The sequence below is a fragment of the Panulirus ornatus genome, chromosome 22, assembly GCF_036320965.1.
Source record: "Panulirus ornatus isolate Po-2019 chromosome 22, ASM3632096v1, whole genome shotgun sequence".
Lineage (NCBI taxonomy): Eukaryota > Metazoa > Arthropoda > Malacostraca > Decapoda > Palinuridae > Panulirus > Panulirus ornatus.
In genome coordinates, this window is record NC_092245.1 from 7,313,214 (window position 1) to 7,385,302 (window position 72,089).

Consider the following 72,089-nt stretch of genomic DNA (forward strand, 5'->3'; position numbering starts at 1 on the left):
TCCATATAGCATCTCTATCAACTCTATAATATGCCTTCTCCAGATCCATAAATGCTACATACAAATCCATTTGCTTTTCTAAGTATTTCTCACATACATTCTTCAAAGCAAACACCTGATCCACACATCCTCTTCAAATTCTGAAACCCCACTGCTCTTCCCCAATCTGATGCTCTGTACATGCCCTCACCCTCTCAATCAATACCCTCCCATATAATTTCCCAGGAATACTCAACAAACTTATACCTCTCTAATTTGAGCACTCACTTTTATCCCCTTTGCCTTTGTACGATGGCACTATGCAAGCATTCCGCCAATCCTCAGGCACCTCACCATGAGTCATACATGCATTAAATAACCTTACCAACCAGTAAACAATACAGTCACCCCCTTTTTGATAAATTCCACTGCAATACCATCCAAACCCGCTGCCTTGCCGGCTTTCATCTTCCACAAAGCTTTTACTACCTCTTCTCTGTTTACCAAATCATTTTCCCTAACCCTCTCACTTTGCACACCACCTCGACCAAAACACCCTATATCTGCCACTCTATCATCAAACACATTCAACAAACCTTCAAAATACTCACTCCATCTCCTTCTCACATCACCACTACTTGTTATCACCTCCCTATTAGCCTCCTACACTGATGTTCCCAATTGCTCCCTTGTCTTACGCACTTTATTTACCTCCTTCCAAAACATCTTTTTATTCTACCTAAAATTTAGTGATACTCTCTCACCCCAACTCTCATTTGCCCTCTTTTTCACCTCTTGCACCTTTCTCTTGACCTCCTGTCTCTTTCTTTTATACATTTCCCATTCATTTGCATTATTTCCATGCACAAGTCGTCCAAATGCCTCTCTCTTCTCTTTCACTAATAATCTTACTTCTTCATCCCACCACTCACTACCCTTTCTAATCTGCCCACCTCCCAGAGCCAGTTACCCATTTTATTGAACAACTGGTAGGGGTGGATGAACAGCTGGATTAAATGTGGACCAACTTTCATAACCAGGATTTGAACCTATGTGCTCGATCATGGGTGGCCCATGAATGTATCATGGTCAGGAACGCTAACCGCTACACCATGGGAGTCCAACATTTATATCAACAAAAAGAAGAATCCCTATGTGTTTCACATGATTTATAGGAACACAAAACAAGCTGTTAGTTAGCCTAAGTATCATTCCTTCTCTAAATACACTTATCATCCTATTAGCATATGCCTTTTTTTTCAACCTCGTATCTTTACACTCTTTTTACATGCTCATTAATCAAATCCCTTTCTCTGTACCTATCTGTTAACCCTGTTTCCTCTTGTATGGGATGGATGAAGTATCTCTCTCTCAATTCACTTTTACACATCCTTCCTTAAACTATGTTCACCATATTAAAGTGAAACAAACTTCCATATCATTAACATTTCTTAATGTTTCATACTGCATAAACTAATTTGTCGTAAGAAAGCAAAGCCTCTAATCATACCTCCACCTTCACACACAAATAACATATCCTTCTTGAGTACCTTCATCTGAAGTATCTCTAGTCTTATTTATTTATTTCAGTATTTATTCATCTCTTCAGCAGTCTACCTTTTCTCCTTGGACCTTCAATTACACTACCATACTGTATATCATTTTAATCAGCATAGTAATGCCCACAATTTTCCTATAATCATAGTCTTAAAGACTTATATCTGTGCACCTTTCAAATAATTCTTTCACACTACATTTCCTTCTCATACTTTATCCATCCATTAATTCCAGTTTGTTATCCTTCTCTTTTTTATTTTGACCTATATAAAATTCTGTGTACAGAATGGAAAAAGGTGAGAACAATGGAAGTAAGGGGAGTGGGGGAGGAATGGGATGTATTTAGGGAATCAGTGATGGATTGCGCAAAAAATGCTTGTGGCATGAGAAAGAGGGAGGTGGGCTGTTTAGAAAGGGTAGTGAGTGGTGGATGAAGAAGTAAGAGTATTAGTGAAAGAGAAGAGAGAGGCATTTGGACGATTTTTGCAGGGAAAAAATGCAATTGAGTGGGAGAAGTATAAAAGAAAGAGACAGGAGGTCAAGAGAAAGGTGCAAGAGGTGAAAAAAAGGGCAAATGAGAGTTGGGGTGAGAGACTATCAGTAAATTTTAGGGAGAATAAAAAGATGTTCTGGAAGGAGGTAAATAGGGTGCGTAAGACAAGGAGCAAATGGGAACTTCAGTGAAGGGCGTAAATGGGAGGTGATAACAAGTAGTGTGATGTGAGAAGGAGATGGAATGAGTATTTTGAAGGTTGTTGAATGTGTCTGATGACAGAGTGGCAGATATAGGGTGTTTGGGTCGAGGTGGTGTGCAAAGTGAGAGGGTTAGGGAAATGATTTGGTAAACAGAGAAGAGGTAGTAAAAGCTTTGCGGAAGATGAAAGCCGGCAAGGCAGCAGGTTTGGATGGTATTGCAGTGGAATTTATTAAAAAAGGGGTGACTGTATTGTTGACTGTTGGTAAGGTTATTTAATGTATGTATGACTCATGGTGAGGTGCCTGAGGATTGGCGGAATGCTTGCATAGTGCCATTGTACAAGGCAAAGGGATAGAGTGAGTGCTCAAATTACAGAGGTTAAGTTTGTTGAGTATTCCTGGTAAATTATATGGGAGGGTATTGATTGAGAGGGTGAAGGCATGTACAAGCATCAGATTGGGGAAGAGCAGTGTGGTTTCAGAAGTGGTAGAGGATGTGTGGATCAGGTGTTTGCTTTGAAGAATGTATGTGAGAAATACTTAGAAAAGCAAATGGATTTGTATGTAGCATTTATGGATCTGGAGAAGGCATATGATAGAGTTGATAGAGATGCTCTGTGGAAGGTATTAAGAATATATGGTGTGGGAGGAAAGTTGTTAGAAGCAGTGAAAAGTTTTTATCGAGGATGTAAGGCATGTGTACGTGTAGGAAGAGAGGAAGTGATTGGTTCTCAGTGAATGTAGGTTTGCGGCAGGGTGTGTGATGTCTCCATGGTTGTTTAATTTGTTTATGGATGGGTTGTTAGGGAGGTAAATGCAAGAGTTTTGGAAAGAGGGGCAAGTATGAAGTCTGTTGGGGATGAGAGAGCTTGGTGTAGCAGATAGCACTTTTGAATGTGATTTCAGATGTGGGCCTGCCTAATATCAAATCCTGGGTGCAACTCTTGAACCTTAATTTGCCCACTTGTCGAGGCTGGTCAATAAATTGGGTACCTTGCTTATGCTAATGCATATATCTGTGACATAAATGAGATAGTCTTGATAAGGGCATTCAGTTTTTCTTGCCATCTCAACTAATGGAAATTGAAAATTCCATCCCCCATCTTTTTTTTTTTTTCCATGTCAGCATCCTCCACCTACACATGTCAAAGTGACTTATCACAATATCCAACTCTTTCTCTGATTTAGCTGTAAAAAAAATAATCATATGCATACAGTGATTGTAGCAACTTCATTTCATTGTATTTCAGTAGTGAACTATCATCATTCCACCTCTCATTTAACAAAAAAATCAAAACTTGATCAAATATAGTGAAATTACACAAACTTGGTGCACTCTCACTTGTAATTTAAAGCAATCACCAAACTACTCAGTTCTATCCATTTATCTTTGCATACCTCCTCAAAATATCACTTTTAAAAGTAAACAATCCAAAACCATCAAAAGGCTACAAGATTCAAAAGTATAGTGAAAACTAAGGGCAAAGAAAAACTCCAAAAAATAAATGAGTATATCCATTTACAAATGTACAGCGTCTAACACCACATACCACAACATATATTTCAGGATATAGTACATAAAGGTGCCTCTGACGTTTTACCTTCTTTCTGCTCCTTGCATTTCAAAGAAAGGTAAGAGATCTGAAAAAGCAAAAATATTCAGTGTCAACAATTTGAAGATGTTCCAAATAAAAATAATTCTATTTCAAACCAAGTTAAAACTACACAAAGCAAAAGGTGACGTACACAGAAAAAAAGGAAACCAATGTTCTGTATCAGTACAACTATCTAAGTTAGTCTCTGTACTTCAGTTAATCTCAGGATCTCACAATGCACAGATATATCACAGTGTGTCCAGTTGTTAGGTCAAGTGAGGTTACAGCATGACCATCTACAGACAAGTGTTTCTCTCACATTTAAGTCTTTCTTTACTCTTATTTACCTTCTCAGTTTTTAGTGTAATTTTTCATAATGCCACCAGCTACTAACTACCCCTTGTACATCCTGTGGTTGGTGTTTTATTAAAGACTTTATAATAATGGATTTAGATGGACATTACGAAGATTGTATGTTCTGTATGTCATAACAATCAAAGATAAGATTAAACAAAGTTATATACATGAAATTAAGGCTGCTCTCAATGCCTTTATTTGCAGGAAATTTATTATTCAGGGACACTATAAAGACACTGAAAATGTGACACTATGACTTTACCATCACTACCTCTTCCATAGTGCCTGCTTCCCTCCTCCTATCTCCCTCACCATCCTGGTTCACCCCGTCTCTGCTCACATCTTCCCTCCCACACCCATTCAGCACACACTGCCTACCCCATTCACACCTTTCCCCACAACTTATGCTCACCTTAAATAAAACCCACTGCCTGCTCCATCAGCCCCCTTAAACCTAAACCTCAGCCCCTTCCTGCAACCTCCTCTCACCCCCACCTAAACTCAGTTCCTTCCCTACACCAAGGTCCTGAGGAAAAAAATCCCTCTCTCACCTTACTCCCTTAACCACCTCCAGGGTCATGTCACACCTCTAACACCTGCCCAGACATTCCCCTCCCCTTTCCTCATGAAAGGGAAACCCTCCTCCCTTTGGCTCCACTCGTGAGCAATTGCTATACTGCATTTGGTGACCTGAAAGAAATAGTACTAATGACAGTTCCATAATTCTAGGAGATTTACTGATTGGAAATCTGGTTTAACATGGCATAGAACTCAAGCTAAAACAATAGACCAAGTTTACCCAGGTGCTAAAATTTCCAATATAAACAAAAGCTAAAGGAGATTAAAGTACTAGCCAAAAAATTAATTTGTGGTGAATTTTGGGAACAATGATGTTTACCAAAAGAAAGTTACTTCGAGAGGTTATCACCGAAGAATACGAGCTGACCTGAAAGACAGCCTAGGTAAGTAATATCATCATAATCAGCACTCTTCCTCCTCAAAAAGTAGGTCTCTAAGCCATAAGAAGAGCATTGTATTATGAGTGAATGGTACACTTAAACATACCATCAAAAGTTGGGACATTTTATGGAAGAATTTGTTTTTTTATTTTTTCACAAAAACTATTCATGATATGTTCATGAATTCTATGAAAGAACTTCTTCACATTACAACTTTATACCAGAAAAAAATCAGCATCAATTAATATTTTAAATTTGGTGGAAACGAGGCTCTTAAAGTGTCTGTGCAAAGATGCTAACAAAGGCTTTGTAAACCCATGGATCTACTTCCAAGGAGGAGATTTTACAGTAGAGATGGCAGTCACCTTAGCAATGAAGGCTCCAAACTCTAAGCTGTAGAAATCAAAGATCAACCTTTCTTATAATTGCAGTGGAAAAATATTTGTTGAGGCAGGGAGGAGGTTGGTCAGTCAACCACATGGCACAGGCAAGTGGAGTCAGGTCTGTTTATGTTTATATGTCATGCAGGTGAGTTCCAGTCCTTACAACAAGAGCAAATGATAGGGAGGGGTGGGTGTTGGGAGTTTGCTAAACCTCAGTCTAGGAATAGCCAGTCAATCATAACTACAACTTCATGACCAAAATAACACAAGGAAATTAAATGGACTTTATATGAGTTCACTCTGAAACAAAATAGCTTAACCACTGTTTGGCAAACACTGAACGCACCGATGTCCCTGAATTAACACAACATTTCTAAACAGGAAAAATAACAATCTGATTGGCAAGACTTGCTAGACTTTAAATGATTTGTATGGGCTAGAAAAGGTTGATGAGGCAGAACTAAAATCATACTTAAAACCCATTGAAATTCAGACTCTGCTGTTGAACATGTGTGTTCAACTTAGCACATAATTTACCAAAATTTACATATATGTTAAATATGGATGCAGTCAGCCAGCAGATATTGACATTGTCATGTACAAGAGTTTGTAATGAGCAATGTCATGTACAAGAGTTTGTACTGAGCAATAACAGACTGAAATTCGATCTCTGAGGAAGAATTTAGTCTCCTAAAAATCAACTGGCAAACTATTTTAGATGCAAAAAAGTGAATCTGCTAGATTATCAACTTTCTCAAAATAATTTTCTTCATCAAACTGTAACAGAGCTATGGAGAGAAGCAAATACACCTGCTCTAGTTCTTGCATCCCAGTTGTTCCTATTAACTAGTACTCATGTTGGAGAACATAAGGTATATGAGACCATAACATAGGTATGATATACATCTCTAAACCCATTCCATCAAAAACAGTATAATTATGCGTAACTTCAAAGAGGTAGATTTGAATGAGGTGTGCAATGCATTAATGTGAAGAGTCTCATCCTTGTTGTTTCATGCTCAGAAGAATTATGGACATGTCCTAAGCATAAGTTTATGCATGAACAAGACACATTTGTTCATATGCATAACAGAAACAATAAAATCAACAATAACGAGAATGGTATTCCTCAGACATTGCAAGAGCTGTAAAACACTGAAATAAACTATACAAGCTTAAGAAAATACGCAAAGATATTGCAAAACAATATAAAATGATTTTATGCACACAAGATGAAATTAAACATAGCTTTAAATTATTTTCATGAAAAGAAACAAATAATACAAAAAGAAATGTCACTACAGGGCACAAAATGTTATATTATCACAATCCAGGAAAGTTTTCAAACCTGGGCAGTTGCTCCATTTATACAAAGGATTGATCCATCCTTGTATAAAGTACTGCTGCCATATCTAAGGGGGTTCTTGCTCTGCAAGTTCTAGAAGTACTGAGGGATGTGTTGAAAGAGAGGTCATCATCAGGGACAATGAAAATAGGTATGTCTGATAATACAGTAGTCCCAGGGATGTACTGATGCAAGGCATAGGCTATATATGAGGATGTGCTTAGCACTGGTTGCAGATTTGAGTGAGAAACTGCAGAAGTTGAAGACTGAACCAAGGAGTATGTGTGAAAGGAGGACACAGAGAGTAAATATGAATAGGAGCAAAGTTATTAGGCTTTGTAGTACAGAAAGACAGGTGAGTTGGGGTATGAGTTTGTATGAAGAAACTACGGGAAGTGAAGTTTTTGATACCTGGGAATGGATATGCCAGCAAATGGAGCTTTGAAAGCAGAGACATAGGGTAGGTAAGGGGGAAAAGCTTCTGGAAACATTGAAGGATACATGGAAAGAGAGGTTATTATCAGGAAGATGAAAATGTGATGTTTGTGGATACAGTAGTCCCAACAATATCTTGCTAATGCAGGATATGGCAAACTAGTATGATAGAAAGAAAATAATAATAATTAAATTAACCACATAACATCTGTGATGGCAGGAGGACGTAGAGAGTAAATATGAATAGGAGCTAAGTTATTAGGCTTTGCAGTACAGAAAGACAAGCGAGTTGGGGTATGAGTTTGTATGAAGAAACTACGGGAAGTGAAGTTTTTGATACCTGAGAATGGATATGCCAGCAAATGGAGCTTTGAAAGCAGAGACATAGGGTAGGTAAGGGGGAAAAGCTTCTGGAAACATTAAAGGATACATGGAAAGAGAGGTTATTATCAGGAGGATGAAAACGTGATATTTGAAGATACAGTAGTCCCAACAATGTCTTGCTAATGCAGGATATGGCAAACTAGTATGATAGAAAGAAAATAATAATAATTAAATTAACCACACAAGTATTATTTTCATTTTTTTTATTTTGCTTTCTCGCTCTCTCCCGCATCAGCGAGAGAGCACAAGGAAACAGACGAAAAGAATGGCCCGACCCACCCATATACACATGTATATACATACATGTACACACACGCAAATATACATACCTATACATCTCAACGTATACATATATACACACACATACATATACATATATACACATGTACATAATTCATACTGTCTGCCTTTATTCATTCCCATCGCCACCCCGCCACACATGAAATAACCACCCCCTCCCCCCAAATGTGCCCGAGGTAGCGCTAGGAAAAGACAACAAAGGTCACTTTCGTTCACACTCAGTCTCTAGCTGTCATGTAATAATGCACCAAAACCACAGCTCCCTTTCCACATCCAGGCTCCACAGAACTTTCCATGGTTTACCCCAGACGCTTCACATGCCCTGGTTCAATCCACTGACAGCACGTCGACCCCGGTATACCACATCGTTCCAATTCACTCTATTCCTTAAACACCTTTCACCCATGTTCAGGCCCCGATCACTCAAAATCTTTTTCATTCCATCTTTCCATCTCCAATTTGGTCTCCCACTTCTCGTCATTCCCTCCACCTCTGACACATATATCCTCTTGGTCAATCCTTCCTCACTCATTCTCTCCGTGTGACCAAACCATTTCAAAACACCCTCTTCTGCTCTCTCAACCACACTCTTTTTATTACCACAAATCTCTCTTACCCTATTATTACTTACTCGATCAAACCACCTCACACCACATATTGTCCTCAAACATCTCATTTCCAGCACATCCATCCTCCTCCGCACAACTCTATCCATAGCCCACACCTCACAACCATACAACATTGTTGGAACCACTATTCCTTCAAACATACCCATTTTTGCTTTCCGAGATAATGTTCTCGACTTCCACACATTCTTCAAGGCTCCCAGAACTTTCGCCCTCTCCCCCACCCTATGATTCACTTCCGTTTCCATGGTTCCATCCGTTTTAGATATCTGGGAGATATCTAAAACACTTCACTTCCTCCAGTTTTTCTCCATTCAAACTTACCTCCCAGATGACTTGTCCCTCAACCCTACTGTACCTAATAACCTTGCTCTTATTCACATTTACTCTCAGCTTTCTTCTTTCACACACTTTACCAAACTCAGTCACCAGCTTCTGCAGTTTCTCACTGGAATCAGCCACCAGCGCTGTATCATCAGCAACAACAACTGACTCACTTCCCAAGCTCTTTCATCCACAACAGACTGCATACTTGCCCCTCTTTCCAAAACTCTTGCATTCACCTCCCTAACAACCTCATCCATAAACAAATTAAACAACCATGGAGACATCACACACCCCTGCCACAAACCTACATTCACTGAGAATCCAATCACTTTCCTCTCTTCCTACACGTACACATGCCTTAATCCACGATAAAACTTTTCACTGCTTCTAACAACTTGCCTCCCACACCATATATTCTTAATACCTTCCACATAGCATTTCTCACATACATTCTTCAAAGCAAACACCTGATCCACACATCCTCTACCACTTCTGAAACCACACTGCTCTTCCCCAATCTGATGCTCTGTACATGCCTTCACCCTCTCAATCAATACCCTCCCATATAATTTCCCAGGAGTACTCAACAAACTTATACCTCTGTAATTTGAGCACTCACTTTTATCCCCTTTGCCTTTGTACAATGGCACTATGCAAGCATAACGGCAATCCTCAGGCACCTCACCATGAGTCATACATACATTAAATAACCTTACCAACCAGTCAACAATACAGTCACCCCCTTTTTTAATAAATTCCACTGTAATACAATCCAAACCCGCTGCCTTGCCGGCTTTCATCTTCCGCAAAGCTTTTACTACCTCTTCTCTGTTTACCAAATCATTCTCCCTAGCCCTCTCACTTTGCACACCACCTCGACCAAAACACCCTATATCTGCCACTCCATCATCAAACACATTCAACAAACCTTCAAAATACTCACTCCATCTCCTTCTCACATCACCACTACTTGTTATCACCTCCCCATCAGCCCCCTTCACTGAAGTTCCCATTTGTTCCCTTGTCTTACGCACTTTATTTCCCTCCTTCCAAAACATCTTTTTATTCTCCCTAAAATTTAATGATACTCTCTCACCCCAACTCTCATTTGCCCTCTTTGCCACCTCTTGCACCTTTCTCTTGACCTCCTGCCTCTTTCTTTTATACATCTCCCACTCACTTGCATTATTTCCCTGCAAAAATCGTCCAAATGCCTCTCTCTTCTCTTTTACTAATAATCTTACTTCTTCATCCACCACTCACTACCCTATCTAATCTGCCCATCTCTCACGCTTCTCATGCAACGAGCATCTTTTGCGCAAACCATCTCTGATTCCCTAAATACATCCCATTCCTCCCCCACTCCCTTTATATCCTTTGTTCTCACCTTTTTCCAGTCTGTACTCAGTCTCTCCTGGTACTTCCTCATACAAGTCTCCTTCCCAAGCTCACTTACTTTCACCACTCTTTTCACCCCAATATTCTCTCTTCTTTTCTGAAAACCTCTACAAATTTTCCCCTTCACCTCCACAAGATAATGATCAGACATCCCTCCAGTTGCACCTCTCAGCACATTAACATCCAAAAGTCTCTCATGCGCCTATCAATCAACACGTAATCCAATAACACTCTCTGGCCATCTCTCCTACTTACATATGTATACTTATGTATATCTCTCTTTTTAAACCAGGTATTCCCAATCACCAGTCCTTTTTCAGCACATAAATCTACAAGCTCTTCACCATTTCCATTTACAACACTGAACACCCCATGTACACCAATTATTCCCTCAACTGCCACATTACTCACCTTTGCATTCAAATCAAGCATCACTATAACCCGGTCTCGTACATCAAAACTACTAACACACTCACTCACCTGCTCCCAAAACACTTGCCTCTCATGATCTTTCTTCTCATGCCCAGGTGCATATGCACCAATAATCACCCATCTCTCTCCATCCACTTTCAGTTTTACCCATATCAATCTAGAGTTTACTTTCTTACACTCTATCACATACTCCCACCACTCCTGTTTCAGGAATAGTGCTACTCCTTCCCTTGCTCTTGTCCTTTTACTAACCCCTGACTTTACTCCTAAGACATTCCCAAACCACTCTTCCCCTTTACTCTTGAGCTTCAAGTCACTCAGAACCAAAACATCCAGGCTCCTTCCCTCAAACATACTACCCATCTCTCCTTTTTTCTCATCTTAGTTACATCCACACACATTTAGACAACCCAATCTGAGCCTTCGAGGAGGATGAGCACTCCCTGCATGACTCCTTCTTCTGTTTCCCTTTTTAGAAAGTTGAAATACATGGAGGGGAGGGTTTCCAGCCCCCTGCTCCCGTCCCCTTTAGTCGCCTTCTACAACACATGAGGAATGCATGAGAGTATTCTTTCTCCCCTATCCCCAGGGATAAAAAATTTATGATATACTGTCCTCACTTTATGAAGGATCACAAAACATGATTTGGTTCTAAAGCATGGAACTTACTTCTACCAGTCATTTTTTATAGGCAGTCAAAATTCACTATTATGAGGGAGTATGCATTAGAAAGTGCATCAAAACTTCAGTGAGGGTTGGCAGGTGCAGTAAACGAGGGTTTTGGGTGGAGTGTATTAAGTTCATGCTTGGGGGTCAGTCTCACGGTTACCACCATTGTGCGGATCTGTGCTACTTGTGTGATTTGGGTATGCTGGCTAGTGTGATTTTCCCGCAACCCTGTGTTGTGTTGTTAATACAGCATCCCCAGAACAAGCAGTTAAACAAAAGAGAACCTCTCTGACCTTTGAAACAAAGCTAGAAATCTTACATGCAAATGCTGGTGAAGGAGCATTAGTGCTTGGGGATGCATACAACCTGGGTAAATCTACAGTCCGCAACATAAGAAAAAATGCAAAGGAAATTCGAAGTGTTATGGTCCACTCTGCTCCACTGCCAAGGTGGAGATGATGAAAATGCTCACAATAAACATAGAGCATGAGGTGAAGAAGCAGACCAGCCATATACCCTTCAGCTTAGGTCTAAAGATCCAAAGAATTATGAGCGTTTATATAAACATGACAATGTAGCTAAGCCAAAGCCATTTCAATGCATGTAACAGGATGGCTAGATAAGTAGGCTTGACATCAGAAGCTACATAATGTAGGTAACAGGAGAATCCACCAGCACTCACCACAAAGCAGCTGTACACATCCCATTATTCTTTGTGAGTCTACTGATTTGCTACGTGTAATTTCTCTTTGTGCGAGGTTTTCGCAGAACATAACCCTTGCATAAAGCGAGGGATGGGTCTATCAATGGTAAGTAGTCTAACTGGGTAATGTAGTGTTACATGGGTGATGTGATGTGAGTGTGAGGTCATCTCTTACCAGACCCCACCTGACTGATTTTACACCATGAGTGAAAAGTCAACTTTGGCAAGGCTGTATCTTTGTCAGTTATCAAAACAGTACAGTTTCATCAAAGAACTTTTCACTTCAAAGGAGTCAATTTTGTCCATGTTACTGAGTGTAATGCAACCTTGAAGCTTTAGGAGTCCCTAGAATCAGGTTCTGGGGCCATATAATAATAATTAACATTAGAGTGTGGCCTTATGGAGGTTTTTGGGAGGCCATGCTGGAAGAAAATGAAGAGGGTTGGATAAAGAACAGCTTCTTGGGCAGCAGGTGAAGCCATCATGAATGACAATGTCTTGTTGGCCAGCTATGAAATTATTAAGTCCACTTTTGTCATTTTTGTGGAAGGTGGTGTCAAGTATCTCTTGTGTGAGGATATGTTGGGGAACTGTGTCACATGCTTTGTATATGTCTACTTCCACTAAACAGAGTGTGTGTGTGTGTGGGTGGGTGGGGGGACAAAGATGATGATGCCATCACAGATGTGTTGTGTGCCATCCAGGAGTAGTGTAGTAGTGATTGACTAGGCCTAAAGCCAATACACTTATATTTACATTTACTAAACTTTCAGTTTACATGTGTAATTTTTTATTACAATGGCACCAGCTGCTTGCTTCCCATGACCATCCTGTGGTCTAGGTTTTAGTAAGGATTTTATGATAATAGGACCAAGATTGCTTGTTCTGCATAAATCATGATAATTTGCAAAAAAAAAAAAAAAAAAGGGTTAAACAAACTGATTTAAGTGAAATTAAGGAGCTTTCAAGCCTTAACTGTGGAAAAATTAATACTCAGAGGTGAGATACAACATTTGGAATTGGTGCACCATGACCTAACCCTCACTACCTACACCCCAACGCCAACTTTCCCCTGCCATCCTAGTCTACCCCTTCTTCGTTCTAACCCTCCCCACACAACCTGCCATCACGCACCCATTCAGTGCTCACTGCCTGCCCCAACCCTCCCCCACTAATATCCTTCCCATCCAACCTATGCCCCCACAGCCTGTCCTAAACCTCAGGTCCCCCATTGTGTTATCTCATCTCACCACCATCTAAACTCCTCTAACCCTCAATCAAGCTCCCAGTTCCATCCCTCCAAGTTTACATCACTCCTCAACCATCCTCCTCCTTCCTCATGAGACCCCCCCCCCCCTCTCTCTCTCTCTCTCATCTCTCTCAACCCCTGTCAACCCCTCTTATGAGCAACTTGCAAGAAAAGAGCGAAGACGACCATTCCGTGATTAAAGCAGATTTGCTGGTCAGAAATCTGGGTAAATACATGGCAGGGAATTCAAGAGCCACATGAACAGTTCATGTCAACCCTAGTGCCAAATTTCCCACATCAAACAAAAAATTAAAGACATTAAAGTACCAACTAAAAAGTCAAGTTTAGAGGTGAATGGTGGGAGCAACGACATTGACCTTAAGAATTCATATTAAACAGTTATTATAGATGAATGTAACGAGATGATTAGCAATCTGAAAGAACGATCGGATAACAATCTCATAGTTAACACTACCCTGAGACATACTGTAGGTAACGACACTCTTAGTAGAGTCCGAGATGTAAATGAAAGAGTGAAATGCCAGTGCACAGGTGCTAGCATTGGCTTTGTAGACCCATGACTTGACTTTCGGGGAGATAAGAGGATTATACAGCAGACAGCATTCACCTTATCAAAATGGGACAGAACTTTTAGCTGTGCAAATCAAAGATCAAATTGCCTTACAACTGCAAGGAAAAATTTTTTGTTTAGGCCCAGTAGAGGTCAGCATGTTGACCACATCAAACAGGCAGTTGAGGTGAGGTCAGATCAGGTCATATTACATGTCACGTGAGGGAGGTCAGATTAAGTCCCCTTCCCATCCCACCAGACAGTGGAGATGACAACGACGACGGGGGGCTCATGGGGGGATCATCACACAGTCTAACAGTAGGCAATCACCAAATTAAACCACCAGTCTCACAGAGAAATCACTTGAAGAAATTATATGGACTTTACATGAATATACGATCATTCCAAAAAAAAAGAGCTGAATTGACCTGTTTGGTAAACAGTGAACACATTGATATAACTGATTTAAAAGAAACATTTCTAATAAAAAAAAGCAATGATATGATTAGAGAGTACAATCTGCCACACAATAAATCATTTGTCTAACAATAGGCAGTCACCAAATTATACCACCAGTCTCATAGAGAAATCACTTGAAGAAAGTATATGGACTTTACATGAATAAAGATCATTCCGAAACAAAAGGGATGAATAGCCCCATTTGGTAAACACTGAACATAATGATATAACTGATTTAACAGAAACATTTCTGATCACAAAAAAACAATGATTTGATTAGCGAGTACAATCTGCCACACAATAAATAATTTGTAAGGGATAAAGAGTGTCAAGGAGATGGAACTTCACTCTATGTAAAATCTTACCAAAAACCCCATCAAAATTCAGATTACTACATCTCCTGCTGTTAAACACGTGTGTTTAGATTCGCATATAATTTTCCAAACCTTACATAAACATTGTATATAAACACCCTAGTCAGCTAGCTGATATTGACACTGTCATGTCCAAGAGTTTATAACAGGCAATATGGGATAAAGACTCAATCATTCTTGGAGATTTTATTTATTTATTTTCATTAGACTTTGTCGCTGTCTCCCGCGTTAGCGAGGTAGCGCAAGGAAACAGACGAAAGAATGGCTCAACCCACCTACATACACATCCACACACACACATATACATATCCTATACATTTCAATGTATACATATATATACATACACAAACATATATATATATATACACTTTTTTTATATACTTTGTCGCTGTCTCCCGCGTTAGCGAGGTAGCGCAAGGAAACAGATGAAAGAATGGCCCAACCCACCCACAAATACATGTATATACATACACATCCACACACACACATATACATACCTATACATTTCAACGTATACATATATATACATACACAAACATATACATATATACACTTTTTTTTTATACTTTGTCGCTGTCTCCCGCATTAGCAAGGTAGTGCAAGGAAACAGACAAACGAATGACCCAACCCACCCACATACACATGTATATACATACACATCCACACACGCACATATACATATCTATACATCTCAACGTACACATATATATACACACACAGATATATACATATGTACACATGCACATAATTCATACTCTCTGCCCTTATTCATTCCCGTCGCCACCCCACCACACATGAAATGAAAACCCACTCCCCCAGCATGTGAGCGAGGTAGCGCTAAGAAAAGACAACAAAGGCCACATTCGTTCCCCCTCAGTCTCTAGCTGTCATGTATAATGCACCAAAACCACAGCTCCCTTTCCACATCCAGGCCCCACAGAACTTTCCATGGTTTACCCCAGACGCTTCACATGCCTTGGTTCAATCCAATGACAGTACGTTGACCCTGGTATACCACATTGTTCCAATTCACTCTATTCCTTGCATGCCTTTCACCCTCCTGCATGTTCAGGCCCCGATCACTCAAAATCTTTTTCACTCCATCTTTTTCTATCTCCAATTTGGTCTCCCACTTCTTCTCGTTCCCTCCACCTCTGACACATATATCCTTTTTGTCAATCTTTCCTCACCCATTTCTCCCCATATCCTCTTTGTCAATCTTTCCTCACCCCATTCTCTCCATGTGACCAAACCATTTCAAAACATCCTCTTCTGCTCTCTCAACCACACTTTTTATTACCACACATCTCTCTTACCCTTTCATTACTTACTCGATCAAACAACCTCACACCACATATTGTCCTCAAACATCTCATTTTCAGCACATCCATCCTCCTCCGCACAACTCTATCTATAGCCCAAACCTCGCAACCATACAACATTGTTGGAACCACTATTCCTTCAAACATACCCATTTTTGCTTTCCAAGATAACGTTCTCAACTTCCACACATTTTTCAATGCTCCTAGAACTTTCACCCCCTCTCCAACCCTATGATTCACTTCTGCTTCCATGGTTCCATCCGCTGCCAAATCCACTCCCAGATATCTAAAACACTTCACTTCCTCCAGTTTTTCTCCATTCAAACCTACCTCCCAGTTGACTTGTTCCTCAACCCTACTGCACCTAATAACCTTGCTCTTATTCACATTTACTCTCAGCTTTCTTCTTTCACACACTTTACCAAACTCAGTCACCAGCTTCTACAGTTTCTCACAAGAATCAGCCACCAGCGCTGTATTGTCAGCTAACAACAACTGACTCACTTCCCAAGCTCTCTCATCCACAACAAACTGCATACTTGCCCCTCTTTCCAAAACTCTTGCACTCACCTCCCTAACAACCCCCCCCACCCCCCCAACAAATTAAACAACCCTGGAGACATCACGTGCCCCTGCCGCAAACCTACATTCACTGAGAACCAATCACTTTCCTCTCTTCCTACACGTACACATGCCTTACATCCTCAATAAAAATTTTTCACTGCTTCTAACAACTTACCTCCCACACCATATATTCTTAATACCTTCCATAGAGCATCTCTATCAACTCTTATCATATGCCTTCTCCAGATCCATAAATGCTACATACAAATCCATTTGCTTTTCTAAGTATTTCTCACATACATTTTTCAAAGCAAACACCTGGTCCACACATCCTCTTCAAATTCTGAAACCACACTGCTCTTCCCCAACCTGATGCTCTGTACATGCCTTCACCCTCTCAATCAATACCCTCCCATATAATTTCCCAGGAATACTCAACAAACTTATACCTCTGTAATTTGAGCACTCACTCTTATCCCCTTAGCCTTTGTACAATGGCACTATGCAAGCATTCCGCCAGTCCTCAGGCACCTCACAATAAGTAATACATACATTAGATAAGATTACCAGCCTGTCAACAATACAGTCACCCCCTTTTTAATAAATCTCACTACAATACCATCCAAACTTGCTGCCTTGCCGGCTTTCATCTTCCGCAAAGCTTTTACTACCTCATCTCTGTTTACCAAATCATTCTCCCTAACCTTCTCACACTGCACACCACCTTGACCAAAACACCCTATATCTGCCACTCTATCATCAATCACATTCAACAAACCTTCAAAATACTCACTCCATCTCCTTCTCACATCACCACTACTTGTTATCACCTCCCCATTTGCCCCCTTCACTGATGTTCCCATTTGTTCCCTTGTCTTACACACTATATTTACCTCCTTCCAAAACATCTTTGTATTTTCCCCAAAATTTAATGATACTCTCTCATCCCAACTCTCATTTGCCCTCTTTTTTGCCTCTTGCACCTTTCTCTTGACCTCCTGTCTCTTTCTTTTATACATCTCCCACTCATTTGCATTATTTCCCTGCAAAAATTGTCCACATGGCTCTCTCTTCTCTTTCACTAATAATCTTACTTCTTCATCCCACCACTTACTACCCTTTCTAATCTGCCAACCTCCCAAGCTTCTCATGCCATAAGCATCTTTTGCACAAGCCATCAACGCTTCCCTAAATACATCCCATTCCTCCCCCACTCCCCTTGCGTCCTTTGTTCTCACCTTTTTTCACTCTGTATTGTCTCTCCTGGTACTTCCTCAAACAAGTCTCCTTCCCAAACTCACTTACTCTCACCACTCTTTTCACCCCCAACATTCTCTCTTCTTTTCTGAAAACCTCTACAAATCTTCACCTTAGCTTCCACAAGATAATGATCAGACATCCCTCCAGTTGCACCTCTCAGCACATTAACATTCAAAAGTCTCTCTTTCGCGTGCCTATCAATTAACACGTAATCCAATAACACTCTCTGGCCATCTCTCCAACTTACATACGTATACTTATGTATATCTCTCTTTTTAAACCAGGTATTCCCAATCACAAGTCCTTTTTTAGCACATAAATCTACAAGCTCTTCACCATTTCCATTTACAACTCTGAACACCCCATGTATACCAATTATTCCCTCAAATGCCACATTACTCACCTTTGCATTCAAATCACGCATCACTATAACCCGGTCTCATGCATCAAAACTACTAACACACTCACTGACCTGCTCCCAAAACACTTGCCTCACATGATCTTTCTTCTCATGCCCAGGTGCATATGCACCAATAATCACCCATCCCTCTCCATCCACTTTCAGTTTTACCCATATCAGTCTAGAGTTTACTTTCTTACACTCTTATCACATACTCCCACTACTCCTGTTTCAGGGGTAGTGCTACTCCTTCCCTTGCTCTTGTCCTCTCCCTAACCCCTGACTTTACTCCCAAGACATTCCCAAACCACTCTTCCCCTTTACCCTTGAGCTTCGTTTCACTCAGAGCCAAAACATCCAGGTTCCTTTCCTCAAACATACAACCTACCTCTCCTTTTTTCTCATCTTAGTTACATCCACACACATTTAGACACCCCAATATACACATGTACATAATTCATACTTGCTGCCTTCATTCATTCCCGTAGCCACCCTGCCACACATGGAATGACACCCCCCCTTCCCCTGCATGTGCGCAAGGTAGCGCCAGGAAAAGACAACATGAGACCAGGTTATAGTGATGAGTGATTTGAATGCAAAGATTTAGTAATGTGGCAGTTGAGGGAATAATTGGTGTACATGGGGTGTTCAGTGTTGTAAATGGAAATGGTGAAGAGCTTGTAGATTTATGTGCTGAGAAAGGACTGGTGATTGGGAATATCTGGTTTAAAAAGAAAGATATACATAAGTATATGTGTGTAAGTAGGAGAGATGGCCAGAGAGCATTATTGGATTACGTGTGAATTGATAGGCGCGCGAAAGAGAGACTTTTGGATGTTAATGTGCTGAGAGGTGCAACTGGAGGGATGTCTGATCATTATCTTGTGGAGGCTAAGGTGAAGGTTTGAAGAGGTTTTCAGAAAAGAAGAGAGAATGCTGGGGTGAAAAGAGTGGTGAGAGTAAGTGAGCTTGGGAAGGAGACTTGTTTGAGGAAGTACCAGGAGAGACTGAGTACAGAATGTAAAAAGGTGAGAACAAAGGACGTAAGGGGAGTGGGGAGGAATGGGATGTATTTAGGGAAGCAGTGATGGCTTGTGCAAGAGATGCTTGTGGCATGAGAAGCATGGGAAGTGGGAAGATTAGAAAGGGTAGTGAGTGGTGGGATGAAGAAGTAAGATTATTAGTGAAACAGAAGAGATCAGCATTTGGACGATTTTTGCAAGGAAATAATGCAAATTAGTGGGAGATGTATAAAGGAAAGAGGCAAGAGGTCAAGAGAAAGGTGCAAGAGGTGAAAAAGAGGGCAAGTGAGAGATGGGGTGAGAGAGTATCATTAAATTTTAGGGAGAATAAAATGATATTTTGGAGGGAGGTAAATAAAGTGCATAAGACAAGGGAACAAATGGGAGCTTCAGTGAAGGGGGCTAATGGGGAGGTGATAACAAGTAGTGGTGATGTGAGAAGGAGATGGAGTGAGTATTTTGAAGGTTTGTTGAATATGTTTGATGATAGAGTGGCAGATATAAGGTGTTTTGGTCGAGGTGGGGTGCAAAGTGAGAGGGTTAGGGAAAATAATTTGGTAAACAGAGAAGAGGTAGTAAAAGCTTTGTGGAAGATGACAGCCGGCAAAGCAGCAGGTTTGGATGGTATTGCAGTGGAATTTATTAAAAAAGCGGATGACTGTATTGTTGACTGGTTGGTAAGGTTATTTAATGTATGTATGACTCATGGTGAGGTGCCTAAGGATTGGCAGAATGCTTGCATAGTGGCATTGTACAAAGGCAAAGGGGATAAAAGTGAGTGCTCAAATTACAGAGGTATAAGTTTGTTGAGTATTCCTGGGAAATTATATGGGAGGGTATTGATTGAGAGGGTGAAGGCATGTACAGAGCAACAGATTGGGGTAAAGCAGTGTGGTTTCAGAAGTGGTAGAAGATGTGTGGATCAGGTGTTTGCTTTGAAGAATGTATGTGAGAAATACTTAGAAAAGCAAATGGATTTGTATGTAGCATTTATGGATCTAGAGAAGGCATATGATAGAGTTGATAGAAATCCTCTGTGGAAGGTATTAAGAATATATGGTGTGGGAAGTAAGTTGTTAGAAGCAGTGAAAAGTTTATATCGAGGATGTAAGGCATGTGTACGTGTAGGCAGAGAGGAAAGTGATTGGTTCTCAGTGAATGTAGGTTTATGGCAGGGGTGTGTGATGTCTCCTTGGTTGTTTAATTTGTTTATGGATGGGGTTGTTAGGGAGGTGAATGCAAGAGTTTTGGAAAGAGGGGCAAGTATGCAGTCTGTTATGGATGAGAGAGCTTGGGAAGTGAGTCAGTTGTTGCTCACTGATGATACAGCGCTGGTGGCTGTTTCCGGTGAGAAACTGCAGAAGCTGGTGACTGAGTTTGGTAAAGTGTGTGAAAGAAGAAAGCTGAGAGTAAATGTGAATAACAGTTAGGTTATTAGGTACAGTAGGGTTGAGGGTCAAGTTAATTGGGAGGTAAGTTTGAATGGAGAAAAACTGGAGGAAGTGTAGTGTTTTAGATATCTGGAAGTGGATTTGACAGCGGCTGGAACCATGGAAGCAGAAGTGAATCATAGGGTGGGGGAGGGGGCGAAAATTCTGGGAGCATTGAAGAATGTGTGGAAATCGAGAACATTATCTTGGAAAGCAAAAATGGGTATGTTTGAAGGAATAGTGGCTTCCAACAATGTTATATGGTTGCGAGGCATGGGCTATGGATAGAGTTGTGCAAAGGAGGGTGGATGTGCTGGAAATGAGATGTTTGAGGATAATATGTGGTGTGAGATGGTTTGATCGAGTAAGTAATGATAGGGTAAGAGAGATATGTGATAATAAAAAGAGTGTGGTTGAGAGAGCAGAGAGGGTGTTTTGAAATGGTTTGGTCACATGGAGAGAATGAAAGAGGAAAGATTGACCAAGAGGATATATGTGTCAGAGGTAGAGGGAACAAGAAGTGGGAGACCAAATTGGAGGTGGAAGGATGGAGTGAAAATGATTTTGAGTGATCGAGGCCTGAACATGCAGGAGGGTGAAAGGTATGCAAGGAATAGAGTGAACTGGAATGATGTGGTATACCGGGGTCGACATGCTGTCAATGGATTGAGCCAGGGCATGTGAAGCGTCTAGGGTAAACCATGGAAAGTTCTGTGGGGCCTGGATGTGGAAAGGGAGCTGTGGTTTCGGTGCATTATTACATGACAGCTAGAGACTGAGTGTGAACGAATGTGGCCTTTGTTGTCCTTTCTTAGCGCTACCTCACACACATGAGGGGGGAGGAGGTTGTTATTCCATGTGTGGTGAGGTAGCGTTGGGAATGAATAAAGGCAGACAGTATGAATTATGTACATGTATATATATGTATACGTTGAGGTGTATAGGTATATATATTTGCGTGTGTGGACGTGTATGTATATACATGTGTATGTGGGTGGGTTGGGCCATTCTTTTGTCTGTTTCCTTGCACTACCTCGCTAACATGGGAGACAGCGACAAAGCAAAATAAATATAAAAATAATTAAATAAATATGTAAGTAGGAGAGGTGGTCTGAGTGTTATTGGATTACGTGTTAACTGATAGGCACGTAAAAGAATAACTTTTGGATAATAATGTGCTGAGAGGGGCAACTGGAGGGATGTCTAATCATTATCTTGTGGAGGCGAAGGTGAAGATTTGAAGAGGTTTTCAGAAAAGAGAGAATGTTGGTGTAAAGAGAGTGGGGAGAATAAGTGAGCTTGGAAAGGAGACTTGTGTGAGGAAGTACTAGGAGAGATTGAATGCAGAATGGAAAAAGGAGAGAGCAAATGACGTAAGGTGAGTGGGGGAGGGATGGGATGTATTTAAGGAAGCAGTGATAGTTTGCACAAAAGATGCTTGTGATATGAGAAAGGTGGGAGGTGGACAGATTAGAAAGGGTAGTGAGTGGTGGGATGAAGAAGTAAGATTGTTATTAAAAGAGAAGAGAGAGGCATTTGGATGTTTTATGCAAGGAAGAAGTACAAATGACTGGGAGATTTATAAAAAAAAAAGCAGCAGGAGGTCAAGAGAAAGGTGCAAGAGGTGAAAAACAGGACAAATGAGAGCTGGGGTGAGAGAGTATCATTGAATTTTAGGGGGAATAAAAAGATGTTTTGGAAGGAGGTAAATAAAGTGCGTAAGACAAGAGAATAAATGGGAACAGTGGTGAAGGGGGCTAATGGGGAAGTAATAACAAGCAGTGATGAAGTGAGAAAGAGATGGAGAGAGTATTTTGAAGCTTTGTTGATTGTGTTTGATGATACAGTGGCAGATATAGGGTGTTTTGGTCGAGGTGGTGTGCGAAGTGAGAGGGTCAGGGAGAATGGGATGATAAACAGAGAAGAGGTAGTGAAAGCTTTGCGGAAGATGAAAGCCAGCAAGGCGGCGGGTTTGGATGGTATTGCAGTGAAATTTATTAATAAAAAAAGGGGGTGACTGTGTTGTTGACTGGTTGGTGAGGATATTCAATGTATGTACGGCAGAATGCATGCATAGTGCCAGTGTACAATGGCAAAGGGGATAAAGGTGAGAGTTTAACATATGGAGGGTATTGATTGAGAGGGTAAAGGCATGTACAAAGCATCACATTGGGGAAGAGCAGTGTGGTTTTAGAAGTGGTAGAGGATGTGTGGATCAGGTGTTTGCTTTGAAGAATGTGTGTTAGAAATACTTAGAAAAACAGATGGATTTGTATGTAGCATTTATGGTTCTATAGAAGGCATATGATAGAGTTGATAGAGATGCTCTTTGGAAGGTATTAAGAGTATATGGTGTGGGAGGTAAGTTGCTAGAAGTAGTGAAAAGCTCTTATCAAGGATGTAAGGCATGTGTATGAGCAGGAAGAGAGGAAAGTGATTGGTTCCCAGTGAATGTCGGTTTGTGGCAGGGTTGCATGATGTCTCCATGGTTGTTTAATTTGTTTATGGATGGGGTTGTTAGGGAGGTGAATGCAACAGTTTTGGAGAGAGGAGCAAGTATGCAGTCTGTTAAGGATGAGAGGGCTTGGGAAGTGAGTTTGCTGTTATTTGCTGATGATAGAAAGCTGGTTGCTGACTCAGGTGAGAAACTGCAAAAGCTGGTGACTGAGTTTGGTAAAATTTGTGAAAGAAGAAAGCTGAGAGTAAATGTGAATAAGAGCAGTAGGACTGAGGAACAAGTTAATTGGGATGTAAGTTTGAATGGAGAAAAACTGGAGGAAGTGAAGGTTTTTAAGTATCTGGGAGTGGATTTAGCAGCAGATGGAAGCAGAAGTGAGTCACAGGCTGGGGGAGGGGGCGAAGGTTCTGGGAGTTTAAAGAATGTGTGGAAGGCGAGAACGTTATCTCAGAGAGCAAAAATGGGTATGTTTGAAGGAATAGTGCTTCCAACAAAGTGATATGGTTGTGAGGCAGCTACAGACAGAGTTGTGTAGAGGAGGGTGGATGTGTTGGAAATGAGATGTTTAAGGACAATATGTGGTGTGAGGTGGTTTGATCAAGTAAGTAATGAAAGGGTAAGAGATATGTGTGGTAATAAAAAGTGTGGATGAGAGAGCAGAAGAGGGTGTATTGAAATGGTCTGGTCAAATGGAGAGAATGAGTGAGGAAAGATTGACAAAGGATATATGTGTCAGAGGTGGAGGGAATGAGAAGTAGGAGACCAAATTGGAGGTGGAAGGATGGAATGAAAAAGATTTTAAGCGATCAGGGCCTGAACATACTGGAGGGTGAAAGGTGTGCAAGGAATAGAGTGAATTGGAACGATGTTGTATACCAGAATCAAGATGCTGTCAATGTACTGAACCAGGACATGTGAAGCGTCTGGGGTAAACCATGGAAACTTTTGTGGGGCCTGGATGTGGAAAGGGAGCTGTGGTTTTGGTGCATTACACATGATAGCGAGAGAGAGAAAGAGTGTGAACGAATGCGGCCTTTGTTGTCTTTTCCTACTACCTCACGCGCATGCGCGGGGGGAAGAGGGCACCATTTCATGTATGGCGAAGTGATGACAGGAATGGATGAAGGCAGCAAGTATGAATATGTACATGTGTATGTATGTATATGTCTGTGTATGGATATGTATGTATATGTGCGAGTATGGGCATTTATGTATATACATGTGTACGTGGGTGGGTTGGGCCATTCTTTCGTCTGTTTCCTTGCACTACCTCACTAACACAGGGGACAGCGACAAAGTATAATAAATAAATATAATGTTTCAGAGGGTGTAGATCATGCCTTACAAACCTCTTGAATCTTATAAATTATTCAATACCTATGGCAAGACAAAAGCAACAGACATTACATTCCTGGACTTTGAGAAAGTATTTACCAAAGTCCCCCATGTTAAACTGATGCAGAATGTCTGGGCCTTGGGGATTACTGGTTGCATGGGAAATTGGAGAGAAGCCTAGTTACGTGACAGGAAGCCGAAAGTCATATTGAATCATGAATCATCACCATGGTCACCCATTATTAGTGGGTGTCCCCCTGGGATCCGTACCTGGGCCTATACTTTTATTGATGTAAGGATGAACAACTTAATTAAGAGCCCATATTTGCAGATGGAACAATGATTGGCAATGCTATATTAACTGAAGAAGATAAGCTAAGATTAAAAGAGGATCTAGACATAATCGCTGAATGGTCTAAAAAATGGAATATGCCCTTTAACATCAAATAATGTGAGTTGTTGCAAGTAGGAAACCTCAATAAAAAAACAAATTTTGAACGGATGGACCACAAGACAAAGAACACCCTGTATGAGGGATCTAGGGGTCACTATCTCCAACAACTTCAAATTCTCCTGGTACTGTAATGAAGCTGCTAAGAAAGCAAATACGATGTTAGCATTTACTAAAAAAAAACTTTTCATACAAGAGCAAGGATGTGATATTACCACAAAACCTAAGTCTAATTAAATCCCCACCTTGAACATCCAGTTGAGTTTTTGGCCTGCACTTGAGAAAGGATATTCTTATATTGGAAGCAGTGCAGCAAAGACCAACTAATTTGATTCTCTCCTTGCATAAGAAACTATATGAGGACATATGGCAAGAATTACACTTGTTCTACCTAAGCAAGAAGCATCTCCAAGGCATATTAATATAAAGGTTTAAAATACTTAAAGAATTCAATAATGTCAAATTAAAAAATTCTTTACCGTAGCACCAGCACTACCAATGTGAGAAAATAGACAAAAACGCAGAGAGGTCACTAACTTAATCTACACAGTACGAATTATTTCTTTACCAATGATATTATTGATGTGTGGAATATCATCCCAGAAAATGTTGTTCACAGCAACACCTTTAATATCATCAAAATGAGGCTTGGTAATCACTTGTCACTCTCAAGTATTGAAAATTCATTCAATCAGTCATCATAATGTAGTGGTATATTAGCTACCTTCTAAACCCCTAACCTCTCAATGACCAAGCTGTGGTAACATATCAGCATTGATTAACCCGTGTCACCTGCTTTGAGAGAGTGAGCAAGAATTATTGTATCATTCTTCAATATCAGGAATAATACAGACAAGGTAAGTCGAGAGCTGAAGTTTATCCTTACTATTGTCCTCACAACAAAACATGAAGGGATGCAAGACATATTCATGTTCATCTATCTTATGACTTTCTTATACAAATTTCCATCATGCATATTAATCCTGCAAGGTATTTTTCTACCTGTTTTCTATCCAGCATGTTGCCAGAGGGAGTGGAGGGTGGGGAGAGAGCCTTTGTTTTGCTATTCTTTTCTTCTATTGCTTTTAAGGAGACTGTATTTCAATAGTGTTATGGCCAGACCACCTCGCTTGGACCTTGGGTTTGTAGTCTATGTACCTAAGTAACTCTATGTACATAAAAATCCTGTGGTCATACAGTCAATAATATCTGCTGATGGTTCAAAATTGCTTACAAAAGATAGTACTCATATGAAGACCCATGGCACCTATTATGGCAGTCATCAAGTTACAACTCTTGACACTTAGGAGTTAAATTTTGTATGGAAATATTGAAATGAATGATGTCAGTACAAATATAATACTTTTATAGATAATATTCATACCTCCTCATGCTTCTGAAGATACTCTGGTAGAGGTTTGTTCCAGTCATCTGGTGGAGAATCTCGCTTTTCCCAAATGGTATTAGCATGATGCCCTTTTAACCTCTCTTGACGGCGTACCCTCTCGCTTTCAATCACTGAAGACTGATGGTATAGGTCAAACATATGTTCTTTTTCATCAATCGGAATTGCAACTGTACACAACAAAGTGCTAAATACACAAAGGATGAAAATTACCGAAAAAACAATAAACATTCTTTCAGTATTAAGTAGAATGGATAGGTTATAAAATTACTAGCTGAGATATAAATACTGTACCTACAGAAATTATAACTAGTGAGGTCTTCAAAGGCCTTCTAGTCCCATAGCCCAGGCTGGGCCCAAGTTGTTGGATTGGGTTGTTAATCAGCCAAGCTGTTTGAAATAGCAGCCTGCAGGCCCAGTCAGTCTGGTAAACTTTGTAGGTACTTATACATGGCCCTCTTAAACTTCTTTGTACATCCTATGGTGTTTCTCAAGGTCATGGGCAAGGTGTTGAAGTTTTGGGGCCCACATGTCTAAGGTGCTTTCTATTTGTATGCATATCACATCTTTGTATTTGAGAGGTCATATTTCACAGTTTTCCATGCCTGTCATGCCATTAAGATGTTATTTCTGAGAGTAAGCTAGGAACCAAGCCTTCTAGGATTTTCCATGCATTGATGTTGTTATACTCTCTAATCTACACTCCAGGAAGTAGAGCCTCAGTGATCTCTGTCATTCCCAACAAGTTCCTTTACCACATTAATATGGACCATGAAAGATCTCTGAACACTAAAGTTGCAATTTTGTCCACCTTATAGACTGGTGTTAAAACACAGTAGTATTTCATGTGAATGAATTAGGGCCTTGAATAGAATCACTGGTTTCCCTTCTCTTGTCCTGAAAGCCATTAGGATCCAACCTATCATGTCCCTGGAGAAAGCAACTGTTGTTTCATGGAGTTATTGAATGTCAGATCATTAAACATTATTACTCTGAGGTCTTTCACATTATTCCACTGATTTATAAGTGTCTCTATCTGTCCTGCATTCAGTACTGATTTCAATTTTTTTCAGTTTTCCCATACCAGAGGATTTGAGATTTATCCCCAATGAAATGAAAGTTGATCTCTGTGGCCCATTGGAAGACTTACTTTGTCATTTTGAAGCCTTTCAGCATCCTGAACTGATGTGACTTTCATAGTTATTCTTGTATCAGCAAAGGATGATAGGAAACAGTGCCTCATGCTTGCATCAATGTCAAACACAAAAGAGTCATGACATAGCACACAGTAAGTACCAAAAAAGTGCATGCAGCAGTGCACCACACTATATCATGACATCCATCTGCATGTAAAATAAGAGGTTACGAGCCATGGGAAAAAACATACACAAAACATTACATAAATAATGGAGACAATGCAACAAATAATACTTAAAATGTTATCCAAGCAATGAAAAGAAAATACAACACATACAGAAAATGGCAGAAGTGTATCAACCTATTTGTAAAATCCACATTTCTCTGGGACAGGGTAGGTAAGATTTTGCTGTACATTCTTTCTAGGATAGGTAAGATTTTGTACATTTTTCTGAATATGCAGATACTTATTAGTTCATGCATTAGGTAAGAGCTTACTAATGAGAACTAACAAAAAAAAAATTCCTGTAGCATATAAATAGAATACAATTTATAACATTCACTAAAAAGAGAAATAATAAATAACTAAATATGACCATTCATATCAGCAACCTGAAATGCAAACATTCTGCTGTATCATCAATATTTCCATTAATTTTCTTGATTACATTTATTTATTTATTATACTTTGTCGCTGTCTCCCACGTTAGCAAGGTAGTACAAGGAAACAGATGAAAGAATGGCCCAACCCACCCACACATACATGTATATACATACATGTCCACACATGCACAAATAAATCCCTATAAATTTCAATATATATATATATATATATATATATATATATATATTTTTTTTTTTTTTTTTATACTTTGTCGCTGTCTCCCGCGTTTGCGAGGTAGCGCAAGGAAACAGACGAAAGAAATGGCCCAACCCCCCCCCCATACACATGTACATACACACGTCCACACACGCAAATATACATACCTACACAGCTTTCCATGGTTTACCCCAGACGCTTCACATGCCTTGATTCAATCCACTGACAGCACGTCAACCCCGGTATACCACATCGCTCCAATTCACTCTATTCCTTGCCCTCCTTTCACCCTCCTGCATGTTCAGGCCCCGATCACACAAAATCTTTTTCACTCCATCTTTCCACCTCCAATTTGGTCTCCCTCTTCTCCTCGTTCCCTCCACCTCCGACACATATATCCTCTTGGTCAATCTTTCCTCACTCATTCTCTCCATGTGCCCAAACCATTTCAAAACACCCTCTTCTGCTCTCTCAACCACGCTCTTTTTATTTCCACACATCTCTCTTACCCTTATGTTACTTACTTATACCCTTACGTTACTTATATATATATATAAGTTGTTAGAAGCAGTGAAAAGTTTTTATCGAGGATGTAAGGCATGTGTACGTGTAGGAAGAGAGGAAAGTGATTGGTTCTCAGTGAATGTAGGTTTGCAGCAGGGGTGTGTGATGTCTCCATGGTTGTTTAATTTGTTTATGGATGGGGTTGTTAGGGAGGTGAATGCAAGAGTTTTGGAAAGAGGGGCAAGTATGAAGTCTGTTGGGGATGAGAGAGCTTGGGAAGTGAGTCAGTTGTTGTTCGCTGATGATACAGCGCTGGTGGCTGATTCATGTGAGAAACTGCAGAAGCTTGTGACTGAGTTTGGTAAAGTGTGTGAAAGAAGAAAGTTAAGAGTAAATGTGAATAAGAGCAAGGTTATTAGGTACAGTAGGGTTGAGGATCAAGTCAATTGGGAGGTAAGTTTGAATGGAGAAAAACTGGAGGAAGTAAAGTGTTTTAGATATCTGGGAGTGGATCTGGCAGCGGATGGAACCATGGAAGCGGAAGTGGATCATAGGGTGGGGGAGGGGGCGAAAATTCTGGGAGCCTTGAAGAATGTGTGGAAGTCGAGAACATTATCTCGGAAAGCAAAAATGGGTATGTTTGAAGGAATAGTGGTTCCAACAATGTTGTATGGTTGCGAGGCGTGGGCTATGGATAGAGTTGTGCGCAGGAGGATGGATGTGCTGGAAATGAGATGTTTGAGACAATGTGTGGTGTGAGGTGGTTTGATCGAGTAAGTAACATAAGGGTAAGAGAGATGTGTGGAAATAAAAAGAGCGTGGTTGAGAGAGCAGAAGAGGGTGTTTTAAATGGTTTGGGCACATGGAGAGAATGAATGAGGAAAGATTGACCAAGAGGATATATGTGTCGAAGGTGGAGGGAACGAGGAGAAGTGGGAGACCAAATTGGAGGTGGAAAGATGGAGTGAAAAAGATTTTGTGTGATCGGGGCCTGAACATGCAGGAGGGTGAAAGGAGGGCAAAGAATAGAGTGAATTGGATCGATGTGGTATACCGGGGTTGACGTGCTGTCAGTGGATTAAAACAGGGCATGTGAAGCGTCTGGGGTAAACCATGGAAAGCTGTGTAGGTATGTATATTTGCGTGTGTGGACGTATGTATATACATGTGTATGGGGGTGGGTTGGGCCATTTCTTTCGTCTGTTTCCTTGCGCTACCTCGCAAACGCGGGAGACAGCGACAAAGCAAAAAAAATATTCCCTGGGGATAGGGGAGAAAGAATACTTCCCACGTATTCCCTGCGTGTCGTAGAAGGCGACTAAAAGGGAAGGGAGCGGGGGGGCTGGAAATCCTCCCCTCTCGTTTTTTTTTTTTTTTAATTTTCCAAAAGAAGGAACAGAGAAGAGGGCCAGGTGAGGATATTCCCTCAAAGGCCCAGTCCTCTGTTCTTAACGCTACCTCGCTATCGCGGGAAATAGCGAATAGTATGAAAAAAAAAAAAATATATATATATATATATATATATATATATATATATATGCGTGCATAGTGCCATTGTACAAAGGCAAAGGGGATAAGAGTGAGTGCTCAAATTACAGAGGTATAAGTTTGTTGAGTATTCCTGGTAAATTATATGGGAGTGTATTGATTGAGAGGGTGAAAGCATGTACAGAGCATCAGATTGGGGAAGAGCAGTGTGGTTTCAGAAGTGGTAGAGGATGTGTGGATCAGGTGTTTGCTTTGAAGAATGTATGTGAGAAATACTTAGAAAAGCAAATGGATTTGTATGTAGCATTTATGGATCTGGAGAAGGCATATGATAGAGGTGATAGAGATGCTCTGTGGAAGGTATTAAGAATATATGGTGTGGGAGGCAAGTTGTTAGAAGCAGTGAAAAGTTTTTATCGAGGATGTAAGGCATGTGTACGTGTAGGAAGAGAGGAAAGTGATTGGTTCTCAGTGAATGTAGGTTTGCGGCAGGGGTGTGTGATGTCTCCATGGTTGTTTAATTTGTTTATGGATGGGGTTGTTAGGGAGGTGAATGCAAGAGTTTTGGAAAGAGGGGCAAGTATGAAGTCTGTTGGGGATGAGAGAGCTCGGGAAGTGAGTCAGTTGTTGTTCGCTGATGATACAGCGCTGGTGGCTGATTCATGTGAGAAACTGCAGAAGCTGGTGACTGAGTTTGGTAAAGTGTGTGAAAGAAGAAAGTTAAGAGTAAATGTGAATAAGAGCAAGGTTATTAGGTACAGTAGGGTTGAGGGTCAAGTCAATTGGGAGGTGAGTTTGAATGGAGAAAAACTGGAGGAAGTGAAGTGTTTTAGATATCTGGGAGTGGATCTGGCAGTGGATGGAACCATGGAAGCAGAAGTGGATCATAGGGTGGGGGAGGGGGCGAAAATTCTGGGAGCCTTGAAGAATGTGTGGAAGTCGAGAACATTATCTCGGAAAGCAAAAATGAGTATGTTTGAAGGAATAGTGGTTCCAACAATGTTGTATGGTTGCGAGGCGTGGGCTATGGATAGAGTTGTGCGCAGGAGGATGGATGTGCTGGAAATGAGATGTTTGAGGACAATGTGTGGTGTGAGGTCGTTTGATCGAGTAAGTAACGTAAGGGTAAGAGAGATGTGTGGAAATAAAAAGAGCGTGGTTGAGAGAGCAGAAGAGGGTGTTTTGAAATGGTTTGGGCACATGGAGAGAATGAGTGAGGAAAGATTGACCAAGAGGATATATGTGTCGGAGGTGGAGGGAACGAGGAGAAGAGGGAGACCAAATTGGAGGTGGAAAGATGGAGTGAAAAAGATTTTGTGTGATCGGGGCCTGAACATGCAGGAGGGTGAAAGGAGGGCAAGGAATAGAGTGAATTGGAGCGATGTGGTATACCGGGGTTGACGTGCTGTCAGTGGATTGAATCAAGGCATGTGAAGCGTCTGGGGTAAACCATGGAAAGCTGTGTAGGCATGTGTATTTTGCGTGTGTGGACGTATGTATATATATGTGTATGGGGGTGGGTTGGGCCATTTCTTTCGTCTGTTTCCTTGCGCTACCTCGCAAACGCGGGAGACAGCGACAAAGCAAAAAAAAAAAATATATATATATATATATATATATATATATATATATATATATATATATATATATATATATATATATATATATATATATATATATATTTTTTTTTTTTTTCAAACTATTCGCCATGTCCCGCGTTAGCGAGGTAGCGTTAAGAACAGAGAACTGGGCCACTGAGGGAATATCCTCACCTGGCCCCCTTCTCTGTTCCTTCTTTTGGAAAATTAAAAAAGAAAAAAAAAAAATTGAGAGGGGAGGATTTCCAGCCCCCCGCTCCCATATTAATATATATATATATATATAGGGGATTAAGAATACTTCCCACGTATTCCCTGCGTGTCGTAGAAGGCGACTAAAAGGGGAGGGAGCAGGGGGCTGGAAATCCTCCCCTCTCGTTTTTTTTAATTTTCCAAAAGAAGGAACAGAGAATTGGGCCAGGTGAGGGTATTCCCTCAAAGGCCCAGTCCTCTGTTCTTAATGCTACCTCGCTAACGCGGGAAATGGCGAATAGTTTAAAAGAAAAGAAAGAAAATATATATATATATATATATATATATATATTTTTTTTTCATACTATTCGCCATCTCCCGCATTAGCGAGGTAGCGTTAAGAACAGAGGACTGAGTCTTTGAGGGAATATCCTCACATGGCCCCCTTCTCTGTTCCTTCTTTTGGAAAATTTAGAAAAAAAAAAAAAAATGAGAGGGGAGGATTTCCAGCCCCCCGCTCCCTTCCCTTTTAGTCGCCTTCTACGACATGAAGGGAATACGTGGGAAGTATTCTTTCTCCCCTATCCCCAATTCATAACATAAAATATTCTTTTACATTAAACTTTTTCACCAATTTTAGATTTATCAAAAAAACACAAAATCATATATGTATATACACATGTACATAATCCATACTTGCTGTCTTTATTCATTCCTGTCACCACCCGCCAAACATGAAAAAGCATCCTCCCTACGTGCACATGCAAAGTAGCACTAAGAAAAGACATAAAAGGCCACATTCGTTCACATTCAGTCTCTAGCTGTCATGTGTAATGCACCGAAACCACAGCTCCCTTTCCACATCTAGGTCCCACAACATTTTCCATGGTTTACCCCAGATGCTTCACATACCCTGGTTCAATCCAGTGACAGCACGTCGAGCCCAGTATACCACATCATTCCAATTCACTCTAATCCTTGCACACCTTTCACCCTCCTGTATGTTCAAGCCTCGATCACTTAAAATCTTTTTTATTCCATCCTTCCACCTCTAATTTGGTCAACTGCTTCTCCTCATTCCCTCTACCTCTGACACACATATCCTCTTTGTCAATCTTTCCTCTCTCATTCTCTCCAGGTGACCAAACCATTTCAACACATCCTCTTCTGCTCTCTCAACCACACTCTTTTTATTACCTAACATCTCTCTTACCCTTTCATCACTTTATTAAACTACCTCACACCACATATTGTCCTCAAACATTTCATTTCCATAACATCCACCCTCCTCCACACAACCCTATCTATAGCACATGCCTCAGAACCATATAACATTGTTGGAACCACTATTACTTCAAACATACCCATTTTTTGCTCTCCAAGATAACGTTCTCGCCTTCAAAACATTCTTCAATGCTCCCAGAACCTTTGCCCCCTACCCCACCCTGTGACTCACTTCCGCTTCCATGGTTCCATCCGCTGCTAAATCCACTCCCAGATATCTAAAACACTTCACTTCCTCCAGTTCTTCTCCATTCAAACTTACCTCCCAATTAACTTGCCCCTCAACCCTACTGAACCTAATAACCTTGCTCTTATTCACATTTACTCTCAGCTTTCTTCTTTCACAAACTTTACCAAACTCAATCACCAACTTCTGCAGTTTCTCAGCCGAATCAGCCACCAGCACTGCATCATCAGCGAACAACTGATTCACTTCCCAAGCCCTCTCATCCACAACAAATCACATACTAGCCCCTCTCTCCAAAACTCTTGCATTCACCTCCCTAACCAACCCATCCATAAACAAATTGAACAACCATGGAGACATCATGCACCACCCACAAAACCGACATTCACTGGGAACCAATCACTTTCCTCTCTTCCTACTCGTACACATGCCTTACGTCCTTGGTAAAAACTTTTCACTGCTTGTAGCAACTTACCTCCCACACCATATTTTCTTTATACCTTCCACAAAGCATCTCTATCAACCCTATCATATATATGCCTTCTCTAGATCCATAAATGCTACATACAAATCCATCTGTTTTTCTAAGTATTTCTCACATACAGCTGGTCCACACATCCTCTACCACTTCTGAAGCCACACTGCTCTTCTCCAATCTGATGCTCTGTACATGCCTTGACCCTCTCAATCAATATCCCCCCATATAATTCCCCAGGAAGACTCAACAAACTTATATACCTCTGTAATTTGAACATACTTTTATCCCCTTTGCCTCTGTACAATGGCACTATGCATGCATTCCGCCAATCCTCTGGTACTTCACCATGGATCATACATACACTGAATACCCTTACCAACCAATCAACAACACAGTCACCCCCTTTTTTTATAAATTCCAGTGCAACACCATCCAAACCCACCGCCCTGCTGGCTTTCATCTTCCGCAAAGCTTTCACTACCTCTTCTCTGTTTACCAAACCATTCTCCCTACTCTCTCACCCTGCACACCACCTTGAGCAAAACACCCTATATCTCCTACTCTATCATCAATCACATTCAACAAACCTTCAAAATACTCTCTCCATCTCTTTCTCACTTCACCACTACTTGTTACTACCTACCCATTAGCCCCCTTCACCGATGTTCCCATTTGTTCTCTTGTCTTACACACTTTATTTACCTCCTTCCAAGACATCTTTTTATTCTCCCTAAAATTTAACGATACTTTCTCATCCCAACTCTCATTTGCCCTCTCTTTCACCTCTTACACCTTTCTCTTGACCTTCTGCCACTTTCTTTTATACATCTCCCAGTCATTTGCACTACTTCCCTGCAAAAATCATCCAAATACCTCTCTCTTCTCTTTTACTACCAATCTCACTTCTTCATCCCACCATTCACTACCCTTTTTAATCTGCCCATCTCCCACCTTTCTCATGCCACAAGCAACTTTTTTGCAAACAATCACTACTTCCCTAAATACATCCTATTCCTCCCCCACTCCCCTTACGTCAATTTGCTCTCAACATTTGCCATTCTTCACTCAATTTCTCCTGGTACTTCCTCACACAAGTCTCCTTTCCAAGCTCACTTACTCTCACCACTCTCTTCACCCCAACATTCTCTCTTCTTTTCTGAAAACCTCCACAAATCTTCACGTTCGCCTCCACAAGACAATGAACAGACATCCCTCCAGTTGCCTCTTTCAGCACATTAACATCCAAAAGTCTTTCTTTCATGTGCCTATCAATTAACACGTAATCCAATAACGCTCTCTGGCCATCTCTCCTACTTACATATGTATACTTATGTATATCTCTCTTTTTAAACTAGGTATTCCCAATCACCAGTCCTTTTTCAGCACACAAACCTACAAGCTCTTCACCATTTCCATTTACAAAACTCCATGTACACCAATTATACCCTCAACTACCACATTACTCACCTTTGCATTTAAATCACCCATCACTGAGAGGGTGAAGGCATGTACAGAGCATCAGATTGGGGAAGAGCAGTGTGGTTTCAGAAGTGGTAGAGGATGTGTGGATCAGGTGTTTGCTTTGAAGAATGTATGTGAGAAATACTTGAAAAGCAAATGGATTTGTATGTAGCATTTATGGATCTGGAGAAGGCATATGATAGAGGTGATAGAGATGCTCTGTGGAAGGTATTAAGAATATATGGTGTGGGAGGCAAGTTGTTAGAAGCAGTGAAAAGTTTTTATCGAGGATGTAAGGCATGTGTACGTGTAGGCAGAGAGGAAAGTGATTGGTTCTCAGTGAATGTAGGTTTGCGGCAGGGGTGTGTGATGTCTCCATGGTTGTTTAATTTGTTTATGGATGGGGTTGTTAGGGAGGTGAATGCAAGAGTTTTGGAAAGAGGGGCAAGTATGAAGTCTGTTGGGGATGAGAGAGCTTGGGAAGTGAGTCAGTTGTTGTTCGCTGATGATACAGCGCTGGTGGCTGATTCATGTGAGAAACTGCAGAAGCTGGTGACTGAGTTTGGTAAAGTGTGTGAAAGAAGAAAGTTAAGAGTAAATGTGAATAAGAGCAAGGTTATTAGGTACAGTATGGTTGAGGGTCAAGTCAATTGGGAGGTGAGTTTGAATGGAGAAAAACTGGAGGAAGTGAAGTGTTTTAGATATCTGGGAGTGGATCTGGCAGCGGATGGAACCATGGAAGCGGAAGTAGATCATAGGGTGGGGGAGGGGGCGAAAATTCTGGGAGCCTTGAAGAATGTGTGGAAGTCGAGAACATTATCTCGGAAAGCAAAAATGGGTATGTTTGAAAGAATAGTGGTTCCAACAATGTTGTATGGTTGCAAGGTGTGGGCTATGGATAGAGTTGTGTGCAGGAGGATGGATGTGCTGGAAATGAGATGTTTGAGGACAATGTGTGGTGTGAGGTGGTTTGATCGAGTAAGTAACGTAAGGGTAAGAGAGATGTGTGGTAATAAAAAGAGCATGGTTGAGAGAGCAGAAGAGGGTGTTTTGAAATGGTTTGGGCACATGGAGAGAATGAGTGAGGAAAGATTGACCAAGAGGATATATGTGTCGGAGGAGGAGGGAACGAGGAGAAGAGGGAGACCAAATTGGAGGTGGAAAGATGGAGTGAAAAAGATTTTGTGTGATCGGGGCCTGAACATGCAGGAGGGTGAAAGGAGGGCAAGGAATAGAGTGAATTGGAGCGATGTGGTATACCGGAGTTGACGTGCTGTCAGTGGATTGAATCAAGGCATGTGAAGCGTCTGGGGTAAACCATGGAAAGCTGTGTAGGTATGTATATTTGCGTGTGTGGATGTATGTATATACATGTGTATGGGGGTGGGTTGGGCCATTTCTTTCGTCTGTTTCCTTGCGCTACCTCGCAAACGCGGGAGACAGCGACAAAGCAAAAAAAAAAAAAAAAAAAAAATCACTATAACCCAGTCTCGTGCATCAAAGCTGCTAAGACACTCACTCAAGTGCTACCAAAACACTTGCCTCTCATGACTAGGTGCATAGGCACCAATAATCACCCAATTCTCTCCATCCACTTTCAGTTTTACCCATATCAATCTAGAGTTTACTTTCTTGCTCTCTAACACATACTCCCACAACTCCTGCTCTTGTCCTCTCACCAACCCCTGACTTTACTCCCAAGACATTCCCAAACCACTCTTCCCCTTTACCCTTGAGCTTTGTTTTACTCAGAGCCAAAACATCCAGGTTCCTTTCCTCAAACATACTACCTATCTCTCTTTTTTTTCTCATCTTTGTTACATCCACATACATTTAGACATCCCAATCTGAGCTTTCGAGGAGGATGAGCACTCCCCGCATGACTCCTTTTTCTGTTTACCCTTGTAGAAAGTTAAAATACAAGAAGGGGAGGGTTTCTAGCTCTACGCTCCTGCCCCCTTTAGTTGCCTTCTACAACACATGGGGAATACGTGGGAAGTATTCTTTCTCCCCTATCCCCAGGGATTTTTCTTGATTTTTTTTTTATTTTGCTTTGTCACTGTCTCCCGCGTTTGCGAGGTAGTGCAAGGAAACAGACGAAAGAAATGGCTCAACCCACCCCCATACACATGTATATACATACACGTCCACACACACAAATATACATACCTATACATCTCAATGTACACATATATATACACACACAGACACATACATATATACCCATGCACACAATTCACACTGTCTGCCTTTATTCATTCCCATCACCACCTCGCCACACATGGAATACCATCCCCCTCCCCCCTCATGTGTGCGAGGTAGCGCTAGGAAAAGACAACAAAGGCCCCATTCGTTCACACTCAGTCTCTAGCTGTCATGCAATAATGCCCGAAACCACAGCTCCCTTTCCACATCCAGGCCCCACACAACTTTCCATGGTTTACCCCAGACGCTTCACATGCCCTGATTCAATCCACTGACAGCACGTCAACTCCGGTATACCACATCGATTCAACTCACTCTATTCCTTGCCCGCCTTTCACCCTCCTGCATGTTCAGGCCCTGATCACTCATATTACCCATTTGTACTGTACCGGAAAAGTTTTATACTCATATAGCCCCATTTCTTGAATATTCTCTATTTTCATACAATCTCGTATCTATGTATGCTGTCTGCATTAGCTATGCCCTCAGTCATTCTGTTCCACTCATTCCACACTCTTACACTGGGACCTCTGAATTTACATTAGATTTACATTATTTTTAGTATAACATGCACAGTGCTATTTTTCCCTCATGGGAGGCTCCAGTCACAGACAAAAAAGTCCACATCAAAGCCGAGCCTAAACTGAAATATGGAGAGGTGAATGAAAGGGAAAGAGACAAAGGATAGTATTCTATAACTTTGGAGGTAAAAAAATCTGTCTTTTAAAATGTGCTAGGTCATGCTTATTGGGAAAGACATGAAAGGGTAGAGCATTCCAAAGCTTTGAGGTACAGGGAAAAAATCAGTTATCAAAATAGCCCATCCCTGAGTTGCTAATGGCCACAAAGTAATCATGTGATGTACCAGCTTGCTGATCTAGCTAGTGGTGGGGACACACAAGAAGCCAGCTCTCGGAAGCAAAAATCAAAGTAATACCTAGAAAAGAGGGAAAGCAAAACAACACTGCGGTGTATGGCAAGCAGGTCAGGAAAGCAAAACAACACTGTGGTGTATGGCAAGTGGGTCAAGTTCTGAAGTTAGCCGAAGACAGTTTACAAGTTGGACCACTTTTGACTCAACTCCATCAGAGCCACCCAACATGTGAGAGCAGTACTCCATCCTAGGACGGATCACTCTTTTGTATAAATGGAGCAACTGTTCAGAAGAAAAGAAATTCTCATATGTAAGCAGTACTCCCAGTTTCTTAGAGGGAAATAGCTATTTCTGTAATTTGGGGTTTCCAAGACACAATGGATCCTACAACAATACCAAGTAAGTTCACAGATTCAAGAGGTGAAATTACAGAACTGTCAAAGGAGAGAGGAAAGTTGTGAGGAATTTTCGATAGAGAAATAGGTACAAACCGGGTCTTGGGGGCATTAAACTTAAGGTTATTAGGTTCAGCAGGGTTGAGGGACAAGTTAGTTGGGATGTAAGTTTCAATGGAGAAAAATTGGAGGAAGTCAAGTGTTTTAGATATCTGGGGGTGGACTTAGCAGCAAATGGAAGCATGTGAGTTACAAGGTGGGGAGGGGGTGAAGGTTCTGGGAGCACTGAAAAATGCATGGAAAGAAAGAAAGTTATCTTGGAGAGCAAAAATGGGGTATGTTTGAAGAAACAGTAGTTCCAACAATATTACAAGGTTGCGAGGCATGGGCTATAGATAGGGTTGTATGGAGGAGGGTGGATGTGTTGGAAATGAAATATTTGAAGACAATATGTGGTGTGAGGTGGTTTGATTAAGTAATGAAAGGGTAAGAGAAATGTGTGGTAATAAAAAGAGTGTAGTTGAGAGAGCAGCAGAGGGTGTGTTGAAATGGTTTGGACATATGGAGAGAATGAGTGAGGAAAGGTTGAAAAAAAGGGTGAATGTGTCTGAGGTGGAGGGAACAAGGAGAAGTGGGAAACCAAATTGGGGAAACCAAATTGTAGGTGGAAGGATGGAGTGAAAAAGATTTTGAGTGACTGGGGCCTGAATATGCAGGAGGGTGAGAGGCGTGCAAGGAATAGAGTGAATTGGAACCATGTGGTATACCTGGGTCGACGTGCTGTCAATGGACTAAACCAGGGCATGTGAAACATCTGGGGTAAATCATGGAAAGATCTTTAGGGCCTGGATGTGGATAGGGAGCTGTGGTTTCAGTGCATTACACATGACAACTAGAGACTTGAGTAAATCATGGAAAGATCTTTAAGGCCTGGATGTGGATAGGGAGCTGTGGTTTTAGTGCATTACACATGACAACTAGAGACTGAGTCTGAACGAGTGGGGCATTTTCTTTGTCTGTTTTCCTAGTGCTAAATCTTTGAAGCGGGGGTATTGACGCTGTTTCTTGTACACATGTACATATATACTTGTTTGCCTTCGTCCATTCCTGTCGCTACCCTGCCCCACAGGAAAACAGCATTGCTATCCCCTGCTTCATGTGGTTTGATCGAGTAAGTATTGAAAGGGTAAGAGATATGTGTGTTAATAAAAAGAGTGTGGCTGAGAGAGCAGAAGAGTGTGTGTTGAGATGGTTTGGAAATATGGAGAGAATGAGTAAGGTAAGGTTGACAAAGAGGATAAATGTGTCAGAGGTGGAGGGAAGAAGAAGCTGGAGACCAAACTGGAGGTGGAAGGATGGAGTGAGAGAGATTTTGAGCGATCAGGACCTGACCATGCAAGAGGGTGAGAGGCGTGCAAGGAATAGAGTGAATTGGAATGATATGCTGTACCAGGGTCGATGTGCTGTCAATGGACTGAACCAGAGCATGTGAAACGTCTGGGGTAAACCATGGAAAGGTCTGTGGAGCCTGGATGTGGATAGGAAGCTGTGGCTTCAGTGTATTACACATGACAGCTAGAGGCTGAGTGTGAATGAATGTGGCATTTTTCTGTCTTCCTGGTGCTACCTCGCTGATGTAGGGGGTAGCGATGCTGTTTCCTTTGGGGTGGGGTGTCGCTGGGAATGGATGAAGGTAAGCAAGTATGAATATGCACATGTGTATATATGTATATGTCTGTGTTTGTATATGTATATGAGTACACACCTCAATAGTGCATTATGCACGGGGGAAGCCAACAGATAAAATAAAGATAAACTATTCATTAGCTTTATTTAAGTACAGTTTTGATAATTGGCTTCTTTTTCTTCTTTATAAATTCTTGAAGGTGTGAAGGCACCGATTCTGTTAAGTTCTTGAGAAGTTGTGGGTACAAACTGTGCCTTTCTTTACGAATGGCCACCTCAAGCTTGGGAACACTGCTAGTATCCTAACTAAATGTGACATTCTGTTACAACAAAAACAAAACTAAAAACAAAACAATAAAAAAGAGAATGAAATCAAAATCTTACAAGGCATAAGGCAAATATACACACAAATCACTGCTCAGCAACAATATACTTCCTTTACATGCAAGCATAACAAAAATGACAATAAATAAGCGTGTTCACTCTCCACAGGAACCACCACAAACAAAATCTTGCAAGTGTGTGGGGTGGTGTCTCACACAGTGAGGGCACTGCTGCATAAGTCTGGGTGTTGCCACAACTGGGGAGGAAGCTTCTGCTGGTGGGTACTCCCCTTGACCCAAGGGTGCTGTGGGGGTCAGCGAAATCCGGAGGCATAGGAGACATCAGTTTCACAAAGACAGGTGGCCACTGCCAGCCAGCTTCACCTCCACTACCATGCCCAACCTGTCCCACACCTTTGAAGCAATTCGTTGTCCTACATACAGACAGGGGTGCCTACAGACAGCTGAGGAAGCATAGCTGCATCACCTGCTGGGTCGCTCTACATGTGAGCCTGGCTCTCAACTATACCCCACTCCCTGTTTCACAGAGCAGCTCTCCATTGCCGGGGTGCCAGAACACCATCTCACAACCGTCTTCCTGCTGCCAGCTGTGTGGGCAACTTATCCACCTCTCTTAGGGGAGTGTTGAGATATTGGAGCATAGCCTGAGTCATTTTGCTGCTGTGCAAGCTACCTCCAAAACCCATGTTGTCCCTTAACATCCGTTTAGCTGCCCTTACCACTGGACTGGGAAAAGTGGGCTGAGAAGATGCAACCCATTTTTGTTGAAGCTTCCATCTCCTCACTGTCTAGATTGGTTCCCCCATGTGAGGCAATTTCTATGGGTGCATACCATCTCCTTAAGAAAGTGAGAAGCCCTGTGATAACTTGGGATTTTCCCACATAGCTTCGAATCCTACTCACTGCACAATGTAAGAAGTGTAATCAAAGCATGTATTCCTTCCTCACTTTATTATAAAGAAGTATCCTTTCACAGAAAAGGGTGGCATCACCTCTATCTTGGTCTGACTCCTGCCTCCAATATCATGAAGAAGAATTCTTTCACAGGAAAGGGTGGTATCACCTCTTATCTTGGTCTGATTCCTGCCTCCAACCGCCAAGTGAATGTTCCCATGCTGCCGGGTGACCGCCACCCAACTATTGTACCACACACTAAACCCTACAGTGACAGATGATTTAAAGGAAAGTGTGTGAAATTAAATGTGGCATAGAAATAGGTTACATTCAATTTAACAGACTTTCGGCATTAATAGATGCTCCTTCCCCACTAATAGTCCATTAAATAGAGGGTTTACTGTAGTTGGAAGAAACATTAGGAAGGAACCTTTGAAAACACTGCACTAGAGTTGCTCTCTGCTAGCTGCCTGTTAAGGGTGAGGTACTAAAGACTATGAAGCAGCACTGGAGTTTAACATTTATGGAGACTTGCCATGGCCACCCCTATGAGGAAGTTCCCAAGGGAAACAGGCATCAGAGATGTAGATGCATGGTCTACCAACTGCGCTAAATCAAGATCACAGATCACATCATTATCAGTAATTTCTGGTCAACATTTGTGTTACATCAGTTCCAAAAGCCCTAAAACTGGCCCAAAGGCATCCTCATCATCCACAAAGGCCTCAAGCAGATCTCTCTAGTGGTGCTACAAAACATCCTGACTGATCCTTTACTTCTTCAGTCATCATAATGACTATGCTCACACGTGTCATCTTACTTCTGCAAAGTAAGCCATGGTGAAAGTATGGGCATGCCTGAGGCTGAGAGTTACCTCTTTTACATATAATGTCATTCTGTTCTGTGATTCAGACAGAGTCACTGGAGGCATGGTCTTCTGTTCTGATATATCAGGGAGGACCTTAACATCTAGGATATGAGTACAGTAATACCCTTCAAAATGCTATGCAATTGAGCTTATGAACACTTTAGCAAGGTTAACCTCTTTCGTTTTATCCCTTTGAGGAGGCTACCATACCTGCATTCTCAGACAGGATGTGAGCATGGCTGTGAGAATCAAACAGGGGTATAAGATAAAAAGCTCTAGGCAATGGGTTTTCAAACATTCTGAAGCCACAGAACCCTCGCAGTCTCTCCTAAAAAATCCTAAAGATCTGCTTAAAAATCTGCAGGATTCAGTGAAAAAAATCTAATATTTCATCTTTTGAATCTCTAGTGGCAAACTCCCAGGCAAAAAGTATAAGATGTTTATAAACTGACAGAGATGTGCATCTTGGTACAGGACTGAAACTATGCCACAGGTTTAGAGTGCAGAAAACTATAATTGCAATGTTCAAGAAATTCTTCCTTAAGAATTAATGGAGTGGATTAGACTGCATGCTGTTAAATCTGTTCATATTGAATTCATAAGCTTTTTTATCTTATTTCTTATGACCCCAGGTGTAATCTGAAAATACACCAAGCAGCTTCATATCACTATAATTCTAATATCCATCTTTTACCCTTTTTGCTATAACAAAAAGCCAAACATTGTCTTGTGATCTTTAGTTCTACTTACCAAGGACTCCAAATCATTATGTTTCCTATAATTTAAGCATTGCTTGTAGTCTGCTTTCCACTGAGAGCAATCCTGAGTTTCACCATGGATGAAATATTGATGAAACTTTGCCTTTATGGTTGTACAGTCATTATACTCTTCTTTATATCGCTCACATCGGCGAACCTGCAAGTAAAAAAAAGTGTTTAAATGTGAGACGTTTAAGTGATTGGACAAAGCAAATAGCATACTGTATTTACAACCTGCTAGAGATGAGGTCACAGAAAGCAAAAAACCATAATGGTGAAGCAGAAAGTTCACCAATTTCAAATCAAGCAGACAAAATTCTCTTGTAAAGAGTAAAACTGCCTTGATTAACACCTTTGTGCAATAATGATCCCACATAAGCAACCGATGTGTTAAATGTCCTTTGGGCACCAATGATGCCACTTACACATCCATCTAGGAGAAAACCGAGTCAAAGTGTGGTTTTAAAAAGTTAATGATGCCACGTTTACACACTTTTGTTTAGAAAAATCTTATCTAACTTTTAATCTAATTATACTGGAAATAGTCTTAATATATATATATATGTAATTATTAATTATAACTACATTTTCATAGAAGTTGCTACAACAGTTTGCTTACCATTAATTATCCTCAACTCATCAAAATACATACTGCAGGTTGAGTATTCCTTAACTGAAATGTCTGGGACCAGAAGTGCTTCAGATTTTGGAATTTTTTTGGACCTTGGATATAAATGAGATATGTGGAAAACAGGATGGTATGGAAACGAACGGGTTAGAGCTGAAACATACCTCAATGTTTCGACTGTTCAACGGTCTTCCTCAGGAGATACTGATTCCAGCATTTGGCAGGACTATGTTCCCCCAGCAAGTGATGTTCACCCAGTAAGATGCCTTGGCATGTCGCTCTTTGATTGGATTGCTTGTCCTGCTGCCTTCACCCGTTCACAGCAATCTCCGCTGCCTGACGTGACCAGCAGATGAACCCAGACCTCGTGTTAACATTATTCTTAATCCCTTCCTCTATGTAATCTCCCACACTATCACTAAACAGTTTAGTGTGATAGCTTGCCTGGAGAAAGGGATTAAGAATGTTAGCTTAAAATCAGGGTTTATATGCCAGTCACGCCAGGTAGCAGAGACTGCTGTGAACAGGTGGAGGCAGCAGGACAAGTGATCCAATTAGAGAGTGACATGCCAAGGCATCTGAATGGGTGACCATTTTGCTGAGGAACACAGTCCTGCCAAATGCTGGAATCAGTATCTCCTGAGGAAGACCACTGAGCAATCGAAATGGTGAGGTATGTCCCAGCTCTAACCCATTTGTTTCTATACCATCCTGTTTTCCACATTTGTTGCAATGGATAATAGATAATGAGATATCTTGGGGATGGGACCCAAGTCTAAACACAAAATCCATTTATGTTTCATACACAACTTATACACATAGCCTGAAGGTAATGTATATAATACTTTTAATAATTTTGCACAAAAAACAGTTTGTGTAACACTAAAACATCAGAAAGCTAATGTGTCGCAACGTTAGCCACCCATGTGGACAATCTGTGGTTGTTTGGCATCACCTTCATTCCTGACTCGGAATTTATATGCTATGGATAAGCAAAAGAGAATAAGCAAAAAAAAAAAGACTAATGCATGCAGGATTTGCGGTGATAATGGTTTATAACAAACTGGTGCCAACAGAGCGTCAGAGCCCAGCATGGGCAAGTGAGGTCAGGTGTGGAATTTTGCACTTGTGATGTCATGTCACCACTCAAAAAGTTTTGGATTCTGAAAGATTTTGGATTAGGATGCTCAACCTGTACTTCCTTCTTATTTCATACTTTTACACAGTTCCCTTCAGAAACATTTTATCTAACTCTTAAACTATAATCACAAATGCATAACCATAGTAACCTCTTCTCTGTTGAACACCATCTGTCTTGTACCTCCCCTAATATCTTACTTCTCTCTATGACACAGCTGTCTAATGATGTTCTCACTTATCCCTTTTTCATATCCAACTATAATTTCCACTCACAATTCCGGTTCAAAGGCAGTGTTTGTACTTATCCCAAGACCAGTACACCTATTGCATGCCTCAAGGACCTTGAGTCCCAAAACTTTATGTGGCTCAAGGTGTGTCTCACAACAACCTCTATTTTCCCTACTGCTCTCCTAATTCTACAAATTTTATATCTTTCTTCGTCAATCTAAACTCCTGCCATGAGACTGTGGCATCCTCTCACTTATAAGCCGAGACCCTCTACCTTAGGGATTCAAACATGGTTGAATTCCTCCCATACAGATGTTGGAGAGATTGAAGCCCTCATGTTCTCCATTCTCAATCAATAATTTACAGCAAATTATCACCCATCTTACCCATATTCCTGACCACTTTGACCACTCTCCTAATATTATGGATCTATTTTTCACTTACAGTCCATCCCCCTGAAATAACACAATCTTGCCCCCAACTGGTTCATCTTACAACACTCATATATGCATCTATTTTAACAGCGCCTCCCCTCCAGCAGCCCCTTCTAAGCATAAATACTAGCACCTCAACAAAACTGAATGGAGTAACTTAAGTAACTTCTTTACTGACTTTCCTTGGGTAAATTACTCTCTTATTTGGTGATGCTTCTGTCTCTGCCAAACACAGAGCAGAGGATATTCTTGCAGGAATGGAAATACTTATCCCCTCTTCCTCCACGACAACCTCTTCTTCCAATCCATGGTTCAACCGCTCCTGTTTCGAGGCCATTCAGGCAAGGGATAAGGCATATTAGACTTAGAAAAACTCTCCTTCCTCTGACTCCCACTCAGATTTAATCACTGCCCATAATCACTGCAAGCACGTTATCCATTAGGCAAAGCATTACTTTATTCAGAAGTGTGATAACCTCTCCTCATAGGTCTTTTTTTTTTGTCTTTAGCTTAGGGCATCTCTAACAACTTCTGTCACTTTACATTTTTTCACTTTTCTGTTCTGGCAGTACTATAGATGTCACTCCTGAAGAAAAAGCAACTCTCTTTGGTTCCCATTTCTCCTCTAACTCCACTTTCAGTGACTCTAACATTCCTCCAACCCTGGATGCTCCTCTTACTAATCCCATGCCCATCCCCTTATTCTCTTTTCACTGTCTGAAAAGTGCTTCTTTCTCTGGACACAAGCGAGGCTTATGATTCTGATGATACCTATCCCCTTGCACTGAAAGAGCGTGCCTACGAAACTGCACCTGTGCTTGCTTGTCTGTTCCATTTCTATCAAAAACCAAAACTTTTCCTTCTACTTGGAAGCATGGATTGATACAACTCATCCCTAAAAAGGGTAACTGTTCTGACCCCTCTACTGTCCTATTGCTTTGACATCTACCATTTCTAAAGTATCTGAATTCCTCCTCAATTCCTTTATAAAGTATCTGAATTTCTCCTCAACTCCCACACCCTCAGGCACCTCAAACTCACAGTCTTCTCTCTGATCACCAGTATGGTTTCCATAAGGTAGGATCCACTGGTGATATTCTTTTCTATGATCATCATCCTTAAAAGGTTTAGGAGAGTCATGTGTAGTTGCCCTTAACATACACAAAGCTTTTGACAGAGTGTGGCATTAGGGACTCATCTTCAAGCTCCCCTCTTTTGGCTTCCCTCCCTCACTTTGCTTCTTCATATCTAGCTCCTTCTTTGGCTAATCTATCTCTGTGGTTGTTGATGGATCAGATTCAATAGGTCTGAGGGACAAGTTAATTGAGATATGAGAATGTTTGAAGGAATGGTTGTTCCAACACTGTTATGTGGTTGTGAGGCAAGGGCTATAGATAAAGATGTACAGAGGAGGGTGGATGTGTTGGAAATGAAATGCTTGAGGACAATATGTGGTGTGAGGTGGATTGATCAAGTAAGTAATGAAAAGGTAAGAGAGATGTGTGGAAATAAAGAGTGTGGTTGAGAGAGCAGAATGAGTAAGGAAAGACTGACAAAGAGGATATATGTGTCAGATGGAGGGAACAAGGAGAAGCGGGAGACCAAATTAGAGGTGGAAGGATGGAGTGAAAAACATTTTGAGCGATTGGGACCTGAACATACAGGAAGGTGAGAGGTGTGCAAGGAATAGAGTGAACTGGAACGATGTGGTATACCAGAGTCAACGTGCTGTCAATGGACTGAACCAGGACATGTGAAGCTTCTGGAGTAAACCATGGAAAGGTCTGTGGGGCCTGGATGTGGACAGGAATCTGTGATTTTGGTGCATTACATATGACAGCCAGACACTGAGTGTCAATGAATGTGGCCTTTTTTGTATGTTTTCCTGGTGCTACTTCGCTGAAGCAGGGGGAAGCGATGCTGTTTCATGTGGGGAGGGATAGCATCAGGGATGGAGGAAGGCAAGCAAGTATGAAAATGTACATGTGTATATATACGTTAATGTTTTTGTATGTGTATATATGTATGTGTATGAGTATATGCGGAAGATGAAAGCCGGCAAGGCAGCAGGTTTGGATGGTATTGCAGTGGAATTTATTAAAAAAGGGGGTGACTGTATTATTGACTGGTTGGTAAGGTTATTTAATGTATGTATGACTCATGGTGAGGTGCCTGAGGATTGGCGGAATGCGTGCATGGTGCCATTGTACGAAGGCAAAGGGGATAAGGGTGAGTGCTCAAATTACAGAGGTATAAGTTTGTTGAGTATTCCTGGTAAATTATATAGGAGGGTATTGATTGAGAGGGTGAAGGCATGTACAGAGCATCAGATTGGGGAAGAGCAGTGTGGTTTCAGAAGTGGTAGAGGATGTGTGGATCAGGTGTTTGCTTTGAAGAATGTATGTGAGAAATACTTAGAAAAGCAAATGGATTTGTATGTAGCATTTATGGATCTGGAGAAGGCATATGATAGAGTTGATAGAGATGCTCTGTGGAAGGTATTAAGAATATATGGTGTGGGAGGCAAGTTGTTAGAAGCAGTGAAAAGTTTTTATTGAGGATGTAAGGCATGTGTACGTGTAGGAAGAGAGGAAAGTGATTGGTTCTCAGTGAATGTAGGTTTGCGGCAGGGATGTGTGATGTCTCCATGGTTGTTTAATTTGTTTATGGATGGGGTTGTTAGGGAGGTAAATGCAAGAGTTTTGGAAAGAGGGGCAAGTATGAAGTCTGTTGGGGATGAGAGAGCTTGGGAAGTGAGTCAGTTGTTGTTCGCTGATGATACAGCGCTGGTGGCTGATTCATGAGAGAAACTGCAGAAGCTGGTGACTGAGTTTGGTAAAGTGTGTGGAAGAAGAAAGTTAAGAGTAAATGTGAATAAGAGCAAGGTTATTAGGTACAGTAGGGTTGAGGGTCAAGTCAATTGGGAGGTGAGTTTGGATGGAGAAAAACTGGAGGAAGTGAAGTGTTTTAGATATCTGGGAGTGAATCTGGCAGCGGATGGAACCATGGAAGCGGAAGTGGATCATAGGGTGGGGGAGGGGGCGAAAATTCTGGGGGCCTTGAAGAATGTGTGGAAGTCAAGAACATTATCTCGGAAAGCAAAAATGGGTATGTTTGAAGGAATAGTGGTTCCAACAATGTTGTATGGTTGCGAGGCGTGGGCTATGGATAGAGTTGTGCGCAGGAGGATGGATGTGCTGGAAATGAGATGTTTGAGGACAATGTGTGGTGTGAGGTGGTTTGATCGAGTGAGTAACGTAAGGGTAAGAGAGATGTGTGGAAATAAAAAGAGCATGGTTGAGAGAGCAGAAGAGGGTGTTTTGAAGTGGTTTGGGCACATGGAGAGAATGAGTGAGGAAAGATTGACCAAGAGGATATATGTGTCGGAGGTGGAGGGAACGAGGAGAAGAGGGAGACCAAATGGAGGTGGAAAGATGGAGTGAAAAAGATTTTGTGTGATCGGGGCCTGAACATGCAGGAGGGTGAAAGGAGGGCAAGGAATAGAGTGAATTGGAGCGATGTGGTATACCGGGGTTGACGTGCTGTCAGTGGATTAAATCAAGGCATGTGAAGCGTCTGGGGTAAACCATGGAAAGCTGTGTAGGTATGTATATTTGCGTGTGTGGACGTATGTATATACATGTGTATGGGGGGGGTTGGGCCATTTCTTTCGTCTGTTTCCTTGCGCTACCTCGCAAACGCGGGAGACAGCGACAAAGTATAATAAAAAAAAAAAAAAATGTGTGTATATGAGTGGATGGGCCATTCTTCGTCTGTTCCCTGGTGGTACCTCGCTGACATGGGAAACAACAATTAAGTATAATAATAATAATAATAATGTGTTTATAAACTTACATTGGTGGCTTGGCAATTAGCATATGATAGCCATAAAGCCCAAATAAACAACCAAACAATCTCCATTGTTGCTGATCATATATTTAGTTTCATCATGATATTTCTTGTGGTTTCACTTTATATCTACATTTATCAATCTATTACCATCGCTGATCCCAGCCAATGTTTATATTGTAGTATATTCATCATAACTGGCATTGAAAGAAAGAAATATTGATTATAATCTTCACCTTCAACACTTAGCTAAGACCAGTGCTCTTGAACACATACAGAAACTCCAGACTGACAATAATGCAGCCCAGGTCATCTATACTGATGGCTCTCACAACTCTGCCACTGTGAGGGCAGGCAGTGCTGCCATTGTTATCAAGCCCAATGGTAACAGATAAGAGAAAAATTTTAGAATAAACAACCGGGCATCTACTCTACAAACTGAATTGTTTGCCTTCTTATCACTCTTGAGCAGGTAGAAATCACTGCCAAAGACAGATTAATTATCTCTTGATTCTATATCTTCACTACTTTCCCTTAACACCCTGAGATCAGAATGTAACATGCTGGTATCTGAAGCTAGACACAAATACTCAGACATTATTGCTCAAGGAATTCAAATCAAATTGTTAAGGATTCCCTCTAATAAAGGCCTCCATGAGCATGACAAAGCTGATGCTTTAAACAAACTTGCACTTAGTAAAGGTGATGTTGAAAATAATGTTGGGTTGTCAATTAGAAGCCTTAAAACTGCAATTAGAAAGGAAGTAATTGATCTCTTTGAAGCATGAAGACAAGTTAGGATAAGCATAACTAGAAACATTTTCCATCACAGTGAGATCATGCATAGTAAAACCTGTATATAGAAAAAGTAATAGGATCAGCAGATTACATGATGTTGTAACAGCTAGACTAAAGCTTGGCTATAGGTATTATCAGTGCTTTGGCCTAACTGGAGATGTTAACCATGTGAATTGTAAAGTTTGTGGTCAAAGATTTGGACACAAACTAGAATACTATGTTTTTGAGTGTGTAAAAATAGAGCCTTTCTGGGATAGATCCATACAAACTCACCACGAAATGTCACACCTTATTGTTAACAACAAGATACCTGAAATTTTAAGTTTGTTTCTATTTTTTGCATCTTGTGGGTAAAACTTACCATATGAAACTATGTAATGTACTGAAATACGAATTGTGACATTTTATGTAATATCAACCCAATGGGGTCTTACTAAGACCCTTTGCAACCCTTTTAATCTTTTTGTCCAACTGTACACAGGATGAGCATGGGATGTGCAATAAACTTGCTGGGAACACCAGCACAAATCACTATTGTTACAATTTTGAACCAAACGAATTTTGTTACGTTGTTTCATATGAGTGAAATCCTTTTACAAATTTTCTTTATGTAATTTGAATGATCCTGACCATTTCTATCACAAACAGGTCAATGTCAAAAACAGTAATTATTATAAAATACCTTGCTCGATCTCGATCTCGACCCACTCTTCTTATTAACATTACTACCCTAAGTGCAGACTGAAAGCTTATTTCATTTTTCATACCACATATGAGGCAAATGTGTCATGAGGGACCGAGGTGTCGGTTATTAAGAGAGAACAGAGTGGATAACTGTGGGGACAAAATTGTCAGTACGGGATTAAGTGACAGGCACCATTATTTTTGGGATGTATCTAAGTTGGTACTTAATCAAAACGTATACGCAAACGTACACGACATAGAATCGTCATCTCACAAATGTGGATGAACTTACAAGCCATGCCAGGCGTGGAAGGTTAGGTATATCTTGAATAGGAGCCTCAGTTTCCATGGCTATTATCAGCTTCTGCAGTGCCTCATTGGTGCACCGTTCCTCCGGTCTACCACTTGCTCACCACTGCTCAAATTCCACTTGATATCTTCCTAAATGCAAACTGCTCAGCTTCCACCTGTGTCAGCCAGCCTGGGTATTGTTTACAATGTTGGTGGGGGGGGGGGGGGGTGATCACAGTTGCCAACTCAAAATTTCAGATGTCGCTAGATTGACTCCCGCTAAACAAGTGCTAAACTTAATAAAATGAGAGCGAAAAAATTTTCTTCATATTACTTCTGGTCTTTCACGTTCCAAATGATTAATAACCATTACGTCTGACTGCTTCATCACTAAACCATTGACCATTATTCCTGATCTGCTAATTCCTAGTCATCAGTCTGTCCGACCTTGGTGGACGTCGTGTGGTGTGAGGGTTCTGCTTGCCATGAGTTGTATGCTTTCAATAACCCAGTGTTTTTCAGTACTTCCTCAGACAGTTTATAGTCATAACAGCAGTTTCTATTTCTTCTTAGTCCATACTTTATAGTTATTACTGCATTTAAGCTTTTCAAACTTAGTCTACTTCGAAGCTTCGACTCACGATGTTCATATGACTAAAGATATGAACAGTCAAACCCAACTCAGACAAGTCACTGAAAATTTAATAAAATGTTAAGTGATATCGAATGTATGAATGTATTACATGTGTGTAGGTATTAAACGTATTTTCTATGGAGGTCAAAAGTATAAATGCTTCTCCAATATATATGGCCTTCCAGAGACCCACACAGAGGTACAAGGGTAGCTAAACTCTTGTCCCCAGGTGTAAGTAGGCAATACTTCCTCTGCTCATATAAAGAAAACAAACAAAAGTTTTGAGATGTCAGTTATGATGTAGATTCCTTCATTACTAATGTCCCAGTGCATGAAACCATTGATTTTTTTCAGTGAATTCTACCAAAAAATAATCTAAACTTTCCAATATCCTTAAAGATATTACTGAATAGGGTAAGCTGATGCAATAGGGTAAGCTGATGCAATAGGGTAAGCTGATGCAATAGGGTAAGCTGATGCAATAGGGTAAGCTGATGCAATAGGGTAAGCTGATGCAATAGGGTAAGCTGATGCAATAGGGTAAGCTGATGCATTAGGGGAAGCTGATGCATTAGGGGAAGCTGATGCATTAGGGGAAGCTGATGCATTAGGGGAAGCTGATGCATTAGGGGAAGCTGATGCATTAGGGGAAGCTGATGCATTAGGGGAAGCTGATGCATTAGGGGAAGCTGATGCATTAGGGGAAGCTGATGCAATAGGGTAAGCTGATGCATTAGGGGAAGCTGATGCATTAGGGGAAGCTGATGCAATAGGGTAAGCTGATGCAATAGGGTAAGCTGATGCAATAGGGTAAGCTGATGCAATAGGGTAAGCTGATGCAATAGGGTAAGCTGATGCATTAGGGGAAGCTGATGCATTAGGGGAAGCTGATGCATTAGGGGAAGCTGATGCATTAGGGGAAGCTGATGCATTAGGGGAAGCTGATGCATTAGGGGAAGCTGATGCATTAGGGGAAGCTGATGCATTAGGGGAAGCTGATGCAATAGGGTAAGCTGATGCAATAGGGTAAGCTGATGCAATAGGGTAAGCTGATGCAATAGGGTAAGCTGATGCAATAGGGTAAGCTGATGCAATAGGGTAAGCTGATGCAATAGGGTAAGCTGATGCAATAGGGTAAGCTGATGCAATAGGGTAAGCTGATGCAATAGGGTAAGCTGATGCAATAGGGTAAGCTGATGCAATAGGGTAAGCTGATGCAATAGGGTAAGCTGATGCAATAGGGTAAGCTGATGCAATAGGGTAAGCTGATGCAATAGGGTAAGCTGATGCAATAGGGTAAGCTGATGCAATAGGGTAAGCTGATGCAATAGGGTAAGCTGATGCAATAGGGTAAGCTGATGCAATAGGGTAAGCTGATGCAATAGGGTAAGCTGATGCAATAGGGTAAGCTGATGCATTAGGGGAAGCTGATGCATTAGGGGAAGCTGATGCATTAGGGGAAGCTGATGCATTAGGGGAAGCTGATGCATTAGGGGAAGCTGATGCAATAGGGTAAGCTGATGCAATAGGGTAAGCTGATGCAATAGGGTAAGCTGATGCAATAGGGTAAGCTGATGCAATAGGGTAAGCTGATGCAATAGGGTAAGCTGATGCAATAGGGTAAGCTGATGCAATAGGGTAAGCTGATGCAATAGGGTAAGCTGATGCAATAGGGTAAGCTGATGCAATAGGGTAAGCTGATGCAATAGGGTAAGCTGATGCAATAGGGTAAGCTGATGCAATAGGGTAAGCTGATGCAATAGGGTAAGCTGATGCAATAGGGTAAGCTGATGCATTAGGGGAAGCTGATGCATTAGGGGAAGCTGATGCATTAGGGGAAGCTGATGCAATAGGGTAAGCTGATGCAATAGGGTAAGCTGATGCAATAGGGTAAGCTGATGCAATAGGGTAAGCTGATGCAATAGGGTAAGCTGATGCATTAGGGGAAGCTGATGCATTAGGGGAAGCTGATGCATTAGGGGAAGCTGATGCATTAGGGGAAGCTGATGCAATAGGGTAAGCTGATGCAATAGGGTAAGCTGATGCAATAGGGTAAGCTGATGCAATAGGGTAAGCTGATGCAATAGGGTAAGCTGATGCAATAGGGTAAGCTGATGCAATAGGGTAAGCTGATGCAATAGGGTAAGCTGATGCAATAGGGTAAGCTGATGCAATAGGGTAAGCTGATGCAATAGGGTAAGCTGATGCAATAGGGTAAGCTGATGCAATAGGGTAAGCTGATGCAATAGGGTAAGCTGATGCAATAGGGTAAGCTGATGCAATAGGGTAAGCTGATGCAATAGGGTAAGCTGATGCAATAGGGTAAGCTGATGCAATAGGGTAAGCTGATGCAATAGGGTAAGCTGATGCAATAGGGTAAGCTGATGCAATAGGGTAAGCTGATGCAATAGGGGAAGCTGATGCAATAGGGTAAGCTGATGCAATAGGGTAAGCTGATGCAATAGGGTAAGCTGATGCAATAGGGTAAGCTGATGCAATAGGGTAAGCTGATGCAATAGGGTAAGCTGATGCAATAGGGTAAGCTGATGCAATAGGGTAAGCTGATGCAATAGGGTAAGCTGATGCAATAGGGTAAGCTGATGCAATAGGGTAAGCTGATGCAATAGGGTAAGCTGATGCAATAGGGTAAGCTGATGCAATAGGGTAAGCTGATGCAATAGGGTAAGCTGATGCAATAGGGTAAGCTGATGCAATAGGGTAAGCTGATGCAATAGGGTAAGCTGATGCATTAGGGGAAGCTGATGCATTAGGGGAAGCTGATGCATTAGGGGAAGCTGATGCATTAGGGGAAGCTGATGCATTAGGGGAAGCTGATGCATTAGGGGAAGCTGATGCATTAGGGGAAGCTGATGCAATAGGGTAAGCTGATGCAATAGGGTAAGCTGATGCAATAGGGTAAGCTGATGCAATAGGGTAAGCTGATGCAATAGGGTAAGCTGATGCAATAGGGTAAGCTGATGCAATAGGGTAAGCTGATGCAATAGGGTAAGCTGATGCAATAGGGTAAGCTGATGCAATAGGGTAAGCTGATGCAATAGGGTAAGCTGATGCAATAGGGTAAGCTGATGCAATAGGGTAAGCTGATGCAATAGGGTAAGCTGATGCAATAGGGTAAGCTGATGCAATAGGGTAAGCTGATGCAATAGGGTAAGCTGATGCATTAGGGGAAGCTGATGCATTAGGGGAAGCTGATGCATTAGGGGAAGCTGATGCATTAGGGGAAGCTGATGCAATAGGGTAAGCTGATGCAATAGGGTAAGCTGATGCAATAGGGTAAGCTGATGCAATAGGGTAAGCTGATGCAATAGGGTAAGCTGATGCAATAGGGTAAGCTGATGCAATAGGGTAAGCTGATGCAATAGGGTAAGCTGATGCAATAGGGTAAGCTGATGCAATAGGGTAAGCTGATGCAATAGGGTAAGCTGATGCAATAGGGTAAGCTGATGCAATAGGGTAAGCTGATGCAATAGGGTAAGCTGATGCAATAGGGTAAGCTGATGCAATAGGGTAAGCTGATGCAATAGGGTAAGCTGATGCAATAGGGTAAGCTGATGCAATAGGGTAAGCTGATGCAATAGGGTAAGCTGATGCAATAGGGTAAGCTGATGCAATAGGGTAAGCTGATGCAATAGGGTAAGCTGATGCAATAGGGTAAGCTGATGCAATAGGGTAAGCTGATGCAATAGGGTAAGCTGATGCAATAGGGTAAGCTGATGCAATAGGGTAAGCTGATGCAATAGGGTAAGCTGATGCAATAGGGTAAGCTGATGCAATAGGGTAAGCTGATGCAATAGGGTAAGCTGATGCAATAGGGTAAGCTGATGCAATAGGGTAAGCTGATGCATTAGGGGAAGCTGATGCATTAGGGGAAGCTGATGCATTAGGGGAAGCTGATGCATTAGGGGAAGCTGATGCATTAGGGGAAGCTGATGCAATAGGGTAAGCTGATGCAATAGGGTAAGCTGATGCAATAGGGTAAGCTGATGCAATAGGGTAAGCTGATGCAATAGGGTAAGCTGATGCAATAGGGTAAGCTGATGCAATAGGGTAAGCTGATGCAATAGGGTAAGCTGATGCAATAGGGTAAGCTGATGCAATAGGGTAAGCTGATGCAATAGGGTAAGCTGATGCAATAGGGTAAGCTGATGCAATAGGGTAAGCTGATGCAATAGGGTAAGCTGATGCAATAGGGTAAGCTGATGCAATAGGGTAAGCTGATGCAATAGGGTAAGCTGATGCAATAGGGTAAGCTGATGCAATAGGGTAAGCTGATGCAATAGGGTAAGCTGATGCAATAGGGTAAGCTGATGCAATAGGGTAAGCTGATGCAATAGGGTAAGCTGATGCAATAGGGTAAGCTGATGCAATAGGGTAAGCTGATGCAATAGGGTAAGCTGATGCAATAGGGTAAGCTGATGCAATAGGGTAAGCTGATGCAATAGGGTAAGCTGATGCATTAGGGGAAGCTGATGCATTAGGGGAAGCTGATGCATTAGGGGAAGCTGATGCATTAGGGGAAGCTGATGCATTAGGGGAAGCTGATGCATTAGGGGAAGCTGATGCATTAGGGGAAGCTGATGCATTAGGGGAAGCTGATGCATTAGGGGAAGCTGATGCATTAGGGGAAGCTGATGCATTAGGGGAAGCTGATGCATTAGGGGAAGCTGATGCATTAGGGGAAGCTGATGCATTAGGGGAAGCTGATGCATTAGGGGAAGCTGATGCATTAGGGGAAGCTGATGCATTAGGGGAAGCTGATGCATTAGGGGAAGCTGATGCAATAGGGTAAGCTGATGCAATAGGGTAAGCTGATGCAATAGGGTAAGCTGATGCAATAGGGTAAGCTGATGCAATAGGGTAAGCTGATGCAATAGGGTAAGCTGATGCATTAGGGGAAGCTGATGCATTAGGGGAAGCTGATGCATTAGGGGAAGCTGATGCATTAGGGGAAGCTGATGCATTAGGGGAAGCTGATGCATTAGGGGAAGCTGATGCATTAGGGGAAGCTGATGCATTAGGGGAAGCTGATGCATTAGGGGAAGCTGATGCATTAGGGGAAGCTGATGCATTAGGGGAAGCTGATGCATTAGGGGAAGCTGATGCATTAGGGGAAGCTGATGCATTAGGGGAAGCTGATGCATTAGGGGAAGCTGATGCATTAGGGGAAGCTGATGCATTAGGGGAAGCTGATGCATTAGGGGAAGCTGATGCATTAGGGGAAGCTGATGCAATAGGGTAAGCTGATGCAATAGGGTAAGCTGATGCATTAGGGGAAGCTGATGCATTAGGGGAAGCTGATGCATTAGGGGAAGCTGATGCATTAGGGGAAGCTGATGCATTAGGGGAAGCTGATGCATTAGGGGAAGCTGATGCATTAGGGGAAGCTGATGCAATAGGGTAAGCTGATGCAATAGGGTAAGCTGATGCAATAGGGTAAGCTGATGCAATAGGGTAAGCTGATGCAATAGGGTAAGCTGATGCAATAGGGTAAGCTGATGCAATAGGGTAAGCTGATGCAATAGGGTAAGCTGATGCAATAGGGTAAGCTGATGCAATAGGGTAAGCTGATGCAATAGGGTAAGCTGATGCAATAGGGTAAGCTGATGCAATAGGGTAAGCTGATGCAATAGGGTAAGCTGATGCAATAGGGTAAGCTGATGCAATAGGGTAAGCTGATGCAATAGGGTAAGCTGATGCAATAGGGTAAGCTGATGCAATAGGGTAAGCTGATGCAATAGGGTAAGCTGATGCAATAGGGTAAGCTGATGCAATAGGGTAAGCTGATGCAATAGGGTAAGCTGATGCAATAGGGTAAGCTGATGCAATAGGGTAAGCTGATGCAATAGGGTAAGCTGATGCAATAGGGTAAGCTGATGCAATAGGGTAAGCTGATGCAATAGGGTAAGCTGATGCAATAGGGTAAGCTGATGCAATAGGGTAAGCTGATGCAATAGGGTAAGCTGATGCAATAGGGTAAGCTGATGCAATAGGGTAAGCTGATGCAATAGGGTAAGCTGATGCAATAGGGTAAGCTGATGCAATAGGGTAAGCTGATGCAATAGGGTAAGCTGATGCAATAGGGTAAGCTGATGCAATAGGGTAAGCTGATGCAATAGGGTAAGCTGATGCAATAGGGTAAGCTGATGCAATAGGGTAAGCTGATGCAATAGGGTAAGCTGATGCAATAGGGTAAGCTGATGCAATAGGGTAAGCTGATGCAATAGGGTAAGCTGATGCAATAGGGTAAGCTGATGCAATAGGGTAAGCTGATGCAATAGGGTAAGCTGATGCAATAGGGTAAGCTGATGCAATAGGGTAAGCTGATGCAATAGGGTAAGCTGATGCAATAGGGTAAGCTGATGCAATAGGGTAAGCTGATGCAATAGGGTAAGCTGATGCAATAGGGTAAGCTGATGCAATAGGGTAAGCTGATGCAATAGGGTAAGCTGATGCAATAGGGTAAGCTGATGCAATAGGGTAAGCTGATGCAATAGGGTAAGCTGATGCAATAGGGTAAGCTGATGCAATAGGGTAAGCTGATGCAATAGGGTAAGCTGATGCAATAGGGTAAGCTGATGCAATAGGGTAAGCTGATGCAATAGGGTAAGCTGATGCAATAGGGTAAGCTGATGCAATAGGGTAAGCTGATGCAATAGGGTAAGCTGATGCAATAGGGTAAGCTGATGCAATAGGGTAAGCTGATGCAATAGGGTAAGCTGATGCAATAGGGTAAGCTGATGCAATAGGGTAAGCTGATGCAATAGGGTAAGCTGATGCAATAGGGTAAGCTGATGCAATAGGGTAAGCTGATGCAATAGGGTAAGCTGATGCAATAGGGTAAGCTGATGCAATAGGGTAAGCTGATGCAATAGGGTAAGCTGATGCAATAGGGTAAGCTGATGCAATAGGGTAAGCTGATGCAATAGGGTAAGCTGATGCAATAGGGTAAGCTGATGCAATAGGGTAAGCTGATGCAATAGGGTAAGCTGATGCAATAGGGTAAGCTGATGCAATAGGGTAAGCTGATGCAATAGGGTAAGCTGATGCAATAGGGTAAGCTGATGCAATAGGGTAAGCTGATGCAATAGGGTAAGCTGATGCAATAGGGTAAGCTGATGCAATAGGGTAAGCTGATGCAATAGGGTAAGCTGATGCAATAGGGTAAGCTGATGCAATAGGGTAAGCTGATGCAATAGGGTAAGCTGATGCAATAGGGTAAGCTGATGCAATAGGGTAAGCTGATGCAATAGGGTAAGCTGATGCAATAGGGTAAGCTGATGCAATAGGGTAAGCTGATGCAATAGGGTAAGCTGATGCAATAGGGTAAGCTGATGCAATAGGGTAAGCTGATGCAATAGGGTAAGCTGATGCAATAGGGTAAGCTGATGCAATAGGGTAAGCTGATGCAATAGGGTAAGCTGATGCATTAGGGGAAGCTGATGCATTAGGGGAAGCTGATGCATTAGGGGAAGCTGATGCATTAGGGGAAGCTGATGCATTAGGGGAAGCTGATGCATTAGGGGAAGCTGATGCATTAGGGGAAGCTGATGCATTAGGGGAAGCTGATGCATTAGGGGAAGCTGATGCATTAGGGGAAGCTGATGCATTAGGGGAAGCTGATGCATTAGGGGAAGCTGATGCATTAGGGGAAGCTGATGCATTAGGGGAAGCTGATGCATTAGGGGAAGCTGATGCATTAGGGGAAGCTGATGCATTAGGGGAAGCTGATGCATTAGGGGAAGCTGATGCATTAGGGGAAGCTGATGCATTAGGGGAAGCTGATGCATTAGGGGAAGCTGATGCATTAGGGGAAGCTGATGCATTAGGGGAAGCTGATGCATTAGGGGAAGCTGATGCATTAGGGGAAGCTGATGCATTAGGGGAAGCTGATGCATTAGGGGAAGCTGATGCATTAGGGGAAGCTGATGCATTAGGGGAAGCTGATGCATTAGGGGAAGCTGATGCATTAGGGGAAGCTGATGCATTAGGGGAAGCTGATGCATTAGGGGAAGCTGATGCATTAGGGGAAGCTGATGCATTAGGGGAAGCTGATGCATTAGGGGAAGCTGATGCATTAGGGGAAGCTGATGCATTAGGGGAAGCTGATGCATTAGGGGAAGCTGATGCATTAGGGGAAGCTGATGCATTAGGGGAAGCTGATGCATTAGGGGAAGCTGATGCATTAGGGGAAGCTGATGCATTAGGGGAAGCTGATGCATTAGGGGAAGCTGATGCATTAGGGGAAGCTGATGCATTAGGGGAAGCTGATGCATTAGGGGAAGCTGATGCATTAGGGGAAGCTGATGCATTAGGGGAAGCTGATGCATTAGGGGAAGCTGATGCATTAGGGGAAGCTGATGCATTAGGGGAAGCTGATGCAATAGGGTAAGCTGATGCAATAGGGTAAGCTGATGCAATAGGGTAAGCTGATGCAATAGGGTAAGCTGATGCAATAGGGTAAGCTGATGCATTAGGGGAAGCTGATGCATTAGGGGAAGCTGATGCATTAGGGGAAGCTGATGCATTAGGGGAAGCTGATGCATTAGGGGAAGCTGATGCATTAGGGGAAGCTGATGCATTAGGGGAAGCTGATGCATTAGGGGAAGCTGATGCATTAGGGGAAGCTGATGCATTAGGGGAAGCTGATGCATTAGGGGAAGCTGATGCATTAGGGGAAGCTGATGCATTAGGGGAAGCTGATGCATTAGGGGAAGCTGATGCATTAGGGGAAGCTGATGCATTAGGGGAAGCTGATGCATTAGGGGAAGCTGATGCATTAGGGGAAGCTGATGCATTAGGGGAAGCTGATGCATTAGGGGAAGCTGATGCATTAGGGGAAGCTGATGCATTAGGGGAAGCTGATGCATTAGGGGAAGCTGATGCATTAGGGGAAGCTGATGCATTAGGGGAAGCTGATGCATTAGGGGAAGCTGATGCATTAGGGGAAGCTGATGCATTAGGGGAAGCTGATGCATTAGGGGAAGCTGATGCATTAGGGGAAGCTGATGCATTAGGGGAAGCTGATGCATTAGGGGAAGCTGATGCATTAGGGGAAGCTGATGCATTAGGGGAAGCTGATGCATTAGGGGAAGCTGATGCATTAGGGGAAGCTGATGCATTAGGGGAAGCTGATGCAATAGGGTAAGCTGATGCAATAGGGTAAGCTGATGCAATAGGGTAAGCTGATGCAATAGGGTAAGCTGATGCAATAGGGTAAGCTGATGCAATAGGGTAAGCTGATGCAATAGGGTAAGCTGATGCAATAGGGTAAGCTGATGCAATAGGGTAAGCTGATGCATTAGGGGAAGCTGATGCATTAGGGGAAGCTGATGCATTAGGGGAAGCTGATGCATTAGGGGAAGCTGATGCATTAGGGGAAGCTGATGCATTAGGGGAAGCTGATGCATTAGGGGAAGCTGATGCATTAGGGGAAGCTGATGCAATAGGGTAAGCTGATGCAATAGGGTAAGCTGATGCAATAGGGTAAGCTGATGCAATAGGGTAAGCTGATGCAATAGGGTAAGCTGATGCAATAGGGTAAGCTGATGCAATAGGGTAAGCTGATGCAATAGGGTAAGCTGATGCAATAGGGTAAGCTGATGCATTAGGGGAAGCTGATGCATTAGGGGAAGCTGATGCATTAGGGGAAGCTGATGCATTAGGGGAAGCTGATGCATTAGGGGAAGCTGATGCATTAGGGGAAGCTGATGCATTAGGGGAAGCTGATGCATTAGGGGAAGCTGATGCATTAGGGGAAGCTGATGCAATAGGGTAAGCTGATGCAATAGGGTAAGCTGATGCAATAGGGTAAGCTGATGCAATAGGGTAAGCTGATGCATTAGGGGAAGCTGATGCATTAGGGGAAGCTGATGCATTAGGGGAAGCTGATGCATTAGGGGAAGCTGATGCAATAGGGTAAGCTGATGCAATAGGGTAAGCTGATGCAATAGGGTAAGCTGATGCAATAGGGTAAGCTGATGCAATAGGGTAAGCTGATGCAATAGGGTAAGCTGATGCAATAGGGTAAGCTGATGCATTAGGGGAAGCTGATGCATTAGGGGAAGCTGATGCATTAGGGGAAGCTGATGCATTAGGGGAAGCTGATGCATTAGGGGAAGCTGATGCATTAGGGGAAGCTGATGCATTAGGGGAAGCTGATGCATTAGGGGAAGCTGATGCATTAGGGGAAGCTGATGCATTAGGGGAAGCTGATGCATTAGGGGAAGCTGATGCATTAGGGGAAGCTGATGCATTAGGGGAAGCTGATGCATTAGGGGAAGCTGATGCATTAGGGGAAGCTGATGCATTAGGGGAAGCTGATGCATTAGGGGAAGCTGATGCATTAGGGGAAGCTGATGCATTAGGGGAAGCTGATGCATTAGGGGAAGCTGATGCATTAGGGGAAGCTGATGCATTAGGGGAAGCTGATGCATTAGGGGAAGCTGATGCATTAGGGGAAGCTGATGCATTAGGGGAAGCTGATGCAATAGGGTAAGCTGATGCAATAGGGTAAGCTGATGCAATAGGGTAAGCTGATGCAATAGGGTAAGCTGATGCATTAGGGGAAGCTGATGCATTAGGGGAAGCTGATGCATTAGGGGAAGCTGATGCAATAGGGTAAGCTGATGCAATAGGGTAAGCTGATGCATTAGGGGAAGCTGATGCATTAGGGGAAGCTGATGCATTAGGGGAAGCTGATGCATTAGGGGAAGCTGATGCATTAGGGGAAGCTGATGCATTAGGGGAAGCTGATGCATTAGGGGAAGCTGATGCAATAGGGTAAGCTGATGCAATAGGGTAAGCTGATGCAATAGGGTAAGCTGATGCAATAGGGTAAGCTGATGCAATAGGGTAAGCTGATGCAATAGGGTAAGCTGATGCAATAGGGTAAGCTGATGCATTAGGGGAAGCTGATGCATTAGGGGAAGCTGATGCATTAGGGGAAGCTGATGCATTAGGGGAAGCTGATGCATTAGGGGAAGCTGATGCATTAGGGGAAGCTGATGCATTAGGGGAAGCTGATGCATTAGGGGAAGCTGATGCATTAGGGGAAGCTGATGCATTAGGGGAAGCTGATGCATTAGGGGAAGCTGATGCATTAGGGGAAGCTGATGCATTAGGGGAAGCTGATGCATTAGGGGAAGCTGATGCATTAGGGGAAGCTGATGCAATAGGGTAAGCTGATGCAATAGGGTAAGCTGATGCAATAGGGTAAGCTGATGCAATAGGGTAAGCTGATGCAATAGGGTAAGCTGATGCAATAGGGTAAGCTGATGCAATAGGGTAAGCTGATGCAATAGGGTAAGCTGATGCAATAGGGTAAGCTGATGCAATAGGGTAAGCTGATGCATTAGGGGAAGCTGATGCATTAGGGGAAGCTGATGCATTAGGGGAAGCTGATGCATTAGGGGAAGCTGATGCATTAGGGGAAGCTGATGCATTAGGGGAAGCTGATGCATTAGGGGAAGCTGATGCATTAGGGGAAGCTGATGCATTAGGGGAAGCTGATGCATTAGGGGAAGCTGATGCAATAGGGTAAGCTGATGCAATAGGGTAAGCTGATGCAATAGGGTAAGCTGATGCAATAGGGTAAGCTGATGCAATAGGGTAAGCTGATGCAATAGGGTAAGCTGATGCAATAGGGTAAGCTGATGCAATAGGGTAAGCTGATGCAATAGGGTAAGCTGATGCAATAGGGTAAGCTGATGCATTAGGGGAAGCTGATGCATTAGGGGAAGCTGATGCATTAGGGGAAGCTGATGCATTAGGGGAAGCTGATGCATTAGGGGAAGCTGATGCATTAGGGGAAGCTGATGCAATAGGGTAAGCTGATGCAATAGGGTAAGCTGATGCAATAGGGTAAGCTGATGCAATAGGGTAAGCTGATGCAATAGGGTAAGCTGATGCAATAGGGTAAGCTGATGCAATAGGGTAAGCTGATGCAATAGGGTAAGCTGATGCAATAGGGTAAGCTGATGCAATAGGGTAAGCTGATGCAATAGGGTAAGCTGATGCAATAGGGTAAGCTGATGCAATAGGGTAAGCTGATGCAATAGGGTAAGCTGATGCAATAGGGTAAGCTGATGCAATAGGGTAAGCTGATGCAATAGGGTAAGCTGATGCAATAGGGTAAGCTGATGCAATAGGGTAAGCTGATGCAATAGGGTAAGCTGATGCAATAGGGTAAGCTGATGCAATAGGGTAAGCTGATGCAATAGGGTAAGCTGATGCAATAGGGTAAGCTGATGCAATAGGGTAAGCTGATGCAATAGGGTAAGCTGATGCAATAGGGTAAGCTGATGCAATAGGGTAAGCTGATGCAATAGGGTAAGCTGATGCAATAGGGTAAGCTGATGCATTAGGGGAAGCTGATGCATTAGGGGAAGCTGATGCATTAGGGGAAGCTGATGCATTAGGGGAAGCTGATGCAATAGGGTAAGCTGATGCAATAGGGTAAGCTGATGCAATAGGGTAAGCTGATGCAATAGGGTAAGCTGATGCAATAGGGTAAGCTGATGCAATAGGGTAAGCTGATGCAATAGGGTAAGCTGATGCAATAGGGTAAGCTGATGCAATAGGGTAAGCTGATGCAATAGGGTAAGCTGATGCAATAGGGTAAGCTGATGCAATAGGGTAAGCTGATGCAATAGGGTAAGCTGATGCAATAGGGTAAGCTGATGCAATAGGGTAAGCTGATGCAATAGGGTAAGCTGATGCAATAGGGTAAGCTGATGCAATAGGGTAAGCTGATGCAATAGGGTAAGCTGATGCAATAGGGTAAGCTGATGCAATAGGGTAAGCTGATGCAATAGGGTAAGCTGATGCAATAGGGTAAGCTGATGCAATAGGGTAAGCTGATGCAATAGGGTAAGCTGATGCAATAGGGTAAGCTGATGCAATAGGGTAAGCTGATGCAATAGGGTAAGCTGATGCAATAGGGTAAGCTGATGCAATAGGGTAAGCTGATGCAATAGGGTAAGCTGATGCAATAGGGTAAGCTGATGCATTAGGGGAAGCTGATGCATTAGGGGAAGCTGATGCAATAGGGTAAGCTGATGCAATAGGGTAAGCTGATGCAATAGGGTAAGCTGATGCATTAGGGGAAGCTGATGCATTAGGGGAAGCTGATGCATTAGGGGAAGCTGATGCAATAGGGTAAGCTGATGCAATAGGGTAAGCTGATGCAATAGGGTAAGCTGATGCAATAGGGTAAGCTGATGCAATAGGGTAAGCTGATGCAATAGGGTAAGCTGATGCAATAGGGTAAGCTGATGCAATAGGGTAAGCTGATGCAATAGGGTAAGCTGATGCAATAGGGTAAGCTGATGCAATAGGGTAAGCTGATGCAATAGGGTAAGCTGATGCAATAGGGTAAGCTGATGCAATAGGGTAAGCTGATGCAATAGGGTAAGCTGATGCAATAGGGTAAGCTGATGCAATAGGGTAAGCTGATGCAATAGGGTAAGCTGATGCAATAGGGTAAGCTGATGCAATAGGGTAAGCTGATGCAATAGGGTAAGCTGATGCAATAGGGTAAGCTGATGCAATAGGGTAAGCTGATGCAATAGGGTAAGCTGATGCAATAGGGTAAGCTGATGCAATAGGGTAAGCTGATGCAATAGGGTAAGCTGATGCAATAGGGTAAGCTGATGCAATAGGGTAAGCTGATGCAATAGGGTAAGCTGATGCAATAGGGTAAGCTGATGCAATAGGGTAAGCTGATGCAATAGGGTAAGCTGATGCATTAGGGGAAGCTGATGCATTAGGGGAAGCTGATGCATTAGGGGAAGCTGATGCATTAGGGGAAGCTGATGCATTAGGGGAAGCTGATGCATTAGGGGAAGCTGATGCATTAGGGGAAGCTGATGCATTAGGGGAAGCTGATGCATTAGGGGAAGCTGATGCATTAGGGGAAGCTGATGCATTAGGGGAAGCTGATGCATTAGGGGAAGCTGATGCATTAGGGGAAGCTGATGCATTAGGGGAAGCTGATGCATTAGGGGAAGCTGATGCATTAGGGGAAGCTGATGCATTAGGGGAAGCTGATGCATTAGGGGAAGCTGATGCATTAGGGGAAGCTGATGCATTAGGGGAAGCTGATGCATTAGGTAAGCTGATGCAATAGGGTAAGCTGATGCAATAGGGTAAGCTGATGCAATAGGGTAAGCTGATGCAATAGGGTAAGCTGATGCAATAGGGTAAGCTGATGCAATAGGGTAAGCTGATGCATTAGGGGAAGCTGATGCAATAGGGTAAGCTGATGCAATAGGGTAAGCTGATGCAATAGGGTAAGCTGATGCAATAGGGTAAGCTGATGCAATAGGGTAAGCTGATGCAATAGGGTAAGCTGATGCAATAGGGTAAGCTGATGCAATAGGGTAAGCTGATGCAATAGGGTAAGCTGATGCAATAGGGTAAGCTGATGCAATAGGGTAAGCTGATGCAATAGGGTAAGCTGATGCAATAGGGTAAGCTGATGCAATAGGGTAAGCTGATGCAATAGGGTAAGCTGATGCAATAGGGTAAGCTGATGCAATAGGGTAAGCTGATGCAATAGGGTAAGCTGATGCAATAGGGTAAGCTGATGCAATAGGGTAAGCTGATGCAATAGGGTAAGCTGATGCAATAGGGTAAGCTGATGCAATAGGGTAAGCTGATGCAATAGGGTAAGCTGATGCAATAGGGTAAGCTGATGCAATAGGGTAAGCTGATGCAATAGGGTAAGCTGATGCAATAGGGTAAGCTGATGCAATAGGGTAAGCTGATGCAATAGGGTAAGCTGATGCAATAGGGTAAGCTGATGCAATAGGGTAAGCTGATGCAATAGGGTAAGCTGATGCAATAGGGTAAGCTGATGCAATAGGGTAAGCTGATGCAATAGGGTAAGCTGATGCAATAGGGTAAGCTGATGCAATAGGGTAAGCTGATGCAATAGGGTAAGCTGATGCAATAGGGTAAGCTGATGCAATAGGGTAAGCTGATGCAATAGGGTAAGCTGATGCAATAGGGTAAGCTGATGCAATAGGGTAAGCTGATGCAATAGGGTAAGCTGATGCAATAGGGTAAGCTGATGCAATAGGGTAAGCTGATGCAATAGGGTAAGCTGATGCAATAGGGTAAGCTGATGCAATAGGGTAAGCTGATGCAATAGGGTAAGCTGATGCAATAGGGTAAGCTGATGCAATAGGGTAAGCTGATGCAATAGGGTAAGCTGATGCAATAGGGTAAGCTGATGCAATAGGGTAAGCTGATGCAATAGGGTAAGCTGATGCAATAGGGTAAGCTGATGCAATAGGGTAAGCTGATGCAATAGGGTAAGCTGATGCAATAGGGTAAGCTGATGCAATAGGGTAAGCTGATGCAATAGGGTAAGCTGATGCAATAGGGTAAGCTGATGCAATAGGGTAAGCTGATGCAATAGGGTAAGCTGATGCAATAGGGTAAGCTGATGCAATAGGGTAAGCTGATGCAATAGGGTAAGCTGATGCAATAGGGTAAGCTGATGCAATAGGGTAAGCTGATGCAATAGGGTAAGCTGATGCAATAGGGTAAGCTGATGCAATAGGGTAAGCTGATGCAATAGGGTAAGCTGATGCAATAGGGTAAGCTGATGCAATAGGGTAAGCTGATGCAATAGGGTAAGCTGATGCATTAGGGGAAGCTGATGCATTAGGGGAAGCTGATGCATTAGGGGAAGCTGATGCATTAGGGGAAGCTGATGCAATAGGGTAAGCTGATGCAATAGGGTAAGCTGATGCAATAGGGTAAGCTGATGCAATAGGGTAAGCTGATGCAATAGGGTAAGCTGATGCAATAGGGTAAGCTGATGCAATAGGGTAAGCTGATGCAATAGGGTAAGCTGATGCAATAGGGTAAGCTGATGCAATAGGGTAAGCTGATGCAATAGGGTAAGCTGATGCAATAGGGTAAGCTGATGCAATAGGGTAAGCTGATGCAATAGGGTAAGCTGATGCAATAGGGTAAGCTGATGCAATAGGGTAAGCTGATGCAATAGGGTAAGCTGATGCAATAGGGTAAGCTGATGCAATAGGGTAAGCTGATGCAATAGGGTAAGCTGATGCAATAGGGTAAGCTGATGCAATAGGGTAAGCTGATGCATTAGGGGAAGCTGATGCATTAGGGGAAGCTGATGCATTAGGGGAAGCTGATGCAATAGGGTAAGCTGATGCAATAGGGTAAGCTGATGCAATAGGGTAAGCTGATGCAATAGGGTAAGCTGATGCAATAGGGTAAGCTGATGCAATAGGGTAAGCTGATGCAATAGGGTAAGCTGATGCAATAGGGTAAGCTGATGCAATAGGGTAAGCTGATGCAATAGGGTAAGCTGATGCAATAGGGTAAGCTGATGCAATAGGGTAAGCTGATGCAATAGGGTAAGCTGATGCAATAGGGTAAGCTGATGCAATAGGGTAAGCTGATGCAATAGGGTAAGCTGATGCAATAGGGTAAGCTGATGCAATAGGGTAAGCTGATGCAATAGGGTAAGCTGATGCAATAGGGTAAGCTGATGCAATAGGGTAAGCTGATGCAATAGGGTAAGCTGATGCAATAGGGTAAGCTGATGCAATAGGGTAAGCTGATGCAATAGGGTAAGCTGATGCAATAGGGTAAGCTGATGCAATAGGGTAAGCTGATGCAATAGGGTAAGCTGATGCAATAGGGTAAGCTGATGCAATAGGGTAAGCTGATGCAATAGGGTAAGCTGATGCATTAGGGGAAGCTGATGCATTAGGGGAAGCTGATGCATTAGGGGAAGCTGATGCAATAGGGTAAGCTGATGCAATAGGGTAAGCTGATGCAATAGGGTAAGCTGATGCAATAGGGTAAGCTGATGCAATAGGGTAAGCTGATGCAATAGGGTAAGCTGATGCAATAGGGTAAGCTGATGCAATAGGGTAAGCTGATGCAATAGGGTAAGCTGATGCAATAGGGTAAGCTGATGCAATAGGGTAAGCTGATGCAATAGGGTAAGCTGATGCAATAGGGTAAGCTGATGCAATAGGGTAAGCTGATGCAATAGGGTAAGCTGATGCAATAGGGTAAGCTGATGCAATAGGGTAAGCTGATGCAATAGGGTAAGCTGATGCAATAGGGTAAGCTGATGCAATAGGGTAAGCTGATGCAATAGGGTAAGCTGATGCAATAGGGTAAGCTGATGCAATAGGGTAAGCTGATGCAATAGGGTAAGCTGATGCAATAGGGTAAGCTGATGCAATAGGGTAAGCTGATGCAATAGGGTAAGCTGATGCAATAGGGTAAGCTGATGCAATAGGGTAAGCTGATGCAATAGGGTAAGCTGATGCAATAGGGTAAGCTGATGCAATAGGGTAAGCTGATGCAATAGGGTAAGCTGATGCAATAGGGTAAGCTGATGCAATAGGGTAAGCTGATGCAATAGGGTAAGCTGATGCAATAGGGTAAGCTGATGCAATAGGGTAAGCTGATGCAATAGGGTAAGCTGATGCAATAGGGTAAGCTGATGCAATAGGGTAAGCTGATGCAATAGGGTAAGCTGATGCAATAGGGTAAGCTGATGCAATAGGGTAAGCTGATGCAATAGGGTAAGCTGATGCAATAGGGTAAGCTGATGCAATAGGGTAAGCTGATGCAATAGGGTAAGCTGATGCAATAGGGTAAGCTGATGCAATAGGGTAAGCTGATGCAATAGGGTAAGCTGATGCAATAGGGTAAGCTGATGCAATAGGGTAAGCTGATGCAATAGGGTAAGCTGATGCAATAGGGTAAGCTGATGCAATAGGGTAAGCTGATGCAATAGGGTAAGCTGATGCAATAGGGTAAGCTGATGCAATAGGGTAAGCTGATGCAATAGGGTAAGCTGATGCAATAGGGTAAGCTGATGCAATAGGGTAAGCTGATGCAATAGGGTAAGCTGATGCAATAGGGTAAGCTGATGCAATAGGGTAAGCTGATGCAATAGGGTAAGCTGATGCAATAGGGTAAGCTGATGCAATAGGGTAAGCTGATGCAATAGGGTAAGCTGATGCAATAGGGTAAGCTGATGCAATAGGGTAAGCTGATGCAATAGGGTAAGCTGATGCAATAGGGTAAGCTGATGCAATAGGGTAAGCTGATGCAATAGGGTAAGCTGATGCAATAGGGTAAGCTGATGCAATAGGGTAAGCTGATGCAATAGGGTAAGCTGATGCAATAGGGTAAGCTGATGCAATAGGGTAAGCTGATGCAATAGGGTAAGCTGATGCAATAGGGTAAGCTGATGCAATAGGGTAAGCTGATGCAATAGGGTAAGCTGATGCAATAGGGTAAGCTGATGCAATAGGGTAAGCTGATGCAATAGGGTAAGCTGATGCAATAGGGTAAGCTGATGCAATAGGGTAAGCTGATGCAATAGGGTAAGCTGATGCAATAGGGTAAGCTGATGCAATAGGGTAAGCTGATGCAATAGGGTAAGCTGATGCATTAGGGGAAGCTGATGCATTAGGGGAAGCTGATGCATTAGGGGAAGCTGATGCATTAGGGGAAGCTGATGCATTAGGGGAAGCTGATGCATTAGGGGAAGCTGATGCATTAGGGGAAGCTGATGCATTAGGGGAAGCTGATGCATTAGGGGAAGCTGATGCAATAGGGTAAGCTGATGCAATAGGGTAAGCTGATGCATTAGGGGAAGCTGATGCAATAGGGTAAGCTGATGCAATAGGGTAAGCTGATGCAATAGGGTAAGCTGATGCAATAGGGTAAGCTGATGCAATAGGGTAAGCTGATGCAATAGGGTAAGCTGATGCAATAGGGTAAGCTGATGCAATAGGGTAAGCTGATGCAATAGGGTAAGCTGATGCAATAGGGTAAGCTGATGCAATAGGGTAAGCTGATGCAATAGGGTAAGCTGATGCAATAGGGTAAGCTGATGCAATAGGGTAAGCTGATGCAATAGGGTAAGCTGATGCAATAGGGTAAGCTGATGCAATAGGGTAAGCTGATGCAATAGGGTAAGCTGATGCAATAGGGTAAGCTGATGCAATAGGGTAAGCTGATGCAATAGGGTAAGCTGATGCAATAGGGTAAGCTGATGCAATAGGGTAAGCTGATGCAATAGGGTAAGCTGATGCAATAGGGTAAGCTGATGCAATAGGGTAAGCTGATGCAATAGGGTAAGCTGATGCAATAGGGTAAGCTGATGCAATAGGGTAAGCTGATGCAATAGGGTAAGCTGATGCAATAGGGTAAGCTGATGCAATAGGGTAAGCTGATGCAATAGGGTAAGCTGATGCAATAGGGTAAGCTGATGCAATAGGGTAAGCTGATGCAATAGGGTAAGCTGATGCAATAGGGTAAGCTGATGCAATAGGGTAAGCTGATGCAATAGGGTAAGCTGATGCAATAGGGTAAGCTGATGCAATAGGGTAAGCTGATGCAATAGGGTAAGCTGATGCAATAGGGTAAGCTGATGCAATAGGGTAAGCTGATGCAATAGGGTAAGCTGATGCAATAGGGTAAGCTGATGCAATAGGGTAAGCTGATGCATTAGGGGAAGCTGATGCATTAGGGGAAGCTGATGCAATAGGGTAAGCTGATGCAATAGGGTAAGCTGATGCAATAGGGTAAGCTGATGCAATAGGGTAAGCTGATGCATTAGGGTAAGCTGATGCATTAGGGTAAGCTGATGCAATAGGGTAAGCTGATGCATTAGGGGAAGCTGATGCATTAGGGGAAGCTGATGCAATAGGGTAAGCTGATGCATTAGGGGAAGCTGATGCATTAGGGGAA

At 42.4% G+C, this 72,089-nt stretch overlaps 1 protein-coding gene across 2 annotated transcripts; it reads right to left on the bottom strand.

Moving 5' to 3' along the window:
* Positions 1-3,734: 3,734 nt before the first annotated feature.
* Positions 3,735-51,892, bottom strand: LOC139756518 (synaptic plasticity regulator PANTS). Of its 2 annotated transcripts, XM_071675991.1 has the most exons (5): positions 51,672-51,892; positions 46,227-46,370; positions 43,611-43,775; positions 26,425-26,565; positions 3,735-3,873 (listed from the first exon to the last, which is right to left on the bottom strand). In XM_071675991.1, the coding sequence occupies exons 1-5, from the start codon at positions 51,726-51,728 to the stop codon at positions 3,796-3,798; spliced, it is 585 nt and encodes a 194-aa protein (XP_071532092.1). In that variant the 5' UTR covers positions 51,729-51,892; the 3' UTR covers positions 3,735-3,795. The 2 variants fall into 2 exon arrangements, with proteins under 2 accessions (XP_071532092.1, XP_071532093.1); XM_071675992.1 differs by lacking the exon at positions 46,227-46,370 and having other exon boundaries at positions 51,672-51,885.
* Between the last annotated feature and the right edge of the window lie 20,197 nt (positions 51,893-72,089).

Bases quoted from the DNA above. Each gene is read 5' to 3' on its own strand.
- LOC139756518 (XM_071675991.1), bottom strand. From the start codon at position 51,728: ATGGAAACTGAGGCTCCTATTCAAGATATACCTAACCTTCCACGCCTG. The intron at 46,371-51,671 runs GTAAGTTCATCC...GCCTCGAAACAG, and splicing joins TTCCACGCCTGGCATGGCTT to GAGCGGTTGAACCATGGATT. The intron at 26,566-43,610 runs GTAAGTAGAACT...CTATACCATCAG, and splicing joins ATAATGATTTGGAGTCCTTG to TCTTCAGTGATTGAAAGCGA.